This window comes from Culex quinquefasciatus, chromosome 3 (genome assembly GCF_015732765.1).
Source record: "Culex quinquefasciatus strain JHB chromosome 3, VPISU_Cqui_1.0_pri_paternal, whole genome shotgun sequence".
Lineage (NCBI taxonomy): Eukaryota > Metazoa > Arthropoda > Insecta > Diptera > Culicidae > Culex > Culex quinquefasciatus.
Genome location: NC_051863.1, coordinates 70,954,691 through 71,015,638, shown reverse-complemented (window position 1 = coordinate 71,015,638; position 60,948 = coordinate 70,954,691). Strand labels below are relative to the sequence as shown.

Genomic DNA, 60,948 nt, shown 5'->3' with positions numbered 1-60,948 from the left:
GAAAATACCTAAAATTTTCACAAAACTACGTATTATTGAAAAAAAAAACTAAAAAAATCCGGTTTTACAATGTGGGTATCAAACGATCGGGATTTTTTCAAACATTTCGAAAGTTATTAAAAAAAATGAAAATACTCAAAATTTTCACAAAACTACGTATTTTTGAAAAAAAAAAAAATGATTTGATTATTTAATACCCATTTTGTAAAAACTAAAATTTGAATAGTTTTACAAAATACGTAGTTTTGTGAATTTTTTTAGTATTTTCAAAAAAATATTGTTATTACATTCGAAATTTTGACAAAATCCCGATCGTTTGATACCCACATTGTTAAAACGGAAATTTTGAGTATTTTATTCAAAAATACGTAGTTTTGTGAAAAATTAGAGTATTTTCTAAAAATGTTGTTATTACATTCGAAATATATGAAAAAATCCCGATCGTTTAATACCCATATTGTAAAAATCTAAATTTTGAGTATTTTTTTTTCGAAAAACGTAGTTTTGTGAAAATTTGGAGTATTTTCTAAAAATTTTGTTATTATATCCGAAATGTATGAAAAAACCTAATCATTTGAAACCCATATTCCAATAACAATATATTTTTGGATTCTTTAGAGAAAAAAGATGCATTTTCAAAATACAGGAAAAATACGTATTTTTGTGAAAATTTTCATGAAATAATAAACATTATATTTTTTTGATGTTTGCATGATTTTTCATACGATTAAAGCCAATGTCTCCCATATAGCCAAAAACCCATAAGCTCTGTGCTTCAGTTAAGCACTGGGCCGTGCTTAACCGAGGCAGCTGAACGGTGCAAAACCGGGGCAGTGCAAAACCGAGGCATGACTGTATCTCAGTTCATGAGAATTTGCCCAAGCCATGCCTTGGAGTAACATTGTCACTTCAAGCCGCCCCCCCCATCTTCTGAAAAGACCAATTGGTTTATGGACGAGCCCTTATTAGCGTGGTTCACGTTTCTATGAAAAAGACAAAAGTTGTTATTTTGTCTTGCATCAACCGGAATTTCGTTCTTTTATGTCCCCAGAAGCACTCCTGAAAATTTGAGCCCATTTGGTAAGGTCTAGGAGCTCCAGTTTTAATTTGAAATTTATATGGGATTTTGATTTATTTTCCATGGGAAACTATCTTTTACATTGTATTAGGATTTTTTTATAAATCGATGAAATGACTTGATTCTTATAGTAGGAGATAGGTTTTGAACTGGGGAACAACTTTGTAGAACATACCAACATGGTAGGAAGTGACCCTTTAAAGATACAGATACTTTTAGATGGTGGCTGGCCCCTTCAAAAGCCACCTTCTAAAAGTAACTGTATTTTTAAAGGGTCACTTCCTAGCATGTTGGTATGTTCTACAAAGTTGTTCCCCAGTTCAAAACCTATCTCCTACTGTAAGAATCAAGTCATTTCATCGATTTATAAAAAAAATCCTAATACAATGTAAAAAAAGATAGTTTCCCATGGAAAATAAATCAAAATCCCATATAAATTACAAATTAAAACTGGAGCTCCTAGACCTTACCAAATGGGCTCAAATTTTCAGGAGTGCTTCTGGGGACATAAAAGAACGAAATTCCGGTTGATGCAAGACAAAATAACAACTTTTGTCTTTTTCATAGAAACGTGAACCACGCTAGCCCTTATTGATGTTGTTCATCAAGATGTTAAGATGCCGTTTCTATTATTTAAGATGTACAACGTTTTACGAACAAAACATGGTTTAATCTTATGTTTGTCTACCACATATTACAACCGTCATCGGGGGTGACATTGGGTCTGGAGGGTGAGATTGGGTCGTACAAAAATGCTGAAATTTGTATGACCCAATTTCACCTCTGAAGACGGTATTTCTAATGTTTATGCGATTTTATTTTTCTTCTAAAAAGTTATCTGACTACGTCTGCGTTAAACTAGCGTCATATCTTAGACTGTGTGGGGCGTGCTATCATGTTCGGATGTTTGCCAGACAAGAGAATCTTAAGCAAATAGTCTTGCAGATTTTTTTTTATCCACACACTTTTAAACAATACTTAAGATAACCGAATCTTCATGGTGTACCCGAGATATCCGGGGATGCTGGGTTTGACAAAGATTTTGGCAAAATTCATCTCATTTGCGTGCCAACGCAACCACGGGTTCGTTGGTTACAGTTGTAAGTTCTACGTTTCAAGATGAAGTTTGCGCTAAGTTTTCTGGTGGTTTTCGCTGCAATCTGCGTTGGAGTGCAGTTTTGCGATGCCTCGACGACTGGTAATATTGAGGTTTTCTTGGTAGTTGATCAAAACCAACTGTTTGAGTTATTTTTCCAGCGGATATCGTCTATCTAGCGTATCATCGCCGTCAGCCAAGACTGTTCGAGCTGTTGAGGAAGTACCTAATCTGGCCTCCGGATATCATCTTGGCGGATCTGAAAACATACTCTCCGGCAGAGAAGTTCTCCCCATTCATAGTTGGCGGTGATCCAACGACGATCGATGCCTTTCCATACCAACTTTCGTTGCGTTACGCTGGAAATCACATTTGTGGTGCATCGATCATATCAAACAAGTGGGCTGTGTCCGCAGCTCACTGCTTAGATGAAGGATTCTCACCAGCCTGGGTATTGTGGATTGTGCTTTAACATCTTTGAAGTATATTGCTAACTTATCATCCTGATATAGATAACGCTTCGCGGTGGAAGTCCTCACCGAATAGAGGGAGGTTACGTATTCCACGTTGTTGAGTACATTATTCACGAAAAGTACGAAAAGGAAACCTTCAACTACGATGTGACCGTTTTACGAATCTCGGAGAATTTCTTGATCGACTTTCTGGCGCCCATCAAGCTGGTGGACAACACCATAACCACCGGTTGTCCCGACCAGCTGGCGACCGTCATTGGCTGGGGAACGGCAGAGGACAGCTACGTTCCGTTGATTCTTCAAGAGCTTCAAGTTCTGATTCAGCCGAGGAAAGTTTGCGAAGCTGTTTGGATCGAGCAGATAACGGATACGTAAATCAAGTGTAATTTTTAACTCGCTGCAAAAAAAAAAACATTCAAAATTTCAACGAATTTCCAGCATGATCTGTGCCGGTGGCGTGGTTGGCGAGGACACGTGCAACGGAGATAGCGGCGGCCCATTGATCTGCAACGGATACCAGGTGGGAATTGTGTCCTGGGGCTCGCGAAAGTGTGCCATCGAAATGCCGGCCGTTTTTACCGATGTGGCGAATGTGGAGATTCGTGATTTCATCCGGAATAAAACTGGAGTTTAGAGGCGATTGGAAGACTATGATGTTGATGTCGAATTTTACTTTAAAGCAGAAGGGTGGAGGGTAATTGCATGTTATTTGAATCTTTTTTGTTTCTTCAAAATATGGATTTGTGAGAGAATTGGGATAGCAGAGCGATTGAAACTGTTCCAGTTAACTCCAATAGTGTCTGTACAAAATAGAAATAAATGTTATTTTTTTTTCGATTCACCTTATCAGACCAATCTCTTGTTTGACTTTTTTAATCACATCGAGACAAAGATAATTATTTGTATAAGATTATAAGTGGGGTTATTCCTCACTGAAGCAATGTTCAAATCGAAAAAAAATAATTGAAAAAATAACCTTCACTGAGTAAACAAAGAATTGTCTTTAGGGACGACATTCGAAAGAAACGACGACCGTGAAATCTCAAGGGCCTCAGTGGTACAATTGGCAGTGAGTCTCAGTACTAATGAGGAGGTTGCGGGTTGGATACCAACAGTCGTCGTTTCTTTCGAATGTCGTCCCTAAAGTAAAATTCGGAGACATGTCGTTAGTGTCGATACGAAAACAACAAAGAATTGCCTTTTGGTAAGGAGAAGAACAGAGATCTATGAAAATAAGATCTTAAATGTTGGGGGCCTCGTAGTGCGGTGGTTAGCGGCTTCGGCTGCCGATCCCTTAGTCGCTATGGGGTGCAGGTTCGATTCCCGCCTTATCCTCCTGGCCCTCTATCGGATGGGGAAGTAAAACGTCGGTCCGTTTGCTTAACGGTACACATCAACCATAGCTATTGCACCCAGGTCTAGAAATCAGATATTTTGCGTTACGTAATAAAAGAACGCTTCCTTGATTGCTATCGTCCTTTTTCTCGTCTGCAACAAACAGAACAGTTTAACGTTTTACGGGATTTTTTTTTTTAAATTGCTTTTTTGAAAACTCGAGTTGTGGAATCCTCATGGTGGACTTCCCATATCCCATTAAAAGCAAATTTTATATTTATAATCGAAAGTTTGTACAATTTTAGGTTTCAAAGTGGCAAATACAACAACTTGTTAAATAAAAAAAATATGAGTGATGAATAAATTCTAATGTAATAATCATTTCTGAATTGAAATTATGAAAAAGTCACTGTGTAATAATGGCTAAATAAAAAGTAAGCATTAAAAAAAAAACCAAGCCATGTAGCCTAGCGCTAACGCATAAGCTTATCAAGAGGTAAGAACAGGAAGCTGGGTTTGGTACACCGTAAATATTTAATGAGCAGAATTATTTAATTTCAAGGAAAAGTAAATAAAAAACCATTTTATTACACAACAATAATAGTATTTTTTTTGTAATTTGTAATTTATTGTTAGTCAGTACAACACTTTGCATTAGCTTCATCAAAAAATGTTTTTCGAAAGCTATACCATCGAAGTTCGCCAAATGAAATCCCGAATCGAGGGGTGAGCAATGTTGGTGTAGACCCCGAACATGCCATTTCCACAGGCTGTGGCACCCCAGGACACAATTCCGTACAGGACGCCATTCTGCACCGCCGGTCCCCCGCTGTCACCGGAGCACGCGTCAATTCCCACGGCGCCGGCACAAATCATACTAAAACGATTAAATGGATATCTCAAGCAATTGAAAGCAAACTTATTTTACAGCCCCGCGGGGCAATATAAGGGTGTACCCCATTTGGCATAATGGACATTTGGCATAACGGGTTTTCAAGAAGGACGTTTGGCATAATGGACGTTTGGCATAATTGGTCCAAGACATCAGGGACGCTTGGCATAATGGACATTTGGCATAATGGACGTTTGGCATAACTCGTTCAAAAACCATCAAGGACGTTTGGCATAATTATTGTTATCTTTTTTTGTAATCTAATCTAATCTAATCTAACACAAACGCAGCCAGTCCGATGAAAGCATGCTGGAAAGTCTTGTGATTAGATTACGCCCCAAGCACTTTTCTTGTCATTATTAATAATTGTAGTACATCCGAGAACACCCGAAAATGTATTACAAAAATTAAAGCGGCCAGCCCTACTACGTTGTGTTTACCGCAGAGAGGATTCTGAGAACGGATCACATTTCACAGAATCTAAATTACCTTCATAACCAGCTGAAAAATAATAAATTATTAAATGAAATAAGGTAGAGCGTATAGTACAGCGTATTGGTTTTAGTAGAAGGAATGTAGAGATTGTAAGAAATAATGGTAAGAAAAGGTATTTTAATGAGTGTTTCGATAGCTTCAATGAAAAATAAAATTATAAACAAGAGAAGATTTAACGGAATTTAGAAACGTGAGAAAAACAGTAAAATATTTAAGAAACAAATTTTAGTAATTTCTTTGAAAAGGATACAATCTGGAAGCACTGACGCAGCAGCTTCCTTCTTCACCCCGCGTCTCTGTCGAGCCGATTGCGTTTCAAAAAGACTGCTTCGTGCTCCCGCCAGGCAGCACATCAACACCGGGGTACGGTGGAGAGGGGGAGTCATCGGCTGACCAACACCATCTTATTCCACCGCCGCTCCTGCACAATACTTGCATGCAAGTTGACCACTTCGATGTTCAGGTCAGGTCACACTACCGTGTGCAATGCTCTCACTCGCGACGGCGCTCGCAAAAAGAAAAACAAAGGTGGCCAGAAACGTCCCCGCCGACCGCAAAAAAACGCTCAAAACGAACGAATAATGCAGAAAAACGGGCAAACTCCACACTTTTCGCGACAAACTCTTCACGGCCGACCGAATGACACCAAATAAGAAGGTTCAATCCTTCAAATTCGCACTGAAATCGCGATTTAAATAAAGCTGCCACGACACACACGACATCTCTCAAAACGCGCCCGTAGCTCCTCTAATTATTGTTATCTTTTTTTGTATTATTAAATTAGTATTTATTTTCTGTAAAGTATAATAATTTATAGCTTTTTTCCTATTTCCTGCACAGAAAATTTTACTTTAAAAGATGATAATTTTTTTAGAAATCATGTATCTATTTTCTTTCAATAGATGTAATTTTTCCCCTTTTTGGAATATTTGTTAATAAAGCTTTAAAATGCATTTTTTCATAAATTTATTTAAAAATTTTTTTTAGAAAGATTCTAAATAATATTTAAAAAAATCTCCTTTTGAATAACTTTGCAGCTAATTTTTTGTATGATATTTTTCCTTCTTTTATTTTAAATTCAACTAACAATGAGATGGCAGTTTTGCCAGTCTTTAAATATTTTGCAATCAAGATTTTATACTATTTTCCCTTTTCCCTCCTTTTTTGAATTCAACCTGAAGAATGTATGAATATTTTGCTCTGCTTTAAAGAAATGCAATTAAGATTTTTAAAGCAATTTTCTTTCTTTTATTTTAAAACTAAAAGAAGGCAAAATCTCTCAAAAGATCTGCAGTTTGTTTTTTTTTGCAATATTTTGCAATTATTTTTTTTATGCAATTTTCTCTTCTTAAATAATCAACCTAAATAAGGGAAGTACATTTTTTCTTACTTTAAATATCTGACAAATAAGTAATTATGAAATTTTTCCTTCTTTTATTTTAAATTCAACTTTTAGAAGGGAAAATCTCTAAAAAAAAACTTTTTGAATAATTGACAATTGAGTTTGTTTATGAAATGTTCCCTTCTTTTATATAAAATTCAACTTATAGAAGAAAAAGTTTCTTTAAAGATTCACATTTTGCTACTCTTTAAACGTTTGATAATCGCTTTATTTTTATGTTTTTATCTACCTCTATTCAAAATATCAATTTAATTGAACAATTATCCCTTCTTTAAGATTAGTTTTAAATATATACAAGAAGGGAAATTGCATAAACAACTTTATTGCAAAAAAAATAAAGCAACAGAGAAAACTGTGCAAAAATGATAGAAATGTTTAAAGAGAACATCTATAAGAGAATTTCCTTCTTAAAGTTGAATATAAAAAGATGGGAAAATTGCATAAAAACAAAATTAAAAATTTGAGAATAGTATCAACATTTAAGAGAGCTCATAAACTCGATAGAATCAACTCACACCTGCAAAATAATTAATTTCATTAATTAATTAAAACAGTAAATCTTCAACAAGAGTCATACATCGACATCTGACTATCTTGTGTCACCAAGCTCCAAGGCATTTTAGTCATTGAGTTATTATATTAAAGGTCAATAGACACACACCAATTTCCAAGTTTTGCTTTTTGGGTGTTTTGAAACCGCCTTGAGTCAGGGGTATTTAAAAACACTCAAAAAGCAAAAACTGAATATTTGGTTTATTGGACCTTTTTTTAAAAAAAGCTCCAGACTTTTTGTTTTGAACGATGAACTTTTTCTTAGAATGGACTCGAGGGCATAATTCTCTCAGTCATCTAGAACTGTGTTCTCTGTGTCTGTAAATTTTACCGCTACTCTCGTGTCGGACGAGTGCTGCCCAGTTCTGGGTGTTCTTTAGGTTGAATTCGAAAAAAAGAAGGGACAAAGGTGAATTCATTTACAGATTTTTCCTTCTTCTAGTTAAATTATGATCAAAAGAAGGGAAAATTGCATTTTAACAGCTCAATTGTCGAAGATTTGAAGAGGTTTTTTCATCTTTTAGTTGAATTTCATAAAAAAGAAGGGAAAGTTTTATAAAAAAATATTATTGCTAATTATATTGAAAGGGGAAAAATGTAAAGCTAACAAGAGATATTTCCTTCATAAAACTAAATTTTCAATGAAAATATCGCGATTTCATGAAAAAAATTATTGTGAATAATAATCAAAAAGAGGGAAAAATACTATTTGGGAAATAATATAGTGATACCAAATTTTCGAAAATAAAATGATAATCTCTTAAAGATATAAAAAAGTTAAATAAACAATACATTTTCATTCGTGAAAATAAGAAATACTCATAAAAAAAAAACAAAAAAAAAAATCTAGAAATAACTATGCCCAACGTCCATTATGTCCATTATGTCCATGATTTTTAAACGAGTTATGCCAAACGTCCATTATGCCAAATGTCCATTATGCCAAACGTCCTCGATGGTTTTTGAACAAGTTATGCCAAACGTCCATTATGCCAAATGTCCATTATGCCAAACGTCCCTGATGTTTTGGAGCAATTATGCCAAACGTCCATTATGCCAAACGTCCTTCTTGAAAACCCGTTATGCCAAATGTCCATTATGCCAAATGGGGTACACCCGCAATATAATACTCGTCTGTTATCTCGCCCATCCACTGCTCGTTACACGTGATGCGGTCCACCACGGGAAGCGACACTCGGAACAGATTGTCCGGCGTCTGACCTGCCGCGTTCACGCCCCAACCGGTGACTGTGGCTTCCGTTCCGGTGATCCATTCCGCGGTTGTCAGCGGAATAACGCGCGCCACACCACTGAACGGAGTCCGAACACGGATCGTGGCCACATCGTAGGGATAATCGTCCGGGTTGTAGTTTTCGTGAATATGGTAGTAGTATACCGCGTGGATTGATCCACCTGACGATCGGGATGAACTTCCGGCGCGAATGGTCAGCTGTAAGATGGTAAGAAATGTATTGCCGACCTACGGAATCAATCATATATGAAACAAACATCCTCATTCTGGGGGTAGTAGTCGACACAGTGTGCAGCAGTAGCCACCCAAGTATGGGATATGATCGAGCCACCACAAACTTGTCTGCCGCTGTAAAGCAGAGCAATCTGGTGGGGATGGTCCTCGATGGAAGTTGCTGTACCACCCACAATACGGGTAGAATTATCCCCTCGTCTGGGCAGCTTGATGTCCACCTCATTTGTCACTTGGGCCAGTACATTTTGTAACTTTGCAGGTATCCGGTTCACTCGAGCCAGCACTTCTTCCACGGACAGTCCTGTCGTTATCGAAAGTGAAAAATTTTGATCTACAAGTAACTCATAGTGTTATTGTTTTAATACTTACGATTTCCTGTAACAATCTCTAAAACTCCTAGCGAAAGAAGCGTGACAAAAAATAATCTGTTCAGGGTTAACATCTTCAACTGAGTGCTAAACTGTAACTGAGATTCGTGGCCGGCGCACCAAGTGTTTTATCACTTGATAACTCCAATTGGCCTAAGCAGTACTAATCTAATCTCTTGCTTTGTTGTGAACAAAGCTTTTTAGCTGTATAAATTATATTGATGTAGCTTTTCTGCGGAATTTCATCTAAATTTGGGGGTTTGGTTTGCTAGCAGCTCTTCAAACATAATTGGCCCTGTAGCTTAATTATAAAGTATACTTGTATACAGATTCTATCCTATTTTAATTAATTTTAAACTTGATATTTAAACACTTTGAAAGTTATGGCTTGGCCAGCGTAGCACAAGACTCAAACCGGGTAATCCCAGGGTCGGCAAACTACTAGGTGATTCAAGGGAGGATCGGTTACAACAGAAAAACACGGAAGGATTTCCACTTTTCATCAGCACTTTATTTTGGGGTTTTGTTCGTGTGGGTGTGGGTGTGTTGAGTGTGGGTTTTTCAGGGGCTAACGTACCGTGATCCGATCAGCTGATGGTTCGCCTCCGGCGATTGCGGGCCGGCAGAGGAGTTCGTCCAACCTCCACTCTGTGGCGGGAACTGCCCCAAAGGGGGGGGGGGGGGTATTGTTGTTGCTGACGGATGCGGCGGCCCTTTGTTCTTGGCTGCGAGTCTGGACTTCGGCGCCAGATGCAGCGTTGTTCGCCGGCCTCCTTGGGCGGCGTCGGTTCTTCCGGCTTCTGTGCCGGGATGATGGACGACCAGCGGGCGTTGCTGGTTCCGATGGGCAGGCGTCTTCCCTCATTGGCTGATCGGCAGCCCCAGAGTCCACTGATGCGGGCGTGCCGAGAGGGGACCCTCCTTTGCGGTTAAGGCCAGCGGCCTGAGGGTGGTCGTCCTTGACGGTGATGGCGCGGGAGGCGCCAGACGACGGGGTGGTCCTATTACGGGTTAGACGTGGGAAGCTACCAGCACGGGATTTACGCAACCCAGGCCGACCAATCCGAGATGGACGAGCTGCTCGCGGAAACCTCCTGGTTCCGCCGATGGGAAGGGCGATTGACGACCCTTCGCGGGAGCACGACTTGTCCACTCGGACGCCTGTTTGGAAGAGCCCGATTTTCCCCAAATCGACTTCCCTCATTTGTTTTCCCAAGTCCATTTTTCCCACCATTTCCTTTGTGACGTATTCAAATGCGCCCGCAGGAAACTGGTGGACATCAGCCTCGCTTACACTGATACGCTTCGCCCCATCAAAACTGTTGTAGTGTAGTGTAAGTGGTATAAAATGCTGAGGCGAAGCTTCAATTATCCAGAATTGTAACCAACGGTTACAACTTATTTTTAATATGAACATATTATTTCCAAACAAAAAATGAATTTATCAACCTAATTTTCAAGGGCATGGGTAAATAACAAGGGTAATGCGTAATAATACCTTTCTCTGGTGTCACCAAACTGGTGTGTTATTCCTGAACCCTTTAAAAAATTTCTTAAGGATTTTGAAGAAGTAAAATTGGTTTTATACCAACCCAAGTAACCACAAGCACTTAATTGAAGTATTTATTCAGTACTAAATCAGCACTCGAATGCTTTGAAGTAGTAAATAAGCTTTGCGAATGCCTCAAAGTACCAAAACTTTGCAGCATTACAACTGGCATTAAATCACCATTTACGACCTTGAAAATGTGCTTCAAAGCATTTGATGTTTATCAACAAAGTAACCCATCCATACGGGAAACATTTCAGCCAGTCACGCTGTTATTGACTTTTATCCTTCTCCCGTTATACTGTTCCAATAGGCGTGCGGGCTAAGGCGCATTTCCCCCAGTGTGCAACAGTTTTATTTTTGCGTGAACTGGGTTCAATTCCCGCTGACTGAAGTGTTTTTTTGTTTTTTTTTTTTTTTTTTGCAGAAAACTGCAGCCTGTAATTAAGCCAAATTTTTCAAAACATATGCCCATGCACAAAGGACATTATCAAAAGTTCTCTGGTAAATTGAATGACTTTTCTCGCAAGCAAAAAGCTGCTTTCCGGAAGTCTGATACACTTTGTGAAATTTTGCCAACCGTGGACCAAGCACTCCTCGGAAAAACAGTTTAGGTTAGCCGTTAGCCATTACTTGTCCCTATTAACCCCAAGCCTTCCGTAATTGATTGTACTGTACTTGACTGCATGGCCGCAATTTGCTGAGTGACTCGTCAATAATTTTCGTCCAACAAAATGACAACGGGTTTTTCTCATGAACCAGAAACTCGAAACAGCAGAAAGAAAGTCTTCCTTAATGTTCGATGCATCAACCACATCGATTAAAACATTCAAAACAAACACTCATTTCAGAATACATTAGTTGGTTGGCATCCTGGAGATCGACGAGAAAAATGCAAGAATAACATCAAAGTGTCACATTCACACATGAAACGCAACAGGAGAAAAAAAAAACAAAGGAGGCCCAGCACCAAGTGTGTGGAGCAGCTAGCTGTCCTTTTTTTTCCCCAGCCTTGACGTCGATAAAGCAGTTTTTTTTGTTCGAGCTTTAGGTGAGGCATTAAATCGGCATCACTGTGCGCCACTTGAAATATTTCTCAAGGGAAAAGTGCTGATTTAATGTTTTGAAGCATTATTTGCTGGTATTAAATGCCAATATAATGCTGATTTAATGCCGCTATTTAGTGCGGAATGTTGAACGTCCGATATGTCAAAATCGCGCAGTAGCACCAACATTAGACAAAAAATGTGGCTGTCATGACATGGCACACTTTTTTCGCAATGTTGGTACCACTGCGCGATTTTGACATTTCGGGCGTTCACCATTCGAACGCCATTTTCGCTTAAAAAGCTGGATTAAAGTTATTATTTTGAAATTGCAAAATTTGTCATTGATCGGATACCACATTTAGGTATTTTTTTGGTATTACAGTTTTTTTTATCAAATTCAAAAACGTTAACCAATTTCGACAAGGTCATTAATTTTGGCTAAAATGATGTCTCAAAGCGAATGCTTCCATTGAAAACTTAAAAATTCAAAGTTGATTTTTGAAATCATTGAAAATTGAAAATATTCTAAGTCAGGATACCACATTTTAGTTGAACTTGAAAGCAGTTATATTTTAATAACGTAAATTTTTCAATCTTGTTATTTTTCAGAAGCTTCAAGAACTTCAAATATAAGCCGTTCTTCAATGACAAATGTATTCGTTGTGGCGAAGAATATCACTAATAACAACATAGGATCATCTCTTAAGTGATATTGATGTACTTTTTGGAAGCGGGAGCTCACTTAAATGTATGTAAACTATGTCCTGATCCACCATCCGACCCATTGTTAGTTAGGTTATCAAAAGACCTTTCCAACGAGTCCAAAACATTGAAAATCTGGCAACCCTGTCTCGAGATATGGCCACTTAAGGGATATTTATGTACTTTTTTTATTATGAATCTAAAAAATAGATGAAATTTGTGTACAGCCATTGTTGGTAATGAGTGAGGAAGGCCCCAACCAAATAGGTGGATTAAATTAGTTTTTCATATAAAACCAACCCAGTAAGTATCTGCACGTGTTGATACTTTTTGGTAACGATTTTTCTTTTCCGTGTAAAGTAATGAAAACCATCATCATCCATGATTGTCAACCAGGAAGCCAATTATTGCTTCACAAAATTATATAAATTTTGAGACACATTTGATTTAGATAGAAAAATCCTTTAGTTGAAGGCCCTGAAGGGTACAACCGGCATTTGCTAATTCATGTTGGTGCAAAAGTTCGTAAAATTGTACTGAATACAACTAAATTCACCTTAAACAAACAATAAATTGTGATTTTTTCGAATTATGCATAAAACGTAACCTTACTTATGGTCGATTTGATGTAATCAATTCAATTTAGACGCGTTGGAAATGTCTTTTGATGACCCAATGTTAATACCCATCCAACGATGGGTCGCCTGACAGATCCGGACAACATTTCTTACAAAAACCTAGAATCTTTCGGACTTTCATTAAAATTTTTTTAGCATAACTTTTGAAGTACTGTACTAAACTTCATAATGTTTAATAGGGCCTTATTGGACCCCAAGATGGATCGAATGAGACCAACACAGGCAAAATCGATTTTTGAGTGACAATTTTTCGATACACACATCCACTTCCAAACACACACAGACATTTATTCAGTTTTTGATTCTGAGTCAAAATGTATGTCTAGGAGGTCAAATTAGGAAATTTATTCTTCGAGTCATTTTAGAGAATTTGCTCAGTAAGGTGAGGAAGGCTAACATGAATAAAACTTACCAATGTCACCCCGGTTTACGATACCAACTGCACATTATTGATTAACCCCTTCCTGATACCGGAAGAACTTAGCTTTGATTCAGTCAACAAAATATTGTTTTTGATAAAAATTGGTGTTAACTGCAATTGCCGTTGGATATTTCGTGCCAAATCACTTAATCATGGTAAAATATACGCTTTTTGCACATGTACAACAAGACACTCCAGCAAACCGGACAGGAAGTACAAATAATCGCGAAAGGAAATCAATCATTTTGGTTGATAAGACTCACTGGTCAGCATAAAAGTATAAAACCAACTTGCTCAGGCCAAGTCGATACTTTCTGTTTCTGGAAGACACTTTGGTCACGATGAAGGTTTTTATCGTATTGTCGGTGCTGCTTGCCACGGCTTTTGCTGGCCTTAGCGAAGACCTTTGGTTGGCCAAGCGGGTTCGTCCTCAGGGTTTGAAAAGCCTGGTGGAGCCGCGTTACGAGGGCCGAATCGTTGGTGGTCATGAAGTGCCGATATCGTCGCATCCTTATCAATTGTCCCTGCGCCAGAATGGAAACCATATTTGTGGAGCGTCGGTCATCTCCAGCAACTGGGCGTTGTCCGCTGCCCACTGTACCCATCCGATGCCACCGGTGGCCAGCGTGAGTAGCACGGAGTTGGTGTTCTACCAAGAAGAGTATTGAAACGGGGTTCTCTTTCCTTAGATCTCGTTCCGTGGCGGTAGCTCGAGCCGGTTGGAGGGCGGTGTCATCTTCCAGGCTGCACAGATTGTGAACCATGCAAGTTACAACCCGAACACGCTGGACTTTGACGTATGCGTCATCCGTATCACGACGACGTTCGCCGGCCTGCACATCTCGCCTATCAGCTTGGTACCGTCGGGAACGGACTTTGCGGTCGGAACTCGTAGCATCGTATCGGGCTGGGGACTTGTGGCGGCAGGTGGTCAACTGCCAGCGAATCTGAGAGCCGTGGACATCCCGGTTGTTTCGCAAGCCGGCTGCAGCAACTCGTGGGGCGGTGGCATCACTGGAAAGTAAGTACCACTTGAAGACGGAATCTGGGGCTCTTTTTTTCAAATTTTGAATAATTTCAGCATGATCTGCGCCGGAGAACCGGGCCGTGACTCGTGCAACGGTGACAGTGGTGGCCCGCTGGTCACTGGAGGTCGTCAGTTTGGTATCGTTTCCTGGGGAGCAGTTCAGTGCGGTGGAGCTTTGCCTGGAGTGTACACGCGCATCGGATCGGCTGGAATCCGAAACTTTATCACCGCTCAAACCGGAGTTTAGTGGATTGTGCATTGTAGATTACTGCTTTGTCAGTAAATGAAAGTGGAATAGTAAATTTTCTCTACATCCGATTAAAACGAAGAAATCAAATCCAATATCGTTTAAATTAAAGTCCGTATGTAACATTTAATGAATATTACTTGATAAACCTGTTGAAGTTCAAAGATAAGCTATGCTTATCATTCTCTGATATCATATATAAGACGATTCATTCAACATATTGAGTACAGTGTAATCTTACCCGTTCAACGATGAAGTGTATAGTATGGATATCGATTTGCTTAGCGTTGGTTACAGCAGGCCCGGTGGAAGATATCTGGCTTCGTTATAACCGGCGTATGCTCGGTGAGGCTAAAGCAACTGAAGAGCTTCCAGCTCGTGGAAGGATAATTGGAGGCGTTGAAACCTCAATTGAAAATGTTCCGTACCAGTTGAGCTTGCTTCGAAATAATTTTTTCAGCTGTGGCGCTTCGGTAATCTCTGAACAGTGGGCTCTGTCAGCTGCTCACTGTGTTTATCCAGCTCCTTCACCACACACGGTATGATCTCCATTGGATATTTGGAAGTGGATCTAAAATCCTTGTCTGCATAGGTCACTCTTGGTGGTGGTGCTACCAACAAACTAGACAGCATTATATTCGAGGTGACCGAAATAATCCTCCATCCCCAATACGATGATTGGGCTTTCCAATACGATGCAAGTTTACTGAAAACAACACAACCTATGGTCGGTTACAACATCGCTCCAATTGCACTGATGCCTGTCAACGAGGACTTTCCAGCGGGAACCCGAGCTGTAGTGTCCGGATGGGGTGTTATGGATATTGTAAAATCTACTATACGAACTCATTACGTCTAACCAATTGTTCCATTTTCTGATATAGGTTAGTGGAGAGGTTTCCGAGAATCTGCGGATGGTCTCTGTGCCGATTATTGCCCAAGAAGAGTGCCAGCAAGCTTGGCCGTATCGTGTTACGGACGAGTTCGTAGAATTATTTTTTTCCGCAGCTTGAAAACCTTTCAGCTGAACCTTTCATTGCAGTATGCTCTATGCCAGTGAACCAGGCAGAAGTCACTGCGGTGGAGATAGCGGTGGCCCGTTGGTTGTCGGAGGGCGTCAGATCGGAATCGTTTCATGGGGCCAGTATGGCTGTTACGGCGTGCTACCTTCCGTTTTTGCACGGGTCTCCCACGAAAGTATTCGCAGTTTTATCAGTAAACTTGCTGGTGTGTGAGTCCTAACTTTTTACAAAAGATTTATCACAAAATAGCACGCGACAATCTGTAGACTTTTTTTGAATAAGTTTAAAAAAATGCTTAATAAAGAGAAAAAAAATCTGAGAAAAACGCAATGTAAGGCTACATTTTAAGTTTCTCGAAAAAACTGGAGTTCCTCCGTTAAACAAAGTATTGCATGTTTAAAGCATACATGATTGATTCTCCGATTTCTCACACAAAATCGGAAAAAGTTGCCCCAACTATTCTGGGAATTGCGTAAAACTCTGTTTTATAAGGTAATTTTTGTCCCTGATTACTAATCCGAGATCAATTTTCAATATCTCGTGACGGAGAGTCTTTACGACCATTGCCATGTTTGCCAAAGGGACTTTTTTGTTAAATGTTTTATGGCGTTCGCAGAATTCCGAAAAAACGCATTTTTCATCCGAAAAAATACTAAAAAACCGTTTAAAAAACTCTGTTATTTTTGTTATTTACTAAACTGTAAAAAAATGGCACATGTCACTTTATGGAAAATTTGATGAACTTTTCAAATCTGCAATAACCCAGTAGGGTATTTTGTATATAGTACCGTCATCTGGAGTCAATCGGGTCAATCGAATCGGGTCTGAATGGGGACAGCACGTTTTAGAGCACTTAAAAACTCCAAATTTGGGAATGAATGAACACATTTTATTACTCTGAATCTGGTCTAACCGAAACCACTTCAAAAAAGCAAAATATTAGGCTGCAGCATTGCTAAAACTACTGTCCCAATTCGCCCCATGTGTCCCGATTCACCCCAGATGACGGTACACCAAGACAACTTCAGTATTAATTTTCACAAAAAAATCAAGACAAGCTACGTTAATTTTACTATATCGAAAATCACTCTAACAAGACGATTTACGTATGTTAGCGGCAAGATAGCGCAATCGCCACCGTGATGCAACTTTTTATCGTAAATCTTATTTTGCTAACTTCCTGAGATAACGCAAAGCCAACAAATGAATTGTGACATCAACATCCGGAGTGGGATAATCATTGTGGCTCTACTTTTTATTCAGTTATGTGTTATTTTATGCCCTTTTTAAAAATAATAAGTGTCCTCATTTACATGAGTTTTGGAAGAGAATTTTCTCAAACTGTACTGCACCTGTAACTGAGAGCCTCTTGCCATTAGGGAGTTTTTTTAAAATGCATGCCAGAGGTTTTTTCAATTAAATCCTGAATCTGGTATTTAGTTAGGAACGTGCAAAACATATTTATTTTTGGTTCATTAATATCTCATCTATTTTACTTAGAGTAAGCGTGGTTGCCTCTCATCCAGTCGGCCTGGGTTCGATCCTAGATGGTCCCAGTGGCATCCCGTCTTCCGTCGGATGGGGAAGTAAATGTTGGTCCCGGTCTAACCTAGAGGTTAGGCCGTTAGCTCAATCCAGGTGTAGGAGTTGTCTCCCTGGGTCCTGTCTCGGTGAAGTCGCTGGTAGGCAGTGGGACTAACAATCCAAAGGTCGTCATTTCGAATCCCGGGGTGAATGGAAGCTTGATCTAAAAAGAAGTTTGCAATTGCCTTAACAATCAACCCTTCGAACACCTAGTTTCGAGTAGGAATCTCGCAGTCAAGAACGCCAAGGCAATGCTGTAGAGCGAATAATTTGATTTTGATTTTTGGTATAAGTGATATTTTTTAAGGATTTTCTAAACACTATTATCCCTTGAAATGAAAACCATACCAGATAGCAGTCTTAGACCATAATCATTTCAACCTATTTTATTCTTTTTCAAAATGGTCCCACTAATATAGTTTGATGTGGACGCCTGGTAGTTGCAAATTTTCCTTGTTATTATCAGGGATTAGGCGTCCACATCAAACTTTTGGAAAAGAGCATTTGGTAGTGTAAGCTCGATGATCGTAATTTTGATGGTAAATTATGTTGGGAAAATCTGCCCAGTTTCGTCACACTAAGCCCAGCGGCTTTTTCTCATTTCTTTTTTTGCTAAACCTAACTTAAATTTAGGCTATTTTTTACTTTGCGACAGTTGAAAGCACTTAAGGGGTTACATACATCGTCGCCATCGTGCTAACTTGTCGTACGTGCATTTTGGGCCAAATTGAGTTAAGAACGCCATTTTGTGCAGCTTACAATGCCTCACCTTTTGACCTTCACAGATCCCCAAAATTCGATTTCAATCCTGAGATATTCAACAAAAACCGAAAAAACTCCGTGCATTTTTGTCACTTTACATATGAAAGTAGTTTCAATCTTGTCGTGCTATCTTGTCACTCCATGAAAATTGATGTAAGTGCGACAAAAGGCCAAAGGGATTTCAGGCCAGGAAAGTCAGGATGCGTTTGTCGCACGTACAAGCTAGACTACCGTAAACATTTGTAATTATAACTCGGGACTCCAGCAACCAACTTCAACCAAACTTCGGGACAATGCACAGAGTGGTGAGCCAAACAAAACGTGTTTGTTATTGTTTACATTGCGTGCTCTCGTTTTTGAATATTCAAGGTCAAACATTAAAACGCGTTTTTCTCGGAACGTCAAAATGGCGGGTGCGATAAGATAGCACGACGACGTCGACATGTAGAAAATCTCAAAATTTCATAATACGGCAAAATTGATAATTCCACTATAAAGATGATTTCCAATCACTCCTTAAAGTTTCATGAAGATATTTCATGATTCAAGTGAGTAACTGACAATTTAAGTTTGAAATTTTGCCATGCGCAAAGCGAACTGTCAAACTTTGTGAGCGTTTTTCTCTAAACACAGAGTTGATTTACGGTTGCCACGATATCTCGAGATGAGATAGACCGAATCAGCTGAAATTTGGGATGAAGATTCTCAAGACATATCCCGTGTGCATGACGAAGCCCGATTTTTAGATCTTGTTTTTTAAGAAAAATACAAAAAATGAAAAACTAACGACTTTTAATACGAAAAACTTAAAAAAAATATTTTTAACTTCTTTTAAATAAACTTTTTGTAAATCGGCCTTCGTCATGCACACGAAACCGGTTTAGCGAGTCTTCACCAAAATTTTGAGCCGATTTGGTCGAAGCAGTGTTGAGATATCGTGGCACCCGTTTTTAGAAACAGCTTATTTCAAATAGCTTAATCTCGGCATAGATACAACCAAATATCTTCAAATTTGTTTTGTTAAACGGTGAACATGTATATTTTAATGCCTTGAAAACAGATTTACAAAAAATGTAAGTGTTTGCTCATACCAACCTCTGACATTTTTGCATACACCAACTGTTGTCAAACGAACGGGGTCACTTTTTAGTTTGACACCCCTTTTACACGGAGTTCACACACACTACCAAACGTTTGTTTTGATAGTGTGCGTGAGCGTCGTGTAAAAAGTGACAGTTCGTCACTTTTTAGTTTGACTTTGACCAACCAACGGGGTACAAACTAAAAAAGTGTCAAACGAAAAAGTGACCAACCACCGGGGGTTGAGTGTATTTACATGTATGTAACTCCTTCATGAAAGCTGTTATTCTTGACAATAGAGCTGATTCAAACATAAGAAATTTGATGAGAATATCCTTATTTACTCAATACGGTGTGCAGTTTGTGTACTCCAACTTCATACTGTACGCAAGGCAAAATGAAGCTGAAAGATTGTGTTTAACTTTTTCGCAACTGCCACTGTTTGTTATCAGAGATCGATACAATCAAATGATCATAAATTTGGCTTTACATGCTCACTGACAGATATCACATTGCATAAAGAAATGGTCAGCAGTAAATACTGAGGGCTTATCTTTTGTTTGGAGCTTATCTGTATTTTTGAAAGATTTAGCTATTTGTTTAATAGAGTTTTCTTGCTTTTTTGACTGTGAAAAAAATACAATGTAGAAGTTGGTACCTTTAAAATAAACGTTGAGCATATATTATTTGCGATTATTTGGAAATGTCCTATGTACAATTGAAGCAACTTTTACTAAATACGTCAGTTCCGGTTGATTACGAGAAAGGTAAGAGTTATGTAGATTTTGGTAAATTTATGTAAAACTTAAATTAAAATTGAGCATGAGCATGAGCATGAGCATGAGCATGAGAGATCACCCATGGTTGCCCCTCCGTTGCTGAACAGAACCGTAATATCCTTTCAGCACTACTGATCATAGGCTTCGACGATCTAGTGGTGTTTCCCTTATCAACAGCATGTATGAATGCGCTGAAAAGATAAAACACCATGATTGCTAAAGCAAGATCAGTTGCGAATAGGTAACAGTCATTGGCCACCAACGGCGCCCGCCATGTCAGTTTGTAGATCTCGATTTTAAGGGACGGGAATGTTAGTTAGCGCAGGTTGCTACTAGGGCAGCTGATTTACTCTGTGCTTACACCCCACAAGCGCCAGGAACCTGAAAATTGGTTAGTAGGATAGGGTGTTTGGTCAGGATTCATCATAGAAGATGATGATGCGACCCAAAATCATAGTGTTTGTTGAAAAGTATTATGTTTTATTCTCAAGGCAAGCAATCGGATGCTGCGGATGAGACATTTCCCGTTTAACTGTTGTTAAATTTTTAATGAAATGGTTTAATCTTAGACAGCCGGCTGTGGAAAGATAAAACCAAATAATATTTGTTTATAGTATGAGGTGTTAAACGCAATGCTGCAATGATAGCGTAGTCTGATTTTTAATTATATAATCTTTTAGTTCATGAATTTGTTACGGAATAGACGCGACGAACTCAATCATCAAGTGCCTTCCTATCTTCTTTCTATTAGCTAGATAAGGTATTGATTTTCGTTGCCTCTCGAGCTACGATGCTATGGAGAGGGCTTAACACACAAACAACCGACGTCGAGCCCTCCGAGCTACGGAGCTATGGGAAGGTCTTTTCAACACAAAAAAGACTAGCGCACCACACGACGTTCTTGATGAATCAAAATAATTTTGTTACGCGATAAACCTAACGAACTCGGATCGTTTTTATCGAAAACTATATCACAATTCACGATAAAAATGCGAAACAAAAGGCACACACAAAAAAAATCACTTTTCACTCCGAATATTTTTTTACGACCACGCGATCCCTTTGCCAATTATGCACTGATGCGCTGCATTTTCAGAGGGTAATCTTCTCCTCGCAGCGCACAATTCACGACAAAAATGCGAAACAAAAGGCACAAACAAAAAAAATCACTTTTCACTACGAATATTTTTTTTACGACCACGCGCTCCTTTGCCAATTATGCACTGATGCGCTGCATTTTCAGAGGGTAATCTTCTCCTCGCAACGCACAATTCACGACAAAAATGCGAAACAAAAGGCACTCACAAAAAAAATTACTTTTCACTCCGAATATTTTTTTACGACCACGCGCTCCCTTTGCCAATTATGCACTCGGAATTGAGACATTTTGCTGAAAATGTACAATAAATTAGGCCGCAGCAAATATTTTAATCACTTACTTTAACATTCATTAAAATTTTGATTTTTTTCGAAAAAAGTTTTTTTTCCTCCTGATTATTCAGATTAACTTTGAAGGGGGAGGGGGGGATATTTGCAACGGCCTTATCAGCATTTCGTAGAATAATCTAATGAATAATATTTTCAAAAAAAATTCTATATCTGTCATGCAAAATATTTTTGTTTTTTTTCAATTGTTAAATTGATTCCAAAATGCTTGTTGAATCTTATGAAATTAAAGCTTTATGGGTTACATACATGTAGAAAATCACAAAATTTCATATTACAGATAATTCACTAAATTTACTAAAAAGATTATTTTCAATCACTCTTGAAAGTTTCACGGAGATATTTCATGACTGAACTGAGTAAGAGACGATTTAAGTTCACAATATTGCCATGACTGTAAAACTTAAATTAAAATTGATTTAGAAATTCTTTTTATTTCTGTGTTACTTGGGGTCTATGCCTATATTTAACATCTTTGTCTTGATAAGAGCAGCTAATCTTTCTATAAAATTGTAATACCATTCAGCAGCTTACTCCAGTTGAAGATTTCCTGTCCAACGATGAAGTTTCTAGTAGTGTTGTCCGTCTGTTTGGTGGTGGCCACAGCCGGTCCAGCGGAAGACATCTGGCTGAAGTACAACCGGCGTATGCCCGGAGGAGTTAACTTGCGGGAAGATCCTCCTAGCAGCGGGGGTCGGATCGTTGGAGGTGTTGAAACCGACATCATGAATGTTCCGTATCAGCTGTCGCTTCGCGAATATGGATCCCACATCTGCGGTGGATCGGTGATCTCGGAACAGTGGGCCCTGTCGGCCGCTCATTGTGTTTACCCGATGCCGGATGTTGAAACGGTAATGAGTTGACGAGAACTGAATCGGGGACCGGCAGGATGACTTGTGCTTTAATCTTACAGTTCACGCTTCGCGGAGGTTCCACTAGCCGTCTCGAGGGAGGATATATCTTCGAGGTGGCCGAGATCGTCATCCATCCTCAGTATGATCCATACAACATCGAAAACGATGCAGCTCTGCTGCGTACTGTGGAACCTTTGGTGGGTTACTTCATTTCTCCGATTGCGTTGATGCCTCTCAATGAGGACATGCCAGCGGGAACTCGTGCCGTCGTTTCCGGATGGGGTTTGATGGTAGGAACGTTTATCGTGTTTTAAATCATAACCTCTAAATGTCTTCTTTTTTTTGTGCAGAGTGTCCCCGGAAGTCTTCCGGTGAATCTTCGAATGGTTTCTGTGCCGATCATTGACCAGGATCAGTGTGCTCAGGCATGGCCAACTGGTTGGATCACCGACGAGTACGTATTGATGATCCATTCGGAAATTGTCCAAGATGCCTCATGAGATTTTTTTTCCTTTCCAGCATGATCTGTGCCAGTGAGCCGCTGCGATCTTCCTGCAACGGAGACAGCGGTGGCCCGTTGGTAGTCGGTGGACGCCAGATCGGTATCGTATCTTGGGGACAGTATGGATGCTGGGCGGATTTCCCAACTGTGTTTGCGCGCGTTTCTAATGCACGCATTCGTAACTTTATTTCAGAAGTTGCGGGAGTGTAAACGTTAGTGTTGATTAACATCATACAATAAATTTAAATGCCGAAAGTTAGTGATGTTTTATTCCACAACTCCTTTTATACCTCGTTCGATAAGCTGAATAATATTGCTTAAGGCTCTGAAAGCTATCATTGCCGGTCGGCCATGTTTTTTTTGAAAAACATTCATAACTTGGTTGGGAATTTATCAAGCAAAAACAGTTTTTTTTGTGTTGTTTGTAGTTTTACGTTTCGTTTGTTTGTTTTACGTTTCGTGATTAATCTTTCATTTCAATTTACTATTTCTTGACCCTGAGTTTAGAACCATCATTGGCAGTCATTGCCCCAAAAATAAATGGCACCATCTACGATCTAGGCTATTTCAGGACTCTGGGTCAAATATGAGCAAAATCGGTCAACATTTGCCGATTGATACTCAAAAATGAAGTATACATGGGAAAATTGAAGAAAAAAGTATGAAAAAACCCAGTTTTATTATGGTGCTGCGTGTAGGATGCGCTTCTATTATCCAAATATTCCACACATCAGGAGTTTTTTTTTAAAGGTCCAATAAACCAAATTTTCAGTTTTTGCTTTTTGGGTGTTTTTTAATACCCCTGACTCGAAGCGGTTTCAAAAACACCCAAAAAGCAAAAACTGAAAAATTTTCTTTATTGGACCTTTAAAAAAAAAAAAAAAAACTCCAGACATAAGGTGTATGTCAATGGCCTTAGACCTATAAGTAGTCACATTTATTTGTGCAGTAGAGTTGTTTCGAATGACAACTGGTTCGTGCGTCCAGTGCGCGGACCAATTGATCCTCACGGGTCTGGTAACATTCCATAGGGCGTCTTAACAATGTGTCTAGATAAGGTCCAGCTTTACTTTGCAAGTTGTAATGCTAACTATACGCTTACCTTAGAGACGGTGATTTTAGCGGATTGCAGATTCAATTTCGTCATGCGATGTAATGATTTTCAAGGACAGGTTGCCTAGGAGTTGATAATTGGAAACAAAATCAAATCCACCTGAACTGACTCACAACACCATGACAGCTATTCATAGCCGACCGCTCCCACCTCCACCATGTACCATCGACAAGGAAATGGATTTGGAAGCCGGGAAGTGTTGAAGATCCGCTTTTTAAGGGGATATGGAAAAAGTGAGATCCAAAATGTATTAAATTTGTGAATCTTTTACACAAATTTAATACATTTTGGATCTATCTATGCTAGGGTGGTACAACATCATACGATTAGCTGCTAATTTTGAAATTTTCTCGAGTGAGGTAAACTTTTAATTTGTATATTGAGCAATTCTCTGAGATTTCGGTCATTCGATTTTTTTTGTATTTTTTAATCCGGCTGAAACTTTTTTGGTGCCTTCGGTATGCCCAAAGAAGCCATTTTGCATCATTAGTTTGTCCATATAATTTTCCATACAAATTTGGCAGCTGTCCATACAAAAATGATATGTGAAAATTCAAAATCTGTATCTTTTGAAGGAATTTTTGATCGATTTGGTGTCTTCGGCAAAGTTGTAGGTATGAATATGGACTACACTGAAAAAAATTGATACACGATAAAAAAAAATTTGGTGACTTTTAATTTAACTTTTTGTCACTAAAACTTGATTTGCAAAAAAACACTATTTTTAATTTTTTTCATTTTTTGATATGTTTTAGAGGACATAAAATGCCAACTTTTCAGAAATTTCAGAATGGGCAAAATCTTTGACCGAGTTATGATTTTTGAATCAATACAGATTTTTCAAAAATCGAAATATTGGTCGCAAAAATTTTCAACTTTATTTTCCGATGTAAAATTGAATTTGCAATCAAAAGTACTTTAGTGAATTTTTGAAAAAGTGCACCATTTTCAAGTTATAACCTTTTTAGGTAACTTTTTTGAAAATAGTCGCAGTTTTCATTTTTAAAAATAGTGCCCATGTTTGCCCACTATTGAAAAAATATTTTGAAAAGCTGAGAAAATTCTCTATATTTTGCTTCTTCGGACTTTGTTGATACGACCCTTAGCTGAGATATTGCCATGCAAAGGTTAAAAACATGAAAATTGATGTTTTCTAAGTCTCACCCAAACAACCCACTATTTTCTAATGTCGATATCTCAGCAACTATAGGTCCGATTCACAATGTTAATATATGAAACATTTGTGAAATTTTCCGATCTTTTCGAAAAAATACTTTCAAAATTCAAAATCAAGACTAACATTTCAAACAGGCCAAACATTCAATATTACGCCCATTTGAAATGTTAGACTTGATTTAAAATTTTGAAAGTATTTTTCGAAAAGATCGGAAAATTTCACGAATGTTTCATATATTAACATTGAAAATCGGACCTATAGTTGCTGAGATATCGACATTAGAAAATGGTGGGTTGTTTGGGTGAGACTTAGAAAACATCAATTTTCCTGTTTTTAACATTTGCATGGCAATATCTCAGCAACTAAGGGTCGTATCAACAAAGTCCGAAAAAGCAAAATATAGAGAATTTTCTCAACTTTCCAAAAATATTTTTTCCAAAAGTGGGCAAACATGGGCACTATTTTAAAAAAATGAAAAACTGCGACTATTTTCAAAAAAGTTACTTAAAAATGGCTATAACTTAAAAACGGTACACTTTATCAAAATTTCACTAAAGTACTTTTTGATTGCAAATTCGATTTTACATCGAAAAATGAAGTTGAAAAATTTTTGCGACCAATATTTCGATTTTTTTTAAAAATCTGTATTGATTCAAAAAATCATAACTCGGTCAAAGATTTTTTGCCCATTCTGGAAATTTCTGAAAAGTTGGCATTTTATGTCCTCTAAAACATATCAAAAAATGAAAAAAATTAAAAATAGTGTTTTTTTGCAAATCAAGTTTTAGTGACAAAAAGTTAAATTAAAAATCACCAAATTTTTTTTTACCGTGTATCAATTTTTTCAGTGTAGTCCATATCCATACCTACAACTTTGCCGAAGACACCAAATCGATCAAAAAATTCCTTCAAAAGATACAGATTTTTGAATTTTCACATATCATTTTGTATGGACAGCTGCCAAATTTGTATGGAAAATTATATGGACAAACTAATGATGCAAAATGGCTTCTTTGGGCATACCGAAGGCACCAAAAAAGTTTCAGCCGGATTAAAAAATACAAAAATTAAAATTAAAGAAAAAAGACCGATTCCGTAGAGAACTGCTCTATTTTCATTTTTCTGGCTAATCTTATCAGTATTGCACAACTAAATCAGCAGCGATAATATTAACAATTGATTTTATTAGCCCACATAAAATTTGATAACCGATTACACGTTCGCAGACGGCGGACTTTACGGTAGCCAGCAGCCATCTATAAAGGTAGATAAGGATCGAGTTTGAAGTTCATTCAGTAGTTGAGTCGTGACCAGGATGAAGGTATTCGTAGTTCTTGCGCTTTGCTTGGCGGCAGTCATTGCCGGTCCTGAAGAGGACATCTGGCTGCAGTACAACCGTCGTATGCCCGGAGCATACTACACTTCACCACCGATTGAGCGGGAACCGGTGAACGGTCGTATCGTCGGAGGAGTTGACGCTGAGATCGAAGACTTCCCCTACCAGCTGTCGCTGCGTCGTAATGGAGCCCACAGCTGTGGAGCCTCGGTTATCTCTGTAAACTGGGCTTTGTCTGCTGCTCACTGTACCTATCCGCTTCCGAACTTGGCCATCGTATGTCTCCGTGATCACGCAAGCAAGCTGAATTAAGTTGACCTGTTCTCATGAATTTTAGATGAGTCTGCGAGGAGGATCGGCCAACCGTCATGAGGGAGGACAACTGTTTACTATCGATCGCATTGAAAACCACCCTCAGTACGACGACTGGAACATTGAAAACGACGTCAGCGTTCTGCACACCGTTCAGCAACTGGTCGGAGCTAACATCCATCCGATTCAGCTGGTCCCTGCTGAAACATACTACCCACATGGAACTCGTGCCGTGTTGTCTGGATGGGGTCTCACCGTAAGAAGTTTAAGATTTAACATTTTAAGTCAAATATCTGTAAATGAGTTTTCATTGTAGAGCGTGCCTGGAAGTCTGCCAACCATTCTGCAGAGTGTTGATATTCCAGTGATTGATGCTGCTACCTGCAGTGCTGGATGGCCAGCTGGCTGGATTACTGACGAGTAAGGATTCAGTCTAACGATCATGTTAAGAGTCATTAACTAAACCATTGTTTTGTTGAATATTTCAGTATGCTGTGCGCCAGTGAGCCAGGCCGTGATGCATGCAATGGAGACAGCGGTGGTCCGCTGGTCACTGGAGGTCGCCAGATCGGTATTGTATCCTGGGGCTCGACCAACTGCCTCGGCAACGAGCCGGGAGTGTATGCTCGCGTTGCTTTCCCTCGCTTGCGTCACTGGATTACCGAAGTTACTGGAGTTCAGTAAATTAGCTAGATGAATAAATTGTAGATTTTTATGAATTAGAAACGTGTTTTATAAGACTACTATGAGACTTCTCTAACTGGGTTACATGTTTTCCCTGCGGATACCTTAAGGAATCAAAAATCAGAATCAAATTATTCGCTCTACAGCATTGCCTTGGCGTTCTCGATTGCGAGATTCCGTCTCGAAACTAGGTGTTCGAAGGCTTGATTGTTGAGGCAATTGCAAACCACTTTTTACATCTATGCTTCCATCTACTCTGGGATTCGAACTGAAGACCTTTGGATTGTTAGTCCAACTGCCTACCAGTGACTCCACCGAGGCAGGACCCATGGAGACGACCCCTACACCTGGACTGAGCTAACGACCTAACATCTAGGTTAGACCGGGGCCAACATGTACTTCCCCGTCCGACGGAAGGCTCAGACAATTCTCGTCTCAAAATTTGCCACCGGGACCTTCTGGGATCGGACCCAGGTCGACTGGGTGAGAGACAACCACGCTTACCTCTACATCATGGGTTAGAGTTCCCCCAAACCTAACTTTGTTGATACAGAATACAGAGAAGTGAGAAATGTCCGAAAAGTGTTTTTAAACGTTCTTGTGCCCAACAATGCGCTTGCAAAAGACTCCCAGTCCAAAAAGTCAACTGGATTTGCTGGCGAAAGCTGCGTTATAGTCATTCGGGTCGGCAATTCTTTCTTTTTTTTTCGTTCTGTGCGACACAAATCATTTCACCGACCAACAACATTTCTGCGCAGGTAAAACTCGTGGGGAAACCTGAAGTTTAGTGTCCTCAGAACCAGACATGCATCGGCACTATGAGCTCTTTTTAACGGCACTCAGCTTGTTATACAGCAATTCCATTTGAAAAGAGCCTAAACCGAAAAAAAAGTTCTCCGATCGGGCTCAATTTTTTTCTGGGGGTTCTTGGCTTTTTATTTTGGTTTAGGCTCTTTTCAAATGGAATTGCTGTATAGATGGCATTTTCGTTTAAAGCAATGTTATGCTTGTTGCTAGGTAAAAATCTCTTGATTTTGGCTTGAATAATGTGTAGAAAACATTGGTTCATTAGAAAACCCGAATTTAGCTATATGTTCATGTAAATGTTCTCTTAAGCTCTCAAGAAGAACTTCTTAAAAGCTCTTTGAGTGCAATTAAGAGTTCTTAACCTATATCTCGGTTGGATTTCAAAATAATCTCTCAGGGTCTTCGGGAGCCTAAAAGACAAGCGTAATTAGCTTATTCTAATCACTGGCACAACATGCTGGATATCTTCTACGTGAAATGCCAAAAAAGTTCTTCTAAAAGAGGAGTTAGAGCGGATGCATGTCTGCCCAGAACCACGTGTACTTTGAATTTTTCAAAAATATTTAGACAGGGTAGTGCTGTTCGCTACTCCCCATATTGCAACAGCGACGAACCGCTGAACACATCTGGCTGAAAAAACCTAACTTCAAGTAAAAGCTGAAATCGTCATGTTAACATAAAATTGCTGCAACTTGAACATTAGGTACATACCGGAGACATGTTTATTAAATTTATTATTAAGTTGTCAATCAATCGAAACGTTTTGACAACGTTTAATCAACAAATTTCTTAATGTGAAAGATGTTTCAAATCAGCTTGCAAATTGCACTTTTCCAGTCACGCCTGCATCGGTAACTTCGTCGCCATCGTGCTAACTTGTCGTACGTGCATTTTGGGCCAAATTGAGTTAAGAACGCCATTTTGTGCAGCTCACAATGCCTCACCTTTTGACCTTCACAGATCCCCAAAATTCGATTTCAATCCTGAGATATTCAACAAAAACCGAAAAAACTCCGTGCATTTTTGTCACTTTACATATGAAAGTAGTTTCAATCTTGTCGTGCTATCTTGTCACTCCATGAAAATTGATGTAAGTGCGACAAAAGGCCAAAGGGATTTCAGGCCAAGAAAGTCAGGATGCGTTTGTCACACGTACAAGCTAGACTACCGTAAACATTTGTAATTATAACTCGGGACTCCAGCAACCAACTTCAACCAAACTTTGGGACAATGCACAGAATGGTGAGCCAAACAAAACGTGTTTGTTGTTGTTTACATTGCGTGCTCTCGTTTTTGAATATTCAAGGTCAAACATTAAAACGCGTTTTTCTCGGAACGTCAAAATGGCGGGTACGACATGATAGCACGACGACGTCGACTTATAATATTACATATGTGTATTGAGATTTAAAATGTTTTACACTGCCGTTTAATGCTAAGATTTAGGAAATTTCGCAGAAATACGTAACTTTTGTCAAATTGTCGCTTGTGTGCTATCTTGTGTCACGTCCTATCTTTTTACTGCAGCAAGATAGCAAAAAAGCGACGGTTAAACAACACGTAAAACTAGGAATTCCCTAGAATGAGACATCCCACTTGTTTTGCTTACAGTATATAGCGGTACCGTGGCAGTCTAATCGGTATGGAAAAATTAAATCAGCTTCGATAATACAAACAATTGGGTTTGATAAGTTTGGTAACAAATTATATGTGCGCGGGCTGCTTCTGAAGTAGTCACCATATAAAGGAAGGACAGCACTGCGTTTCATTCAGTAGTTGAGTCGTGATCAGGATGAAGGTATTCGTAGTGCTAGCGCTTTGCTTTGCGGCAGTTGTTGCCGGTCCCGAAGAGGACATCTGGCTGCAGTACAACCGTCGTATGCCCGGAGCATACCACACCTCAAAACCGATTGAGCGGGAGCCTGTGCGTGGTCGTATCGTCGGAGGAGTTGACGCTGAGATCGAGGACTTCCCCTACCAGCTGTCGCTGCGTCGTAATGGAGCCCACAGCTGTGGAGCCTCGGTTATCTCGTTGAACTGGGCTTTGTCTGCTGCTCACTGCACCTACCCGATTCCGAACTTGGCCATTGTAAGTCTAGGAGATCATGAAGAAATTCAGTTGACCTGCTCTAATGATTTCTAGATGAGTATGCGAGGAGGATCGGCCAACCGTCATGAGGGAGGACAACTGTTTACCATCGATCGCATTGAAAACCATCCTCAGTACGATGATTGGAATCTTGAAAACGACGTCAGCGTGCTGCACACCGTTCAGCAACTGGTCGGAGCTAACATCCATCCGATTCAGCTGGTCCCTGCTGAAACTTACTACCCGCATGGAACTCGTGCCGTGCTGTCTGGATGGGGTCTCACCGTAAGAAGCTTGCGTTTGTCGTATAAAGTCAAAAAGTCTTTAAAGGAGTTTTTATTGTAGAGCGTGCCCGGAAGTCTGCCAACCATTCTGCAGAGTGTTGACATTCCAGTGATTGATGCTGCTACCTGCAGTGCTGGATGGCCAGCTGGCTGGATTACTGATGAGTAAGTATTGAACCAACGATCGTGATAAAAGTCCCCAACTAATTTATTATTTTGATAAAACTTTCAGTATGCTGTGCGCAAGTGAGCCAGGCCGTGACGCATGCAACGGAGACAGCGGTGGTCCGCTGGTCACTGGAGGTCGCCAGATCGGTATTGTATCCTGGGGTGCGACCAACTGCCTCGGCAATGAGCCGGGAGTGTACGCTCGCGTTGCTCTTCCTCGTCTGCGTCACTGGATCACCGAAGTTACCGGAGTTAACTAAATTAGCTAGATTAATAAACTGTCGTGTGCTTTTTAATAAAATTTGTTTTTTTTTGCACTGAAGAAATGAACTTTTTTCAAATTAAATGCGATTTCTATAAATTATTCTAGTTATGTTGGGGCTCGCCCTTGAGAAAGAACACAGAAAACTTCAATGCAATCTACATAAATGAGTAGGTTAATCATCAAGGAGACTCGGGTGATAATGATTAAACAGCCCTCACATTTCAAAAGAGCACATCAAAAATCAATCAAACCATCCACATTAACGACCCCCGGGTCTTTTGTGGTCTCTATTGCAAGTTTCTGCTCGAACCTAAGAGTCCGAAGGCTTGAATGGGGAGAGCACCCAAACATCTTTCTACTCCAAGGAACCTTCCACCCCAGTGTTTGAACTGCCGACCTTTGGATTGCGAGTCCAACCGCCGCCAGCGACTACCGGAGTAGGCTTGGTTTGGTGTGTTGTTTGTATTTATGGCATGGAGACGACTCCTACACTTGGAATGACTTAACGGCCTAACAACCAAGGCCGGGACCGACATTGTACTTCCTCATCCGATGGAAGGTTGCAGCAGATGGGAATCGAACCCACAGCGTAACCATTCGGCCACGCACTGCCACAAAAGAGCACATAAGCCGTGTACCTAAAACTCGCGGATCATCGGCTCCTTTGCTATCACTAGACCCGAAAGATCCTCTGTGCTGTGTGATCCTTAAGGGGTTACATACATGTAGAAAAAGACAAAATTTCATATTACTGAAAATTGATTTAAACCACTAAAAAGATGATTTTCAATCAATCCTGAAAGTTTCATGAAAATATTTCGTGACTGAACGGAGTTAGAGACGATTTTCAGCTCAACATTTTGCCGTGCGCAAAGCGGACTGTCAAACTTTCTGAGTGTTTTTCTCGAAACACCGTGTTGATTTACGGGTGCCACGATATCTCGAGATGGGATGGACCAAATTGGCTGAAATTCGGGGTGAAGACTCCCAAGATCAACGAAGTTCGATTTTGAAATTTTGCTTTTTTAAAAAATACAAAAATCAAAAACAGACGATTTTTTATATGAAAAACACAAAAAAATATTTTTATCTTTTTTAAAATAAAGTTTTTTGAAAATCGGCCTTCGTCATGCACACAGGACTGGTTTAACGAGTCTTCACCGAAATTTTGAGCCGATTTGGTCAAGGCAGTGTTGAGATATCGTGGCACCCGTTTTTTGAAACTGCTAACTTCAAATAGCTATATCTCAACAATGTTACAACCAAATGTCTTCAAATTTGTTTTAATAATAGATGAAAATGTATATTTTAATACCATGAAAACAGATTTTAAATAAAATTAAGTGTGTTCTCACACCAACCTCTGACTTTTTTGTAGATTTACATGTATGTAACCCCTTAAGCTCCCGTTTTATATTATTAGGTATTCAATCTGAAAAGACAATATGATTGTCCTTATATCTTCAACCAATATTATATATATGTGGGTAGGTTTTAAACCTAAAAAAAATTAGCACAGGTAATTTAGTCAATCTATACACCACTGGCTTTATTTTTTACTTAAGTCTCGATTACAATTTATTTTATTTTTTACTTATAATATTTTTTTTACAATGATCGTTAAAGCTTATTTGTCTGAGGGCAATGACACTTTGTTCAAACGCAAAAGGTTTAAATCGAATTTTAAATTAATTTTGGATGCTTTTCATCGCTTTATGTTAAAATTAATCCAGGGCTTTACTACTCCTGTTCGCATAAATATCCCATGATGCAGATTGATTCAAAAACGTGTGTTCTTCCATAAAAAATAAACACATATATCTAGTACATTGTTTTAGAAATCTGGAGGAAATTGTTTGTGAAAACTTAACACATAGCCTTATGTATGGGACAAACTTGCCCTGCGTTTTATTCAGCTTGCTGTTTTTGCATATTGGACATTTATGCTAACATGGGCAATTTAGGATCCTATTGAGTAGAACTGATGTAGTGCTCTTTTAAAACAAACAAATTTGTGTCATATTGAAGACTGCTGTTAGAATCATATGCACTAGGTTTGAGAAAAAATAACTAGTTGTTCTAATTATGTGACGACCTCCACTCGCCTATAAATGGCTAGTACAAATCTACAGTTTTACTTTTAAAGGTCCTATAATCTATTGTGTTTCATTTGTTTATAGGATCTAATCTAATCTAATCTAATCTAATCTAATCGAACACAAGCGCAGCCAGTCCGAAGAAAGCATCCTGGAAGAACTTGTGGTTAGATTACGCCCCAAGTTCTTTCTTGTCAATAGTAATAATTGCAGTACATCCGAGTTACCCCGAAAATGTATTGCAAAAATTAAAGCGGCCAGGCCTACTGCGTTGCATTAACCGCAGAGACAGATTCTGTGAACGGACCACATTTCACAGAATCAACAGGGGAGGAAGGATGCGTGGACATACCGTACCAAACGCTCCGAATAAGTTGGGTGTGGTGTGTTAGTGTAAATTGGCAATTATTTATATTTTTTTAGGGGGGAAGTGGAAATGGGAAAATTGGGGTTGGGGAAATTGGGATTGGGGAATGGGAAAGTGAGAAAGGGGTAGGAGGGTTATTGAATTTATAATATTATATTATAATAAAGGGGAATATAGTCAAATAGCAAATAATGATGGAAAGCTCTCACCAAGGAACAGCAAATCTTGAAAAGACACAGCCAGGTGGGTGGGGTCCCGATCGTCAGATCCCAAATTCTTGATGAAAAAAACAGGCCGATCGAATTAAGTGGAAGTGTTCCTTAACTCCGAATATCACCACTCCAACAACGGCTACAGCTAGGGGGGGCCCGAACCGCAGACCTCATCTGGCCAAAACTGCCATTTCATCCGACGACGACACTTGAGGAATTGAGGAGAGCTGGTCCAGATAATCGCGAAAGATCCGCTTCCAAAACTTCCACTGGTCATCATCAGAAATTTTGCGTTGATCTTTCTTTCATTTGTTTATAGGATCTTTAAAAAAACTCTAGAAATTCTTTCTGTAACAACGACTATTCCACTTAGATCTGAGAATTAAATGGATTGAGTCGGTAATCACTGGATTGTTAGTCCAGCACGACCAAAAAAGCTGTCCTAATTTGTACCATACGTCCCGGTATTCACATTAGCAATTTGGACAGTGGGGATATTTTGGAAACCTCTGAAAAATCATGTTTTCTACAGATATACAGCAATTCCCCGCGGAAACAGCATGCTCCGAAATAATAAAACCCGTATTTTTTTGTTTGGTCCTTAGGATGACCTACGCCGTATTAGGGTGGTCCAAAAATGGCATTTTTCTTCGATTTTCGTAAAAATCATAACTCCGTGTCATTTCAACCGATTTTAGCTCTCTTGGACGCAAATAAAAGGTGATTGATTGGGCTTAAAGCGAAAAATACTTCCGAGTTTCAAAATGCTAACCTTATATTTGAAAAAGTCGTATGAAAACTAGAAATTCGGTTTTGGAGGTCTCGAGACCAAAGATCCTATGTTTGAAAATATTTTTATCGGATTCTTCGGATAATTTTACATAACATATGTATTACAAAATGGTGAAGTTTCATTGACAGGATTTTGAGATGGGTTGGTTGGGATCTCGTTTTTAGAAGTTTTTTTTTCCACTTCAATCAGACAGCCAGCGGTAATGTTCATAATTGCCGGTAACGGGCAAAATTGTTATACCCCTATATTGCAAAAACTGCATCAGGACAGATTTCATGAAGATTCTGATATACTTCCAAGTAGATTTGTAGCAAAATGATGCGACTACCGTTTGAGTGTTGATTGCAACCCATTCTTCCAACATAACTATAAGTTTTCAAGTTCAAGCAATAGTAAATCTGAGTTAAAACGGTTTTGCAATTAAATGTCAAACAATAACGCAAAAATAACATCAATAAAAAATCAAATTATACGCTTTACAGCATTGCCTTGGTGTTCTCGATTGCGGAATTCCTACTCGAAACTTGGTGTCATAAGGTTTGATTGTAGAGGCAATCGCAAACCTCTTTTGCCTTTCTTACTAAAGAAAGGTATAGGTTTTATTTTATGGCTAGACGTCATTTCCATCTTCGTAAATATTACGATTCAGCATGAATTTTCATCAGAAAAATCATCAAAAAATCACACTGAATTTTGAGAAAATAAATTCCGTGGAGTTAGAGTGATGTCTGTGTGTGGTAAAATTTTGCAAAATTTTGTTTCGCCAAGTCCTCTGCTCCCCTATTTTCGATTTTAATTGTTCCAAGTGCATTTGAAAGCTGGTGTGCTGAACCTGGACCATTTTGAGGTCGAATATTCATCTGTTTTCGGATGTGGCAAGACTTTTCAACGAACTACACAGTTTTCAAATGAAAATATGGTCTGACTCTGTCACTTTCATAGAAGCTGAATGGCAAACTTCCCTGCACCTTGTGGCACATGCGGTTCACTTGTACCTCGGTTTTGCATCGATTTTTTGTTTCGTGCCTGGCACTTACCTGTGGCATGAACTCAGTGAACCACCTTGGCTCATACGCTGGGTTCATGCCACGAGTGAGTGCCGAACCAACGAGCCGACGCGGGCTCGTACCGAACCTAGAAAACCAGAGCCGTGGTGTATTATTTGATGAAGAATATGTACGATTAAAAATATTCTTTCGGTGATTGCGTGTTTAGTTTCTTTTGGAAAACATTTCATTTACAATACTTTGCTTTCATCATAAGATTTTTCGTATCATTTCAATAAATAAACATAGTCGATGTTATGAATTGAAAGAAGTTTTACCATTGTTATATTCTTTTGTAAGAAAGGCTCTATCTTACCCCAGGTGGGATTAAATCGGGTTTTTACACCTAAGCTGACTCAAAAATAACGTTATATTTTTCACTGATTAGAGTAAAGGAAGATGCAATCTGAAACCAGCGTCATACACGGGAGCGTTTCTCATGGAAATCCAGTATCGTTTGGGTAAATCCATTGATATTGATTCCCGAGGGTTTTTTCGGTGTGAGATTAGCGCGATTTTTTTGATAACAACTGTCGCTAAGGTATAAAAGCTAGTCGTACGTACTCCAACGACTCAGTACGACTGGGAGTGACCATGAAGACCATTATCGTTCTTGCGCTGTGCGTGGTTTCCGCATTTGCGGGATACGCCGAAGACCTATGGCTGGAGAAGAACTCCATGCGCCCGTTGGGCCTGGAGGACTTCGAGGAGCCCACTTACGAGGGCAGAATTGTCGGTGGAAACGAAGTTCCGATCTCGCAGTTCCCGTACCAGCTGTCTCTGCGCCAGAATGGAAACCACATCTGCGGTGCCTCGATCATTTCCAGCAACTGGGCTCTGTCCGCTGCTCACTGCACCTTCCCGATGCCATCGGTTGCAGCTGTAAGAAGCTAAACGGCGGGCGTGATATAGGCGATATCGATTGATGAGTTGCTTTTTTTCTGATACTTTTTGCAGATTACGTTCCGCGCTGGCAGTGCGAGCCGTTTGACCGGAGGAACCATTTTCCAGGCTGCCCAGATCATCAATCACCATGGTTACAACGCCAACAATTTGGACAATGATGTGTGCGTTATCCGTATCACCACTTCCTTCACCGGAACCAACATTGCTCCGATTACGCTGGTCCCGAGCGGAACCGCTTTCGGTGCTGGAACCCGCAGCGTTGTGTCAGGTTGGGGTTTGACCCAGCAGGGCGGTTCTCTGCCAACGAATCTGCGTGCCGTTGACATTCCGGTCGTTGCTCAAGCAACCTGCCAGGCCCAGTGGGGATCTGGACGTATTCTCGCTAGCATGGTTTGCGCCGGTGAGCCTGGCCGAGACTCGTGCAACGGAGACAGCGGTGGCCCGCTGGTCACTGGAGGACGCCAGTTCGGTATTGTCTCGTGGGGAGCCGTCGCTTGCGGAGGTAATCTTGCTGGTGTTTATGCTAACGTTGGAAACGCTGGAGTTCGTAACTTCATCAGCCAGCACACCGGTGTTTAAACGATTTTTTGAATAAATAATAAGGCATACTTGGAAAAAGCTATGACTATTTTATGTAAACTGTAATGACAAATGATTAGTTCAAGATTTTTGTTCTACCTGTTTTGCACATTTGAAAATTTTTAATCAGTCGTATTTTAAAACAGCCATATTAATTAATTTAATTTGACCTCACCATCGTTTCAGTGGTAAATTATGAGTCGCAAGATAATTATACTTAGTTAAGAAAAAACTTAAAAAATATGTATCGATATTGCACTTTGTCGATCTATTATGATATGCCAAAAAAGTACTTACACGTGCAGGGTAAAACGCGTAAATGTGCTGGTGTTTATGCTTCGACTTGACGACTTGTCGATCTTTCGTTTGTTTTCATAAGAATTATGGTGCATGTTTTCGAATGGCTTTTTGTTTGAAATTCAATTCTTTGATTTTGAAAGTGTTATCTGTAAAAAAGTCCAAAAATGATGGAAGGCACAATTTTTAAGAGCGGACAGACATCGCACAAGTATTTCAGAAAAAGATCTCTCAAAAATCAGGCTTTGAGTTTCGGGCCAAAATTTAATCGAAAGTGCGCACCAAAATCTTCAAATTAGTTATTGGATTTTCGTCTAACGTCAAACGTAATACATGTCTTAGTTTGAATCGAACACAACTTCAACATAATGAACTACATTTGCTATCTTATCAGCATTGCTTGATTTTCCGAATCAAAATTCCGTCAACACCGGTAGCTCGTATCACACCGACGACTGAACCAGTGTGGCAATCAAAACAGTAAAATCGGATGCTTTTACTATGGGAACGATTTTTATTTTTAGCCAAATTGATAACAAAACACGCGAGGTAGACAGCTCTTCCTCCTTACACTCCGGCAATCTGTGTGATGAACCGCCTTACGGAAGGCTGTCCCAGATGGGTGTAAATTGCCGGCATGGGTCCTCCGCAGTCTGTCGATCCCCAGGACACGACTCCAATCTGGTAACCGCCCGCTACCAGGGGGCCTCCACTGTCACCGTTGCACGAGTCACGGCCGATTTGGCCGGCGCAGATCATACTGGAACGGAATAAGTCATCAACTGGAACATTATGCTTTTGGGCGGACTTACTTGGATGTGAGTAGATCGACACTCCATAACTTGGCGCATGCACTCTTTGCTACAATCGGAACTTCGACTGCTTGGAGCTGATCCGGCAGGTCGGTGTGCACTAACTGTGTGGAAAACAGGAGAAGTTACTTGTTGTAAACTAGGATTTGAACCAACGGTTCAACGTACGGTTCTTCCCCAACCCAAAACTAGCGTTCGCATTCCAATGACCGGTTCGTAATTTTCCGGGACTAGTAGGATAGCTTCCACGTCCGGTCCAACAAATGGCTGTTGAACGCGAACTAGTGCGACATCGTTGTCAAACAGAGCTGGATTGTACTCCGGATGTAGAACAATCTCCGTGGCAACGTGCAGTCGTCCACCGTTCTGGCGGTGACTGCTTCCAGCGCGGAACGTAATCTAGCGGAACGAGACAAGTTCAAATGACACATACACACTTTGCACGGGGATTATTCTCACGGTTTTAGGGTCACGGCTCGGGAACAGGCAGTGAGCCGCGGTCAGGGCCCAGCTTCGTGAAATTACGGATGCACCGCAGATGTGGTAACCATTGCTCCTCAACGACAGTTGGAACGGATAAGTCGCCACCTCAACGCTGTGGCCACCGATAATCTTGCTCAGGCCCGCAATACGACGGGCGGCCAACGTTCTGGCCGCTTCCGGGGCAAGCTGCTTAGCGCGCCATGCTTCTTCCGCGACGTCTAAGACCCCACCAAAAAGTAATTCAAAAAAACAGATTAAAACACCTCCAAGGTCACACTCCCACCATCAATCAACCGAAATACCTGCTCCCACCACCAAGGCCACAACCGAAACCGCGAAAACAAATAGCGAAACCCTCATTGCGGCTTGCACCTGGACAGCTTTCACTCGTATCCGCAATGAAAGTCCTAATGTTCAGGTGCTTCACCGTAGCGCCAATATATACTGCGCGCGCGGAAGAGAGTGATGACACCATCAGCATCTTCTTCTAACGACCGCGCCGTAGCAGCGCAGACAGTATGTCATTCCGATTGCTCCATATCTGTCCAGATTTCGGGGCGCGCATCGTTCAATCATAGTCAAGAGTACATCAAGTGCCTGTTCCAGGGTGTTGTACCACCTGCCACCGGTTCAATGTTGTCGTGGGTTTATCATATTGCTTCAGATAACGTGCTACCAGGAAAAGTTATCTTTTCCAGTGGAATTTGTTATGGTTTATGAATTCCACGTATGTTTTGTTGGTTTTTTATTGACATTTTCAGAACACTTAAGCGAAATGATTAGTTTAGGCTACACTAGTCGGGAACCGTGGTGTAGGGGTAAGCGCACAGAAAAAAATCCGATGGTAAAATCGCATGCAAAAGCATGCACATCACCTTCGTCAAAAAAAGACACTTAATATTACACGCTGCATGTACAAGTATTGTAAAAACAAAAAAAGTTGCAACCGACGGGATTCATTCAACAGTTCGGACTGGCGCCTTAGCCCGCTCGGCCATCAGACCGATGAGGAATGAAAAGGATAAATGTTGGATAAATGCATACATGAACTTGACATTTCGGACAAGTAGGTTTCCCATACTGATGGGCTACATATTTCAGGGTGTAATATTACATATAATTTCATAAAATAATACAACATTAACTTTACACCCAGGCCTTTTACACGCAGCTAGATTACTACTTTTTTTGCTGTGCGTGATTGCCTCTCACCCAGTCGGCCTGGGTTCGATCCCAGGCGGTCCCGGTGGCATTTTTCGAGACGAGATTTGTCTGACCACGCCTTCCGTCGGACGGGAAGTAAATGTTGGCCCCGGACTAACCTAAAGGTTAGGTCGTTAGCTCAGTCCAGGTGTAGGAGTCGTCTCCCTGGGTCCTGTCTCGGTGGAGTCACTGGTAGGCAGTTGGACTAACAATCCAAAGGTCGTCAGTTCGAATCCCGGTGTGGATGGAAACTAAGGTGTAAAAAGAGGTTTGCAATTGCCTCAACAATCAAGCCTTCGGACACCTAGTTTCGAGTAGGAATCTCGTAAGCGAGAACGCATAGGCAATGCTGTAGAGCGAATAATTTGATTTTTTTTATTAACACTCAAACGCTCGGGTAGACATTTTATCCCTACTTTTTTTCTTAAAAATATAATAACATTTGGTAGAATTGACCAATTTAGATGCTTCCGGTTGCAATAGATCCAAATTTGTCTATATTTTTAACTGTCAGATAGGGACAAATATGGTCCATTGTTACCGGAGATATTCTGGATTCCGTTGGGGCACCTCGGCCCTCCTATATGGGTATTTGGTCAATATAACAAAAACTTTCCGACAGAAAAATGTCGGAAATGATACAAAACTTCAAGGGATCATCCTAATGCATCATTCTGTAAAAATAATTGACATAGTTAAGTCCTACGGGCCATCGGAGTCGGTTCCAATTAGGCACCAATTGACATCAGCTCAGTGCACCGTTTCCGGTTGGAACCTGTTTCGGTGCCCCGAAGGTCTGGACCATGTTTATTTTTTCGCAGGATGATGTATTTAAGATGCATCCCATTTGGTCTATTCTACCAAAAGTTATGAGATTTTTAAGAAAAAAAGTAGGGGTAAAATGACTACCCGAGCGTTTGAGTGTTAAAAGTCAGTTTTAAGAGAATGCATGCAAAATATGTCTTTTCTTACTGTTTTTCATCAGAAATTTAAAATTAAAATAACATGTTGTGCTTCGAATTCCGGACACTGATAAAAGCTGATTCGAATTCCGGACACTCCATTTTGCTTATGAACCGCACAAAATTTTTAAGGAAATGTTAGTGAATGTCATTCTTTAGGTCACAAATATGCTGTTAACATTAAAACAATCGATAGGAATTTAAGAAAATCAAAACCATAAATTTCTGCTTTGCCTTCCCGGTGTATCGAACGCATATGAAATATTTCAGTGAAATGTTTGTCATTTTTGGTAAACTAATAATTTTATTTTATATTATTGTTGTGGCATTAACTACAGCGCTAAAACGAACTTTAAATGAAAGATGTTAGAATTAATCAAATATGGTTATTATGATTAAATAATGGCATCATAAGTGCGCTGACCACGAGGACGCGCTGTCTTGTTTTTGCATGCTCATTTTCATTTCTTTTGTGTCGCTGTTTGTGTGCTTGGGTGAGTGGTTATTATGATTAAATAATGGCATCATAAGTGTGCTGACCACGAGGACGCGCTGTCTTGTTTTTGAATGCTCATTTTCATTTCTTTTGTGTCGCTGTTTGTGTGCTTGGGTGAGTGGTTATTATGATTAAATAATGGCATCATAAGTGCGCTGACCACGAGGACGCGCTGTCTTGTTTTTGCATGCTCATTTTCATTTCTTTTGTGTCGCTGTTTGTGTGCTTGGGTGAGTGGTTATTATGATTAAATAATGGCATCATAAGTGCGCTGACCACGAGGACGCGCTGTCTTGTTTTTGAATGCTCATTTTCATTTCTTTTGTGTCGCTGTTTGTGTGCTTGGGTGAGTGGTTATTATAATTGAATAATGTCATCATAAGTGCGCTGACCACGAGGACGCGCTGTCTTGTTTTTGCATGCTCATTTTCATTTCTTTTGTGTCGCTGTTTGTGTGCTTGGGTGAGTTGTTATTATAATTAAATAATGGCATCATAAGTGCGCTGCCCACGGGGACGAGCTGTCTTGTTTTTGCATGTTTATTTTCATTTCTTTTGTGTCGCTGTTTGTGTGCTTGGGTGAGTGGTTATTATGATTAAATAATGGCATCATAAGTGCGCTGACCACGAGGACGCGCTGTCTTGTTTTTGAATGCTCATTTTCATTTCTTTTGTGTCGCTGTTTGTGTGCTTGGGTGAGTGGTTATTATAATTGAATAATGTCATCATAAGTGCGCTGACCACGAGGACGCGCTGTCTTGTTTTTGCATGCTCATTTTCATTTCTTTTGTGTCGCTGTTTGTGTGCTTGGGTGAGTTGTTATTATAATTAAATAATGGCATCATAAGTGCGCTGACCACGAGGACGCGCTGTCTTGTTTTTGCATGCTCATTTTCATTTCTTTTGTGTCGCTGTTTGTGTGCTTGGGTGAGTGGTTATTATGATTAAATAATGGCATCATAAGTGCGCTGACCACGAGGACGCGCTGTCTTGTTTTTGAATGCTCATTTTCATTTCTTTTGTGTCGCTGTTTGTGTGCTTGGGTGAGTGGTTATTATAATTGAATAATGTCATCATAAGTGCGCTGACCACGAGGACGCGCTGTCTTGTTTTTGAATGCTCACTTTCATTTCTTTTGTGTCGCTGTTTGTGTGCTTGGGTGAGTTGTTATTATAATTAAATAATGGCATCATAAGTGCGCTGACCACGAGGACGCGCTGTCTTGTTTTTGCATGCTCATTTTCATTTCTTTTGTGTCGCTGTTTGTGTGCTTGGGTGAGTTGTTATTATAATTAAATAATGGCATCATAAGTGCGCTGCCCACGGGGACGAGCTGTCTTGTTTTTGCATGTCTATTTTCATTTCTTTTGTGTCGCTGTTTGTGTGCTTGGGTGAGTGGTTATTATAATTAAATAACGGCATCATAAGTGCGCTGCCCACGGGAACGAGCTGTCTTGTTTTTGCATGCTCATTTTCATTTCTTTTGTGTCGCTGTTTGTGTGCTTGGGGTGATTGGTTATTATAATTGAATAATGTCATCATAAGTGCAGTGCTTCTGGGAACGCGCAGTCCTGTTTTTTGCGATAATTTTCGTCGTAAATGATCGTAAAAATTTATTCCAACTGGCAGTTTTACTATTAACTCATCAAACTATCGATTTTATGAAGAGTAAAGCGTCATTTATTTACTATTTTTGAAATTTGCTCGCGTTATCTAAATTGAAAATAGTAAAAATATACTGATAAGTCCAGCCCATAGCACTACTGCTCGGCTGGCACGCGTTCGATAAAAAAAACTTTTTAAATGATCAATTATCTATCTTTCCGCAGCCGGCTGCCTAAGATTTAAAATTTTCAACCGATAAACAAAATGCTCATGGTCACATCACTGCCACTCGTGAATCCTGACCTCATACTTATCTACTAACCCCCTCAAAACTCATGTGATACTTTGTCGGAGATGCAGTCGATTGGGCGGTCTCTATCACTCAAGTATCGGACTAACATTCCCATCCACTTCCCCGTGACCCTACCACTGGTCGTGGCCGGCGCCGGTATTGACCAGCATGATAGGGGCCTTCGAGAAGTTGCGAAGCGAGGAAAGATAGCTCCCACTTGTCTTCCACGGCTCGTGGATGTAACTTCTGGAGGTCCTGGTCAATAACGGAGTAGCAACTGCGGGTGGGCACCTATGCTTATGCTTATGCTTAAGATGTTAGAATTAATCAAATAATACAGTTTTGACATTCATAATGCGAACTTATATCCAAATAATTGATAAAACAAGATGAGGTGTCCGGGTTTCGAAGCATTCGGGAATTCGAATCATGACGTTATTAATATTTTAACCCATGTTGGCCCGACATAAAGTCTTGGGATTAGATCAGGTCGAACTGGTTTTTTACGGATTTTACCATTTCTCAGGTTATGAAACTAAATTTTGTTAAAAGGGTTGTGTAGGGGACATCTTAAGATGACATAATTTCAAAAATCTCGTTCCTAGCAAAAACTTGTCTTTTTGGCAGCTGTCTAAAGTTGAGGTACAGTCATCCCTCATATTTGGAACAGTTTACAGATCGGCCAACGTTGAAATAATCATAGGAAATCGATAATTGACGATATTGTTTTAAGTTATATATATAATTTTGAATGAAAAACATTGACCCATGAAATTTACAAATTCGAAACACTTTTTTCTTACAGATGTAAACAAACTTTGGTTCTCTCCAGGAGTACATATTTTATACAAAACAAGCCATACCCGACAAATTTCGTTCCGCCTTTTTTTGGTATGTTGACGTTTTTAGCTCTTTTGCTTATTCAGCCTCCTATGATCAAAATTAGATTATTCGTAACTTTTCCCATACAATCGACAAATTTTTCGGAATCGGTTTCAGAGTGGCCAAAGTTGTAACTTTTTGGCGTAAGAACCTTCTTGGGACTTATACGAACCCAACGCAACAAAGAGCTCCTCGATCCGACGCTCCGTATTGAACTGATTCGCGTTCGAACAAAACCGTCTAAATTTTATATTGTATAGATAATGACTTCACACACTGAAACCAATGAAACTCAAGCTAAGTTATGGTTTTTTTTTGTGAAAATATCAGTTAAATTCAGGTGTTCCACAATTGTGGGAGGTACAATAACATCCCACAATCATGGAACAGGCAATTTGGAGGCAGTGTTTTGCTGCTCCGAATAAATTAGTCTTGAAATGCAGTTTGTTGTTTTAAAAGTGCTACTTTTACTAGTGAAATAGTAAGAGAATGTAAAAATAAAGGTCCTGAAATAGTAGGGTCACCAGAAAAGATGCTTTTTTTTTTGCTATTGACAAATTATTACAAAAGTGTTCCAAATTTGTGGGTGTTCCGAATATGTGGGATGACTGTAGGTTTTCGGCAAAAAAATACTTCTCAAAAATCAACGCGGGTTGCTCGAAAACTACTCGAGAGGTTTGAAAATCTCTACTTCAAACATTGTAGCATGTGAAACACTGTTAGATTACAAGTTTCTAAGGGGTGAGATTGGTCAAATTTCAAGCGATTCTCAGGTAGAGCTCATTAAAATCCATCATTATTTCGGGAAATGCAGAGCTTCTTCTAGAGCAACTGAATATGAATCCGCTTTAATATAGCGTGAAACGTGAAATTGGAAAAGAAATGTTTGAATCGCTTTTTCTTTTGTATCTCTGAAAATGGTGCTTTGATAGCGGAAAACTGCAAAAATGATGGGAATAGGTCGGAAAACTCAGTGTGCTGAAAAAGGCTATATTTCCCCTAACTCGTGATACTACCAAGCAACTTCCTTAGGAATAGATTCCAAAAAGAGTTGAGGTTTTAAAAAATGGACCTCTAATTCGTGATTAGGAACGAAAATTTCTCCTAAGGACAATGTTTCACGCAAAACAAAGAGTTGACAGAGAATTTATTTGTTAATTTATAACCAGTACAAGTTCTTTTCTAAATTAGTCAAGGATAATTATATTGGGTTGGGACCAATTTCGGTACTAGGGGGTTGCTCCCCTTTGACACAAATGTGTTCTGGATTCGTCCGGGGGTCATTCACAAAGCCCGTAATCAGCTGGTTGAAACACAAGTCAAGTAATAGTGATTTATCAACAATTTTTTTAGTTAGCAGAAAAAAAATATGGATATTTTCACAGAAATCATGAGGCATGAGGTTCTGAACAAAACGTAGCAACGTCAACTGCGGCAAAACGTGACTACAGTCTGAATATGCACAACACTTTTTAGAGCACTTTATAAGCTTGAAATTTGGAAATCGATGATTTTTTTATTGTTATTTGGCTGTTATATTCGAATATAATAATTGTTTTGCAAAAACAAGTCTAGGACGCGAAATTTGAAATTGAATATATCCTTATTGAACATTCTTATAATACTTACATTTCTTTTATATCGTCAGCTGTGTGCTATCTTGTGACTACGACCATTTAGTACTTTTCGAGAAAATCGATTTTTAAAGTTTGATGAAAAATATTTTCAATACTATGAATGGTAGAGCCAAACTTTTTGAAGCAATCGGTTCGTATACTATCGCTTAATAAACGCTCAAAGTTTCAACTAATTTTGTTACACCAGTTAAAAGATACAGTAAATTATGTAATCAAAAATCTGAAAAGCACGTGTCACAAGTGTGTTTCGAAAGTAAAATTGTACTACGTGTCACAAGTGTGCACAGAATTTCCATACAAACTAAAATAGATTTAATCAATAGTTAAACTGACTTAATCCGTATATTTTCAAAAGCAAAAGATTGCATTGCCTTCAGAAAATGTGTAGGTATCAACATAAATTTTTGAAAAACAAGAAAAAATTTCCACATTTTCCAACACCATGTATGACGTGTCACAAGTGTGCACGATCATTTTGATGATGAATTGTTCTATGTCACAAGTGTGCATGGCGATATCCGGGAAACGGAAGCGAGTTTCCAAAATCGGGTTAAAGCATCTTGTAGTGTTTGTTAAGTATAGCAATACGTCATCATTAACTTATTTTCGACCAAAATGGTCTATGTCACAAGATAGCACACAGCTGACGATATTCTAAGTGGTATGGCTAAATGCTCATCATCTTTGTTGTACTTTACGTTTTATTATTAGCTGTTTGCATTTGTTTATTTACTTCAATTTGTTTTACATGTTTGCATTGAATAGAATTTATTTGGGTAAAAAAGAAAAAAAAAACACTTTAACAACGGAATCCTAACTTTAAAAAAAAACTAAATTCATTGAAATATTCGAAATCATTCGAACGAGTAAATTAAGAACTGAATTTTTGAGATAAAACCTCTAAGCGTTCTTACTTGTTCCGCACGAGTTTTGCACCCACGCTGCTGTATTGTTGTGAGCGTCCTTGCTCAAAGTGCCTGGCTTTGCCGGTAGCGCATCGGCATTCTTTAACTTCTTCAAATCTACCGATCTTGCTGGTGAGGACCGCCTCTTTTTCTTGCCGTGAGGCATTTTTTGCACTTTTTAGCACTTATTTGGTGTATGAGGGACGCACGTCTGACACGCTGCTCTGCTGACTATGATCAAGGATTATGATACAGATGTTACAAACAAATCTCTTCAATGGAAATCCAAATTGGATTACTATCATTTTTGTAGAGTGAAAGCTTGTTGTTAGATTTATCCTTCAGATAATCCAACAAAAATATCAATCACAACGAAAATTGACGTATCGAAAATTGCCATTGCTTCCGACCCTGTAGCATGCCTTCAAATATTCACATTCTCCCAGCACAAAATTCGTACGAATTCCATAAAGTAGACCTGTCTAGATCACTTAAGGTTCTTTTGCCTCCCCAAGTGTACAAGACATGATGCTGAGCTATGCACACCGACGACGACATCGCAATAAAAAGCTCCCGCTGCAAAGCTCCCTTCCAGAAGACAGTGGCGGTTCGTTTTTTTTTTTCTTTTTCTGGTACACCACGGTCGGTATCTGTTCTGAAGTGTGTGGCTTGGAATGAAAAAAAAAATGATAATAAAAAAACCAGGAGAATTCCGAGTGGATCCGTTTAGGCGTGACACGTCATGTGGAATACGTCACAGCTTATCTGAGCGTCCCATTACCACGTGAAAACTCTGGGACAAAACGTAAGGAAAACTGAATGTTTCTTCTCTGAGTGCTTGCAATGCTATAACTTTGTTTATGTACACCCTGAGATGACATGCACGTTTCAAATAAACACAAATCTCTTAGGTCTCATCTCTTTTTTTTCTGCTCTGGGTATTTTGATATACATCATCCGGCACAGAGTCCTGTTGGCGGGCTCGAGCACATTTTTTTTTTGCATCAAAATGAGCGGAAGCATGAAATCTCTCAACTGCAACTAACAGCATGTCAACATGAAAGGGCACAACCACCACTGCCACCGCCACCGCTACCGTCATCACCCGACAGATGTGAGCTTTCCCCGTTGCAAGAATACGATTTATTCCCACTTTATTACGCTCGTCTAGTGAGTGCACTCCGGAAGTGCCCCACTAATGCCTCGGGGGCTGGCGTGTCTCCCTGTGCACACCGCGTTGGTGGATTTGAGAGTTTGCTCAAGCAGACGTGAAATTCGAAGGATTGGTGCAACGTCCTGTCAAGGGTTTTCGTGGACCTGAGCTGTGCATTACAACTTTGATTTCAGTGGCGTGTGAGGCTTAATTCTTCATGTTTACCACCTTTCAAGTAAGACATCTTTTTTTGAAGTAAAGAATACAGTCTATTCTGGACTATCAGAAGATTTCGGCAAAAATTCACATCGAATAAGCCCATTGAAAATTTTATTCCAGCTTTTTGTCTCCTCAAAAAAAGAAGGCAGAAAAAAATACCAAAATCGAAATTTTTTTGAGCAAACTTGTAAAATCGATTGTAAACTATGAAGAAGTCAGTGTACAACGTTTCCTTTAGCAATTTTTAATCTTTTCGCATATTTTAGTTGTGTAACCAAAATTGGTATAAAACTTGAAAGACTGAGACTTTGTTTTTTCGTAAATTCATTGATATTTTGCAGATTTTTGATGGTAGTAAAACTGTAATGATATATAAAGTATTTTCTGATAATTTTTGATTCGAAATTTCATAAATCAGGCTTGACCTCCCACTCTTTGACCTTACCAGAACCGATGTTCAATGTTGGTCTCTGACCTAAAATCGCTGAACTCTACTGTACTGAATTGAACTGAACTAAATATAACAATTAGTATAAAAACTAACTCAAATCACCGATGTGGTTGAAGTCTTCCTCCCTCCTTACCAACAATGGATGATATGATGGGCTTGGACACAAATTTCATGTTTTCTTTAGATTCGGAATAAAAAAGTGCACAAATATTACTTTTAAGTGGTCATATCTCGAGACAGGGCTGCCAGATCTTAAATGTTTGTACTCGTTGGAAAGGTTTGATTACTATGGGTCGGACATCTAGTTTCGAGTAGGAATCTCGCAGTCGAGAACGCCAAGGCATGATGTAGAGCGAACAATTTATTTTATTTATTTATATTTGTATCAATTAAAAGAAATGCAGGAACTTATTGACATGAAACATTAAATTTTAATTGGAATGAATTCTGTATAAAATTCAGTTCTCACACCTGCTACAAACTGTTTACCACCCATTAACAAGATGCTCTACTGACTGGGTTTCAAGTACTTACTCTCACGTACCTTCCTTTTTATCTTTTTCATGGCAGTCCCAACCCCTGCTCAGCTAGACATAAAAGGTCATAAAGCTGTCACTCAATTGTAAAACTTTACCCTGCTGCAATGACCTTTTTTTCGTAACCGAACCACCCCCGCCCCTCCCACACACACACACAGTTCCAGCCGGTGTGACTGAATTTGAGTCTTTTGAAATTCGGACCACGTCGTCTTGGCTAGTAGCTGTCACCATGCAGGGGAGGGGTAAAGCATTATTACCGAGAAAGGATTAAAAAAGTTAAGGTACGGCCATCAAACCGGGGGAAAGAGGTGTGTTCGTACACGCCGAGGAAGGGTTGATGATGTTTACAACTTGGGGGCTTCATTGTGAGTGGTAGCTGGACTAATTGGTGTCAGTACAGGGCTTAAAACTTTTAATAAATTCCCGCACGTGTTCTCGGAACACGTCGTGGAAACTTTTGACTTTGTGGCAGGTGGAAAGGTATGTGTTTCATTTGGAAAAGAGATTCCGCATGGTTTTTTTCCACTTCCGCTAATGAATATCATGGATCGTTGGTATTGAAATTCATTTTGCGACAATGTAAATGTTTGCTTTCGTTCCATGCATTGTATGAATTTTACGAAATCAAATATATGTTATGTTTTGGAATCTTTTTCATGCATTCAGTTTCGCACCCCTTGCACAATCGGATCGTGTTTATTTGATCCGCCGAGACGCGAACAAACATCGATTTGTCGATTTTGTTCTGTGATATCTGTTTCATTTAAATTCACACATAAGCCCCATAAACCATCAAACATGATCGTAAAAAAATAAATTCAGCAGCGCCCAATAAAACAAGCTCGATGCTGCATTTCATCACCCGGAGTGCCTCCAGGAGATCTGCTCTAGAATCGGTATCAAATGCGATGTTTTATTCTGAAATGTTTTTTTTCGCAGTGCGCTCAGTCAATTCAGTTTCTAGCTGTAGGTTGCTAACTGAGTGCATTAGCTCATCAAAGCCTGTGGAGAACACTTATCTTTAGGGTAAGTGAATTTTGACGATTTCGCGGACAGCGTAAAATTCGTGAATTGTGAAGATTTCCATGAAATTCCGTGAAATTTATTAATTTTCTCAAATTAATTCTTTGAAATTACAACATAATAAATATTTCATCTATAAAGGCCTGTTAAATAAATTTTATTAGTAAATAATTCTCCGCCAACTCACACAGCAGTTGACCTGACCCCTCTTCGATTTGCTTGAAACTTTGTCCTATGGGGTAACTTTTATCCCTGATCACGAATCCGAGGTCCGTTTTTTGATATCTCGTGACGGAGAGGCATTTTCGAACATGCAAAAAAAGAGGTGTTTTTCTATAATTTGCAGTCTGAAACCGTGATAAGATAGATATTTGATTTCGAAGGGACCCATTTTTCACCCTGCTCCAGTTTTCTCCCACCTACTGGATTTAATCTATATTTAGCAAACTTATATTATTGTTTGGTTGAATTTATTACGCAGGTATGAATATGAATCTGTTATATTCATTCATTTCTAGATCTAATTGAAACTTTCCTAATGAATTTCTATTGTTTATCAAGTTTTTATAAGCACGTCAAAAAAGCCTTTTTTCAGCCGCCATATTTTTGTCAATTTCGACTAAAGCGGGTAATAAAGGTCAATATTTGGACTGATGTTTGTTTACATAAACACCCTAATGAATTGTGGTTTGGTTGAGCGTTTTAGCAAAATGCATTACTGTGAATACAAAGATACGAGTTGTTCCTTTTAACCCTAATGAATGAAATAAAATAAATTGAATAATTAATCTAGAATGTTCCAAATATATTTTCAAGCACATTTCGCTGCAAATAGATAAGATAAGACTGGTTCTAGATAAAATCTGAAAACACAATAGAGCAATTCCAGCTCAAATCAGGAATTTTTCTGTTACTTTTGTACCCGACCCCCTCCGATTTCAATGAAACTTTGTAGACATGTTATCCTAGGCCTATATAAGCCATTTTGCCTTCCTCACTGAGGTAAGGCTATAATCCTGCTCTAAAAATGAACTTTTTATTAAAAGCTCGAAGACCCACTTTCATATATACATATCGACTCAGAATCGAAAACTGAACAAATGTCTGTGTGTGTGTGTGTATGTGTGTGTGTGTGTATGTATGTATGTGTTCAAAAATCTTGCCAAGTTTTCTCAGCAATGGCTGAACCGATTTTGATCGAACCAGTTGCATTCGACTTGGTTTAGGGTCCCATACATCGCTATTGAATTGTTTGAAGTTTCGATAAGTAGTTCAAAAGTTATGTATAAAAATGTGTTTTCACATATATCCGGATCTCAATTATATGCATGTAAACGATGTCCGGATCCATCATCCGACCCATCGTTGGTTAGGTAATCGAGAGACCTTTCCAACGAGTCCACTACATTGAAGATCTGGCAACCCTGTCTCGAGTTATGACCACTTAAGTGATATTTATGTACTTTTTTGAAGCCGGATCTCACTTAAATGTATGTAAACGATGTCCGGAACCATCATCCGACCCATCGTTGGTTAGGTAATCAAGAGACCTTTCCAACGAGTCTACATAATTGAAGATCTGGCAACCCTGTCTCGAGTTATGACCACTCAAGTGATATTTATGTACTTTTTTGAAGCCGGATCTTACTTAAATGTATGTAAACGATGTCCGGATCCATCATCCGACCCATTGTTGGTTAGGTAATCAAGAGATCTTTCTAACGAGTCCACAACATCGAAGATCTGGCAACCCTGTCTCGAGTTATGACCACTTAAGTGATATTTATGTACTTTTTTGAAGCCGGATCTCAATTAAATGCATGTAAACGATGTCCGGATCCATCATCCATTCCATCGTTGGTTAGGTTATCAAGAGACCTTTCCAACGAGTCCACAACATCGAAGATCTGGCAACCCTGTCTCGAGTTATGACCACTTAAGTGATATTTATGTACTTTTTTGAAGCCGGATCTCACTTAAATGCATGTAAACGATGTCCGGATCCATCATCTGACCCATCGTTGGTTAGATAATCGAGAGACCTTTCCAACGAGTCCACAACATTGAAGATCTGGCAACCCTGTCTCGAGTTATGACCACTTAAGTGACATTTATGTACTTTTCTGAAGCCGGATCTCACTTAAATGTATGTAAACGATGTCCGGAACCATCATCCGACCCATCGTTGGTTAGGTAATCAAGAGACCTTTCCAACGAGTCTACATAATTGAAGATCTGGCAACCCTGTCTCGAGTTATGACAACTGAAGTTATACCTGTGTACTTATTTTTCTGGACCTAAAAAAAATAACTGAAATATGTGTCCAAACCACTCATATTACCCATTGTTGGTAAAAAGTGAGGAAGGCATCAACCACATGGTGGATTAAGTTAGTTTTTGTGTATATGGAGCCAATAGTACTCGAAAATAACATTTGAGGATGGCGTAAGGTACTTAAATATTTTTGTATTTTGTAATTTAAAAATTACTGTATCTCGAAGCCGTTGCGTCGTATCAAAAAGTGGTCAAAGACAAACTTATAGGAAATTGGACGGGCTTTCTAAAAAAATACACTGAAACAAAAATACACGCCACATCTATGAGATTTTTTGGTTTTTAAGTCTAAAACTTAAATTTAAAGGTAATGTCACGATTTTTTTGTTCAACATTTTTGAGCAAATAGCCTAAAATGTTACCAAAAGACTAATGAAAAATGCAGGATGGTATGTTTCTCCTAAAAAAATTCAAAAATCATTTACTAAAACTGTTTTTTTGAAAAGTGGTCTAAACGTTAAAATTTAAAAAAAAAACCAGTAGTGGGAATCGACAATTTTACATAAAAGTCTCCATATTGACCATTGTCTTATGTCCAATCCGTGGGAAGATACAGCGGTTTTAAAAATAAAAATGTTGAAAAAACGACTTTTTTTGGTGGTTTTTGGCAATTTCTATATGACAGACTTGGTTTTCAGTCTCGTCAATATTTTTACCGGAAAGCTCGTCCAATTTCCCATAAGTTTGCCTTAGACAGCATTTCAATTGGATGTAAGGGCTTACAGATATAAGCTTAATTGCATTGCTAACAACTGAAAATAGAATATTTTTTTCAGTGTGGTAGAAACTAGGATAGTAAATTTGCTTACGTAAATATAAAAACGATATAAATCAAAAAGCTGTCAAAGACAAACTTATGGGAAATTGGACGAGCTTTCCGGTAAAAATATTTACTAGACTGAAAAACCAAGTCTGTCATATAGAAATTGCCAAAAACCACAAAAAAACCCGTTTTTTCAACATTTTTATTTTTAAATCGCTGTATCTTCCCACGGATTGGACATAGGACAATGGTCAATATGGAGATATTATGTAAATTTTTCTGGAAAATCGATTCCCACTACCGGTTTTTAAAAATATTGACGTTTAGACCACTTAAAAAAAAACAGTTTTAGTAAATGATTTTTGTATTTTTTTAGGAGAGACATACCATCCTGCATTTTTCGTCAGTCTTTTGGTAACATTTTAGGGCTATTTCCTCAAAAATATTGAACGAAAAAAAATCGTGACATCACCTTTAAATTTAAGTTTTAGACTTAAAAACCAAAAAGTCTCATAGATGTGGCGTGTATTTTTGTTTCAGTGTATTTTTTTAGAAAGTCCGTCCAATTTCCTACAAGTTTTTCTTTGACCACTTTTTGATACGATACTGAAACTTTTTCATGGAACTTGTTCAGAAAATTGTTTTCTACAATGTGATTGTTTTTAAAATGTTTTAAAATGTAATAGTGTGATGTGGCATAGGATTGAAAAAATAATTTTCGGAACCTATTGGGTAATAAACAGCTTATTTATTAAATAATCCATGTTTTGCATTGTTTGATGCTCATATTCCTATCCGGGCAATGTGTTGCTGTATTTTCATGACAAATTGTACAAAGAAAAGATTTATTTTCGGTCGTATCGGGGTTTCCAGCTCGGATTTTGGAGTAATTTCAAAGAATGTTGAAATCTGATAAATTTGGTTCGATTTTTTTTATTTGGAGGTCAAATATTGGTCAAATATAGTTGGATAGAGTTCCCAAGGCCTGTTTATAAGAAGTTTGAGTGATATCAATATGAATGTATCGAATTTCTTTGACTTTTTTGAACAAATATCCCATACAATCGAAAAATAATCTTCAAAAAAAGTTGCTCTAGACCCCCGACGAAATACTTCGGTAGACCCCGCAAAATGTCGCGAAAGAGCCCTTCTTCCACAGTGCCAAATATCAGACATACCGTTTTTTTATCATTTACTTGTTCTTAAAAACACAATATCCTTCAAAATAACACATGTGCTATAATATTTTTATTTAAGAGGTAGGTGCTCGAAGTTTTCTTTTTAGTCAATTCGGGAGCGAATGACCCATTGGGTTAAAGTTCCCCTAATAAAATCAACAACAACATGGAGCTAATTGTAACTATGTGCCCTTATCTTGGGTGAAAAGGGACACAAGAGTTCTATCAGCAATTTTGTTTTAGTCATATTTTTTAATGAGTGAGAGCATGTTTTGATTTTAGTTAGAATAGACAGAGAACATCAAAATTAGTAGGACATCTGTTAAAAAATTACTTCTAGAGTTTTTTGTGCCATAATTTCATTTGATTTCTTGATTTTTGACGTGGGCGAAAATTGGATTTAGGGGGGCGAAAAAGGCACTTCAGAGCACTTAATTAAAACGCAAAATTTCAACAAAAATGAACTTGTAAATGACAAAAACCTTTTGGAAACATAAAATAAAATAGTTTATCAACTTTCTACAACAAATAGAACCGAAAAAAATAAATTGTCATTAAATTCTCGTCAAATTTCCTAGAGAATCTAGTAGATTCCCACTATAAAGTGGGCGATTTCTGGGTTCTCTACCCTATTACGTAAAATTGATTTGATGACGTACTAAAAATTCCAAAAAAACGTATTTTGCATCGAAAAAAAAACACTAAAAAAGTTTTAAAAACTTTGCCATTTTCCGGCAAAGGGGCAACTTTTCCCGATTTCGTGTGAGTTGGTAGAGAATAATATAGTGAAAAGTGCGATGAAAACCTTAAAAAAATCTATTTGGCAAAATGTTGCAGAAAATTCACGTTTGAATCATTTTGACTGGACAAGATGTCAAATGCTGCTGTAATATAACATTTAATTATATGTAATTAGTTAAAAAAGAAGCGAATCAGCGAAAACTTTTTTACTATATTAATCGAGATAAATGAGAATAATTATGTCCTACATTTCGTTTCAAAATAGTATAGATTAAATTCATAAACCACGTGGAAACTTTTTAGGAAATGAAAATATTCGGATTCGGATAATCGAAACTTTGGAAAATCGAGTCTGGATTGAATAACTTCAATGGGATTTAACTTTACATGTTTGAAGCTTAATATACATTTTTAATTCAATCTTGCAGCTGACGACCGCACTAAGTGTGTCTGGCCAAATCGATCAAGGGATAGCGTATACCGGGTTCAGAGTAGACTAACTAGCGGAGCTGGGCTGCTGGGTTTGCGTTCCCAACGACCGACGGCTGGGGACAGTGGAACACTAGGGTGCCCAGAATACGGGACTTTTTCTTAAAACTCCGCCCCACAAGCTGAATATTGTTCCTTGAGCTATTTTAGGACTCTGGGCCAAATATGAGCAAAATCGGTTAACATTTACCCATTGATACTCGGGGGTGAAGTTTGTATGGGAAAAATCGAAAAAATGTATGAAAAACCCAATTTTCTTACGGTTTGGTCTACAAGGTGCGCTACTTACATCCAAATATTCCCAAAAGTGAGATTGGAAATTTAATGCTCTACAACATTGTAGAACATACCAAAGCTGTAAAACTTAATCCTGAAAAGTTATTAGCGATTTAAAAAAGTCATTTTTGTATGAAAAACATTTTTTTCACCAACTTTAGGCTCGGGTATCAATGGGTTAATCTCAACCAATTTCGCTCAAAATTTGCACAGATGCTTAAAATAACCCAATACACCGTTTTCCGCTTGTGGAGCAGGGGGTCATTTTTTCTGGGCACCCTATGGAACACCCATAACAGTTCCCCGATATTGACTGTCGTTGCCATGGGCCAGCGAAGCGATGTTGTGGAATGCCATTTCGGTTATTGCCCGCAGCTATTGGCCAAATATCGTCGTTAGCACTACGTACGTCATGCTTAGTTATCAGTTCAAAGGCTCGCAGATAGAATCATACAACTCGCCACCCTGTCCCTCTTGCTAGCTCCTTTCCTTGAAAAGGGTAGCTCTGCGAGAGAGTGATTCATTTTAACGATGCATGGCGCTAGCAAATATGGACATTAATGTGTAAGTTCGTGTGCGTGTGTGTGAGTGAGAGTGATGCTGAGAATGTTAGCCATGGGCACTGGAAAAGCTAGAATGTATATATTTGAAAGTGTGTTGACTTAAAAAAAGAATGAACTGTAAATTTAAATATAATATCGGAACAGATTGCAATTGTTTTGCAGCCTTTGCTAAAGTGATTTTTTTCCAGCAAGGATTTTTGCTATTTTTCAAAACAAACTTCAAGGCTCAACAGCGACTCCCTTACCCGGTTTTGCTCAAAATTGGCACAGATCAAGGTTTTTTTTCCAAAAATGTTCAATTTTTCTTGTCACCGTTATGTGCATGCAATTTTCATTTCACAAACTAGTATGATTTGATGATGTTAGTTTGATATGCAAAACATGTGCATAACACTTTAAACGTCTCGATCCAATTCCTGTAACAGTAGCAGTACCATAAGCACGATTATTTTTTATGACAGCGCGCACATTCCAATATTCCACATAAAATAGTACTGAGCACTGAGCACACCGTGATTGGATGGTTTCTTGAATGTTTTCTTACGACTAAAAATCGGATTTCGATAGACAACAAAGGGGTTTTGCCGTATCCGGAACGGTGGTTTGGATAGCTTTCTGTTTCGCTCTCTTTTTTTCGGTATGAATAAAGGTGCCGTTAAATTTTTAACAATCGTACAGCAGCGGAAATCGTTTACAGTACAACAGCAGCGCAACAGAGAAAACGCGACTTCGACTTGCATTCAGATGATACCTACCTTCTGAAAGCTCAAGCAAAAGTAGAAGAGGCGCACACATTCATCGCAGAAACGGATCGCAAAAGCTCCCAAGGACGCAACAGAAGCATTTCTTGTTTGCATGATGTCTTTTCCGCTGCACAACAATACAGGACCAACAGGACGAAAGCACAGAAAAAAAGAAGAGAAAATTTCAACGTGAGGACACACACCAGAAGCAAACTGGGTGTGTGTGTGTGTATGTGTGCATGTAAGGGTGTTTGTGCAGTGCAAGGTGATGGCTGTGAGCGACATGATCCTCGCCGTTTGGCAGGGGGGACCTTAAGAAAAGAAAGCACTTTGAGGGGAGACTTAGGTTCACGTGGTCTGTTTCAGCATAAATGTGTGTTTTCAACAAATTTTTAATCAAATTTATTACTTTTATATTTTTTTCAACCAAGATGGCGGTCAATCAAGTTCAATCGGATCACATATTCAGCACCATATTAATAGCTGCATTACTAATTGGCCTCGTTAAATGCTTTTTAGGAGCTTATGGTTTTAAGCAAGCTTTTTGCATGCCTAATGGCACTTGACAGCTAAAACACCCTTGATTTCAATGAAGTATGCGATAAAACCGTTTGGCATGACATTGCTATTGGATTGATAAGACTCTCTTAAAACTTTCATAAAACCTTCTACAAAGCCATTTGGTTTTCATCGTCAGAAGGTTTTATGTCCGAGGCATAAATCCATGTTAGAACCTAAAAATTTGCTCTTGCTTATTGGTAGCGGTGTATGCCCAAAAAAAATTTAAAAATCTTGACTTTATTTTTATTAGGTCCTTTAAACAAATGTAAACCATATGTCAATGCCAGTCGGAGCATGCGGAATACACTCAATGTTTACAATTGTTATACTGCCGCTCAAATCAAGTCCGTCCCATATGTTATTTCGTCAAAATTGAGCTAATCATGCCGTTTGGTTCGAAATCGGGTGAACTATCAGAAAAACCAATTATCTTTGGTACTTTGTTCCAGAAAACCGTAGAAAATTAAATTTTTCGTGAATGTCTACCACGTAACCTTATGGGTGGGATTAGAGGATGACGAGCGGGAATTCCCGGGAAAAATCCCGGGAAATCGACCAGTTTTGAACCTCTCGATTCCCGGGATTTTTGGTCGAGACTCCCGGGCAATTTTAAACTTATGAATATCGAAGCAAAATTTTATAAACTAATCAGAAAAAAACACTTGAAACCCCCAGAAGGGTCATTTTTTTCATTTAGAACAACATTTTTCATTTTAAAATTTCGTGTTTTTTCTAACTTTGCAGGGTTATTTTTTAGAGTGTAACAATGTTCTACAAAGATGTAGAGCAGACAATTACAAAAAAAAAAATGATATATAAACATAAGGGGTTTGCTTATAAACATCACGAGTTATCGCGATTTTTCGAAAAAAAAGTTTTGAAAATGTTGGTCGTCGTTGATCATGGCCGTTCATGGTCACCCGCGACAGACACGGACAACGAAACAAAGAGAAACGCAAAAAGTAACTTTTTCAACACTTTTTTTCGTAAAATCGCGATAACTCGTGATGTTTATAAGCAACCCTTGTGTTTATATATCAAAATTTTTGTAATTGTCTGCTCTACAACTTTGTAAAACATTGTTACACTCTAAAAAGTCTGCAAAGTTTGAAAAAACAAGAAATTTTAAAATGAAAAATTTTGTTCTAAATGAAAAAATGACCCTTCTGGGTCAATGAAGATTCGAAACATTAAATTTCCCTTAAAATGACATGCTCCAATTTTTTTTTTTACGGAGAATGGCAGAGTTTTTAAAACTTTTTTAGTATTTTTTTCGATGAAAAATACGTTTTTTCGGAATTCTGAGTACGCCATCAAATCGGGCGTCTAATTTTACATACAAGTCCCTTTGACACCAAATTTCTATCTCATCACCGTTTCAGGCTGCACATTATTGAAAAACACCTCTTTTTTCGCATGTTCAAAAATGGAAGGAGTCGTACCGCCCCTCCGTCACGAGATATCAAAAAAACGGACCTCGGGTTCGTGATCAGGGACAAAAGTTACCCCTTAGGACAAAGTTTCATGCAAATCGAAGAGGGGTCGGGGCAACTTTTCCCGATTCCGTGTGAGTTGGTAGAGAATTACCCATTAACAAGTTCATGCAGCAAGTTTGTGCAATTTGAATTTGAAAAATCACTCAGATTCGTAAACATTTTAAACTCAGATTCGTAAACATTTTAAACTACAATTATGAGTTACCAAAAGCTCAAGAAACGATCTTGCATTTGAAGATTCAGAAAAAAAATAAATAAATGGTAGGCAGTTCCCGAAAATAATGAGGCTACTAATTAACATTTCATTGAATAAGTATTAATCAATTGTAACTGGATTCATTGAAAAGAAACACATTTATAACTTTTATTTATAAATTATTTGAACTATTCGGCATAGATAAAAAGAACCCCGGGTCCCGGGAATTCCCGGGTAACTGCAAAATTCAACTCTCGTTTCCCGGGAAATTGAAAATCTCGAGAATCGTCACCCTCTAGGTGGAACAAATGTGCATTTTCATCACTTTTGAGTTATTGATGTAGTTTTGTTCTAAATCATGTGCTCTTTCAAAAGAGCCTATAACATCCACTACTTTGTTTTAGAAATCAAGAGGAAATCCTGTTTTTTCGTGAAAACTTAACACGTAGCCTTATGTGTGGGACAAACTTCCCTTGCGTTTTTCTCAGCTTGCTGTTTTTGCATATAGGACATTTATGTGAACATGGGCAGTTACTTTGTTTTAAGATATATGAAATTTAGAAAAAAGTGTTTTTTTTTTGGAAAATATCGAAAATCTGGACAAACAAATATTTAAAAAAAATTGAAGCAAAATCGAATTTGCAATCGAAAAGTTCTTGACAATATTTAAAATAGAATACAGCCATGCCTCGGTTTAGCACCGCATATGGGGGATGCAAAACTGAGGCTCAGAGCTTATGGGATTTTGGCTATATGGGAGACATTGGTTGGGTCCATGCATAAACCACGTGGACACTTTTTTGGGAATCTGTTACCCTCCCCCCCTTAAATTCGTGGACAATTGTCCATACAAAAAAAAAAACTTTTTTTGTATGGATCGTGGACAATCGCCATAGCCCCCCCTCACCTTAAGTGTCCACGTGGTTTATGGATGGTCCCGTTATAATTCTGTGAAAAAATTCAAATTTCAAAAAAATATAGTGTTTTGGAATTGAGATGATGACAGTAATCCATTGCAATAATAGTTACACAAAAAACGTATTTTCCTGTATTTTGGAAATGCAATTTTTTCCCGAAAAAAATATTCAAAATTATTGTTTTTAGCTGATGAGCATTTGATACCCATACCAAATGATTGGGTTTTTCATACATTTCGAAAGTTTCAACACAATTTTTTTAAAATACTCAAAAATTTAAAAAACTACGTATTTTCGGAACAATACTTAAAATTTTAGTATATTACAATATTGGTATCAAATCATCGAAAAAATTTCATACATTTCCATTGAAATATTTTTTTTTTCTGAAATATTCAAAATTTTCATACAATTTGAAAATAATAACATAACTTTTTTTAAATACTCAAATAAAAAAAACTCAAAATTTTAGTATTTATCAAAAAAGGTGTCAAATTATTGAAAAATTTTCATACATTTTGACAGCAATGATATTTTTGTGAAAAAAACAATATTTTGATCTAAAATGAGCTTAGGAAGATTGGAATTTTTCACATATTCCACTCAAAATTTTCATAAAGCCACATTTAAAAAAAAATACTCAAAATTTCAGTTTTGTT

General features: G+C 38.7%; 7 protein-coding genes across 7 annotated transcripts; 5 read left to right on the top strand and 2 right to left on the bottom strand.

Moving 5' to 3' along the window:
- The first annotated feature begins 2,113 nt into the window (after positions 1 to 2,113).
- LOC6037591 (chymotrypsin-1) lies at positions 2,114 to 3,499 on the top strand. The gene is made up of 4 exons (XM_001847435.2): positions 2,114 to 2,276; positions 2,336 to 2,625; positions 2,687 to 3,018; positions 3,086 to 3,499. Exons 1-4 carry the CDS (start codon positions 2,198 to 2,200, stop codon positions 3,279 to 3,281), a joined length of 897 nt encoding a protein of 298 aa, XP_001847487.1. The 5' UTR covers positions 2,114 to 2,197; the 3' UTR covers positions 3,282 to 3,499.
- A 1,095-nt stretch (positions 3,500 to 4,594) lies between these two features.
- LOC6037592 (trypsin beta) lies at positions 4,595 to 9,300 on the bottom strand. The gene is made up of 4 exons (XM_038260407.1): positions 9,179 to 9,300; positions 8,833 to 9,110; positions 8,454 to 8,773; positions 4,595 to 4,859 (listed from the first exon to the last, which is right to left on the bottom strand). Exons 1-4 carry the CDS (start codon positions 9,249 to 9,251, stop codon positions 4,667 to 4,669), a joined length of 864 nt encoding a protein of 287 aa, XP_038116335.1. The 5' UTR covers positions 9,252 to 9,300; the 3' UTR covers positions 4,595 to 4,666.
- A 4,528-nt stretch (positions 9,301 to 13,828) lies between these two features.
- LOC6037593 (trypsin alpha-3) lies at positions 13,829 to 14,921 on the top strand. The gene is made up of 3 exons (XM_001847437.2): positions 13,829 to 14,162; positions 14,226 to 14,557; positions 14,618 to 14,921. The coding sequence occupies exons 1-3, from the start codon at positions 13,878 to 13,880 to the stop codon at positions 14,808 to 14,810; spliced, it is 810 nt and encodes a 269-aa protein (XP_001847489.1). The 5' UTR covers positions 13,829 to 13,877; the 3' UTR covers positions 14,811 to 14,921.
- An 88-nt stretch (positions 14,922 to 15,009) lies between these two features.
- Positions 15,010 to 16,132, top strand: LOC6037594 (trypsin 3A1). The gene is made up of 4 exons (XM_001847438.2): positions 15,010 to 15,349; positions 15,403 to 15,636; positions 15,695 to 15,792; positions 15,853 to 16,132. Exons 1-4 carry the CDS (start codon positions 15,062 to 15,064, stop codon positions 16,043 to 16,045), a joined length of 813 nt encoding a protein of 270 aa, XP_001847490.2. The 5' UTR covers positions 15,010 to 15,061; the 3' UTR covers positions 16,046 to 16,132.
- A 5,911-nt stretch (positions 16,133 to 22,043) lies between these two features.
- Positions 22,044 to 23,098, top strand: LOC6037595 (trypsin-7). The gene is made up of 4 exons (XM_001847439.2): positions 22,044 to 22,334; positions 22,397 to 22,627; positions 22,688 to 22,791; positions 22,857 to 23,098. Exons 1-4 carry the CDS (start codon positions 22,044 to 22,046, stop codon positions 23,047 to 23,049), a joined length of 819 nt encoding a protein of 272 aa, XP_001847491.2. The 3' UTR covers positions 23,050 to 23,098.
- Positions 23,099 to 26,410: 3,312 nt separating this feature from the next.
- LOC6037596 (transmembrane protease serine 9) lies at positions 26,411 to 37,128 on the top strand. The gene is given in 9 exon segments (XM_038260861.1): positions 26,411 to 26,742; positions 26,804 to 27,034; positions 27,095 to 27,198; positions 27,267 to 27,460; positions 30,051 to 30,643; positions 30,704 to 30,807; positions 30,875 to 31,068; positions 36,131 to 36,471; positions 36,547 to 37,128. Coding segments are annotated over 9 exon segments (2,586 nt in total). The 5' UTR covers positions 26,411 to 26,445; the 3' UTR covers positions 37,075 to 37,128.
- Positions 37,129 to 37,857: 729 nt separating this feature from the next.
- LOC6037599 (trypsin 3A1) lies at positions 37,858 to 39,095 on the bottom strand. Its single transcript, XM_001847443.2, has 5 exons — positions 38,969 to 39,095; positions 38,643 to 38,884; positions 38,352 to 38,582; positions 38,184 to 38,287; positions 37,858 to 38,131 (listed from the first exon to the last, which is right to left on the bottom strand). Exons 1-5 carry the CDS (start codon positions 39,024 to 39,026, stop codon positions 37,939 to 37,941), a joined length of 828 nt encoding a protein of 275 aa, XP_001847495.2. The 5' UTR covers positions 39,027 to 39,095; the 3' UTR covers positions 37,858 to 37,938.
- Between the last annotated feature and the right edge of the window lie 21,853 nt (positions 39,096 to 60,948).

Bases quoted from the DNA above. Each gene is read 5' to 3' on its own strand.
- LOC6037599 (XM_001847443.2), bottom strand. From the start codon at position 39,026: ATGAGGGTTTCGCTATTTGTTTTCGCGGTTTCGGTTGTGGCCTTGGTG. The intron at 38,288-38,351 runs GTACGTTGAACC...TTTTCCACACAG, and splicing joins TTTTGGGTTGGGGAAGAACC to TTAGTGCACACCGACCTGCC. The intron at 38,132-38,183 runs GTAAGTCCGCCC...ATTCCGTTCCAG, and splicing joins GTCGATCTACTCACATCCAA to TATGATCTGCGCCGGCCAAA.
- LOC6037592 (XM_038260407.1), bottom strand. From the start codon at position 9,251: ATGTTAACCCTGAACAGATTATTTTTTGTCACGCTTCTTTCGCTAGGA. The intron at 9,111-9,178 runs GTAAGTATTAAA...CGATAACGACAG, and splicing joins AGAGATTGTTACAGGAAATC to GACTGTCCGTGGAAGAAGTG. The intron at 4,860-8,453 runs GTATTATATTGC...TAATCGTTTTAG, and splicing joins ATGGGCGAGATAACAGACGA to TATGATTTGTGCCGGCGCCG.
- LOC6037594 (XM_001847438.2), top strand. From the start codon at position 15,062: ATGAAGTGTATAGTATGGATATCGATTTGCTTAGCGTTGGTTACAGCA. The intron at 15,350-15,402 runs GTATGATCTCCA...TTGTCTGCATAG, and splicing joins CAGCTCCTTCACCACACACG to GTCACTCTTGGTGGTGGTGC. The intron at 15,637-15,694 runs GTAAAATCTACT...TTTCTGATATAG, and splicing joins GATGGGGTGTTATGGATATT to GTTAGTGGAGAGGTTTCCGA.
- LOC6037595 (XM_001847439.2), top strand. From the start codon at position 22,044: ATGAAGTTTCTAGTAGTGTTGTCCGTCTGTTTGGTGGTGGCCACAGCC. The intron at 22,335-22,396 runs GTAATGAGTTGA...TTAATCTTACAG, and splicing joins CGATGCCGGATGTTGAAACG to TTCACGCTTCGCGGAGGTTC. The intron at 22,628-22,687 runs GTAGGAACGTTT...TTTTTTGTGCAG, and splicing joins TTTCCGGATGGGGTTTGATG to AGTGTCCCCGGAAGTCTTCC.
- LOC6037591 (XM_001847435.2), top strand. From the start codon at position 2,198: ATGAAGTTTGCGCTAAGTTTTCTGGTGGTTTTCGCTGCAATCTGCGTT. The intron at 2,277-2,335 runs GTAATATTGAGG...TTATTTTTCCAG, and splicing joins TTGCGATGCCTCGACGACTG to CGGATATCGTCTATCTAGCG. The intron at 3,019-3,085 runs GTAAATCAAGTG...ACGAATTTCCAG, and splicing joins ATCGAGCAGATAACGGATAC to CATGATCTGTGCCGGTGGCG.
- LOC6037593 (XM_001847437.2), top strand. From the start codon at position 13,878: ATGAAGGTTTTTATCGTATTGTCGGTGCTGCTTGCCACGGCTTTTGCT. The intron at 14,163-14,225 runs GTGAGTAGCACG...CTCTTTCCTTAG, and splicing joins CGATGCCACCGGTGGCCAGC to ATCTCGTTCCGTGGCGGTAG. The intron at 14,558-14,617 runs GTAAGTACCACT...GAATAATTTCAG, and splicing joins GGCGGTGGCATCACTGGAAA to CATGATCTGCGCCGGAGAAC.